This window comes from Grampus griseus (assembly GCF_964374135.1).
Source record: "Grampus griseus genome assembly, chromosome: 12".
Taxonomy (NCBI): Eukaryota; Metazoa; Chordata; class Mammalia; order Artiodactyla; family Delphinidae; genus Grampus; species Grampus griseus.
The window spans coordinates 61,084,523-61,156,611 of record NC_139006.1 but is presented as its reverse complement, the minus strand read 5'-3'; positions in this window follow the sequence as shown (position 1 = coordinate 61,156,611).

The window sequence follows — 72,089 nt, the reverse complement described above, 5'->3', positions numbered from 1 at the left end:
CCCACATTATAAGATCCTAATAGCCCAAGTTGTTGCTCAGCTTCTTCTTAGCTGAAGATGATTGGAACTCATCACTTCTTAAGGCCTGCCATTCTACTTTTCAGTGGCCAAAAATTTTAGGAAAAATTTAATTTAATTGGATGATCAAAATCTTTGGTATTTATTGGCTATTCATGTTATCTGGTACCTTTTAATATCCAGTAGGACCAATTTCTCACTGGTGTGAGAGGAACAAGGAGTGAAGCCAAATCAAAGCAAAATTGTGAGGAAGCTGACGTTGGTCTTAAACCACTTCCACTTGCTCTTTATACCTCTGCTTTGTCTACGTGACCTTTCCTCTCTGACCTAAGCACTGGAGGCCCCAGTGCTTGAGTCTGACACTTGCGTAGTTTCATATATTGTTAAATGGAGATAATAGACCCGACTTTCCATCTGCTTAAAAAGGGAAACATTATAAAAGTCATGTGCCTAATGTGACAGAAAATATGCTATGGGTCCTCCCCTCAATCTTGCCATAGACGTGATCATCATCTCCATCCACATCTCAGTCTGACTCCTCATGGCTGAGACCCAGAAAAAAGCTAACAATGAATATAAGGGATCAAGGTTTCTTAGCTCTTAGTAAGCAAGGATACAGCTATAATCTTTTTTTTTTTTTTTACAGCTATAATCTTAATTTTTCTCTTTTCCCTCCCACCCTCCCAATGGCAACAAAACTCAACAGCAACAAGCCAAAGTATTCAATCAAAGGCAATGATAACTATATGTGTGGGGATAGTACTCTTTTGGGAGGCCTTACTCATTAGCACTGCACATAAGACCTGCAAAAATCCTTCAGTGCCTTTTACTCAAGTTAAGGGTTTGGGTTAGGGCAGAGCGTGTCTCTCTATCTCTTCCAAGTTAAATTTGCTGGAAGGATGTATCTGTTGTCCCTGACCTCCCAGGTCCCCACCATAAGAATGAAGAATGACGGTGCACAGAGCACCAAGGGGACATGAAGGATCACAGCCACCTAGATATTTCCAATCCAAGGTGTCAACCAGTGAGCTCAAGATTTGCCACTGGTTAATCAAAAACAACATTAAGCCTTTAGTGTCTCTTTCTCTAGATAAAGACCTGACAATTTGCTCTGGCTACAATTCCTCAACTGGGGAGCCAGAAGTAAGTTGAGCCAAGAGAGCCTCTGATAGCAAGGTAAGCAGTGGCCCTGGGAAAAGAGAAAGCTGATGAAGCAGCTAAATGAGAAAAAAAAAAAAAAAAAAAAAAAGCTCTGATTTGTAGCTTTGCTGGTTTCCTTGGTGTATATACTTTCATCATGTCCAACTTCAAGCTACCAACGTGAAGTTACTAAAACTGGAGTTGGAGCAAGATGAACATACTTGGCTTGGTATGAGACAGTTCCAGCATACCACTGGGAGGGTGGCTTTTGCAAGGTCACAGGGTCACTAAAATGTCAAACCACAGGGTGGTGACATGTGTTCCAGCCTGCTTGCTCACTGATTGGTCATTTTGTCATTTAAAATGGAAAGAATGTAATTGTTTTCTTTTTAAATTAATTATTTTTTTTTTTTTCAGAGAAAGACATTCTGCCACATGCAGCATGTCATTTGGATGTGCCTGGAGTTTTGGAAGCTTGACGACCTATGTTCTCCTGCAAAAGGACTTAAAGGGCTTGTTGGCGGTTCTAGCCAGGGAGCACAGCTATTCATCTACCTTTGACCGAAGAACGGTCCTCCTCTATCAGGGAAGGTCGGCCTCTTTGACGGAGCATGCAGCTTCAGAAGGGACACACATAGAGCAGTGAGGGAGGGAGAAGACACCACCTAGACAACCAGATCAACTGAATCAACCCTGATGATCCATGGGATGACAGATGCTGCAGCCAGATCGCCCTCACATCCAAGGATGCTAATTCTTCACATGCAGTTTCCGTGCCAGATTCAGCTAGTTTCTGAGATCCCCCAAAATCAAAAAAAAGAATATATTGAAGGAAGGGGCCTCACTCTTCCCATAACCTATAGAAAACTTTGTTTTATCTTACATTTGTGAAATCTTGCTAATTTTCCCCAAACACATAAGCCACCATCTTGCTCTGGGACCTCAGTCAAGTCACTTTCCTTTCCTGGGTTGTTGTTTTTACATCTATAAAATAAGGAGGATGAATTACAAAATCTCCCAAGTCCCTCATAGTTCTAACATTCCTCTAATCCAAAACTGAAAACACCAAAGTTATGAATCCAAGATATAAAACACAAGTAAAAATTTCCAAAGAAACACGTTTTATCATTGACTTGCTGTTGGGTGACCAGTTTCTTGCCCCTCTGCCAAACGGAACTGTGATTCTGACAGATTTTACTCCTTCTCCTCACGCAGGGCCTCAGCATGCTGTGTGAATTGAAAGGATATCAGCAAGTCCCAGCCTTTGTCCTTCAACTGCCCTCGCATTGGCCTGGTACTTGGCCTGACAGTCTACCTTTGCATGTGAACTCTGTTCCATTCTTCCCATTCTGAAGTGCACAGGCCACTCTGATGAAGCAGATGGAATCTCTCAGTAGCCACGAATGTTTTTGTACTGATAAATATTCCACCAGGTACCAGCTGAGCCAATTCTCTCAATAATGAGAGAGACACACCAGGTACATATGTGTGGAGGTGGGAAAGTAGGAGACAAACATTCAGTCTCAGTTTCTGTGGGGTGGAGGTATATCCTGGGCAGAAGGCTGCAGCTAGTTACCCTGGGCAGCCAGACGCCAGCTCGTGGGCAGCTTCTGAGGAACAGGAGAGAGGAAGGCACTACAGGAAGCAAAAGGATCTTGAAGAGAAAGATAGAAAGTGACAGACAGCTCTCTAGCTCACAGCTTGCTGACATCTGCCTTGTGTATTTCAGCTGTCTTTGCTGTAGATGGGGTGGTGTCAGAGGGGTCCTCGGCATGAGTTACATCAGTGCCTTTGTCCCTATGAGGAAGTCAAAAGTGCCTTCTCCACCTGGTAGTACCTGATGGACAGAGCTGAGTCTGGCCTCATCATAAACCTTTTCTGCAGCTGATCCCTGTCCCCCCATCCCTGAACATGCTGGGGAAGAGGATGAAGGGGAGGAGAACAAATATGGAAGGAGGCCAAGAGAGAGGCCCGGGATGAAGTGGACGACTAGGCCCAGAAAGGACAATGTGACAGTGATGATTGCCATGGCTACCAAGTGTAGGGAGCCAGAGGGGCTTGGCTGAGGAAGCCAAGGTCCCAGGTTCAGACTCCTGATATGGGAGACAGCCGTGCTATGCTCCCTCCTGCAGCTCACATGGTAAGCTTCACGGTAAGTCCTTTGGAAAGAAAACACTAAACAAGGTTGTTATGCTCACTCTACCTCTGTTGCTGGAATTTTCTGATTACAAAACTAAGTTTATTGAAGTTGGCTTCTTTTTTTTTGGTGCCTTTGTTTTGCTTGGGTGTATTTACTTTGTCTGCTTATGGGATAATCTAGTCCCACCTGTAGCCCTAAACTGGCTAATTGGATGATTTATGTGTGCTGCATGCAAAAGGGAGAGTCCATTCACAGTCTTGGAAAAACAATTAAAAGCAGAAATAATAGTAGTAATAATAATAGCTAACACGTATAGTGCTTATTTTAAGCCAGGTGAGGGAGCCATGATTTGAACCTAACCCTTCTGGCTCCAGAGTCAGTTATCATAACCACCGAAAGACAGGTTTCTTCTCTTCACCAAGAGTGTCACCAGGTGAGATGGGGGAAGAGGACTGAGGTAGGAGCTACAGGTGACCTGGGCCCAACAGTGTCTTAGATCCTCTGTTTCTTCTTTAAATAATGAAGACCATCAAGACCAAGAAGGTTCATGATCACGTCTTCAGTTTTGTGTTTGGTGTCCTTTAAGATCCACGAGAGGAAGGATGCACACTGTTTTGCACATAAAGTAAGAAGTGCTTATAATGGCCATTTTCTAGGCAAGATTAATGAGATTACTCCAGGGGAATGAGCTCCCAAGGCCATAGCTAGAAAAAGGCAGAATTGGGACCTGCACCTGGAATTTCTAACTCTTAACTCTATAAAACTGGGGTGCTGGAGGAAAGCATAGGTTTTGCATGGTCATCTGAGCTAGGAAGCCCATAAGCCCCACTGGGGCCACCAGGGTTTGAGGGCTGGGGAGGGGAGAACAAGAGGGAGGGGGAAGGAGGGAAGGCCTCCACACACCTCATCCAATCAGAGATGGCCCTGACTTATTTACCTGCCTGTGGTTTCATTTGGAGAGGAGTTTGTGGCCTGAAACAGCTTATGATTCACTCTGTTCCAGTTCTGTCACTCTTCACATCTGAGCTACAACTGGGCTTCAGATCACTGTCACCAAGAGCAAAGATGTGACTGGAGATAGTGCTTTAGTTCTCCTCAGTAAAAGCTCGCCAGTGAGGCCCTGTGAGTGAATTCCTATTCCTAAGAGACAGCCCATTCCCACTCCTGGAAAAACAACTCAAGACAATGTTGATAATAAAAAATGAACAAAACACATCATGCTTGCTAGATGCCAAGCACTATTCTAAATTGTGCGCTGCCTGATCTATGCCCCTTATAAAAACTCGCAGTTCTTCTTTACAATGAGAGACCATCGACTTCTTTCCAGAAGAAAACGGTTTTCTCTCTTCTTGTAATCACTCTGTTATAAACACATTCACTCCCATTCCATATATGTATGACTATACGTACACATTCGTATACATACGTATATACATATATATATGGGAACACAACATGTCTGTAAATGTTCATACATAAATTATCTTTTCTTATAATTTATCTACCTTCAGCGTAGTACTACCAAAAAGCAACTCTCTTGCTCCTCTTTCATTTTTACTCCCACAGTGATCAAAATAAGTAAACCAACCAACCATCGGGAAGAGCATCTATGCACAATGTGGTAGAATTCTGAATTGTTGTGAGAGTTGGCAGAGTTGAATACCAGGCTTAGCTTGGGTTAGTCATGTGTCTATTCAAATAATGTTTATTAATTAGGTCCTAAGCATAAGGAATTGTGGGGCATACCAGAAGTATACAGTGCAGTCCCAGACCCCCGGAATCAGCCAGTTAGACAGAGAATAAAATGGGAGGAAGGGCCGGCCAGTGAGAGCTGCAGTGAGGACTGGGGAAGGCTTTAGGAGGTACTGGTGTTTGAAATGGGTCTGGAAAAATGGGTGCAAATATTTATTTTTCCATGGCCTCTCTTAGCAAAGTGAGGGGACTGAGTTGTGATGATGAGGAAGGCCATTCTTGGGAGGCAGGGAGCTGGGGTTCCAGGGAGCAGGCTGCAGACCCTGCCCCCTCCGTGCCTTTTTGATTAAAGGAGCAGGAAGGTGACGTCCCATGGCCCCCAGCCCCAGCGTGACACCCCAGGAAGTGGTCCATGCCCAGGTAGCTCCCGTCCCTGACAGCTCCCCAGGCAGCACGGTCCCCTCCTGTCAGCACCACCTGGCAGAGACCCAACGTGTTGCTTTTGTCTTAATCCATGTCATTCAGGAGCAAACCTCTGAATTTCCCCATCTTCCACTTCTCAGCACAGCCTTATTGACATTCTGCAAACTTTCCTGGCCCTCTTCTTTTCCAATTCTGTGAGAAGACATTTCAATGAGTCTGAGCTGGGACCATTTAGTGCTGAGGCTGGGATCTCTATTCACAGCCGGGTCGGTTCTCACAAGATTTGAGTCAGGAGGCTAAGCTGTTCAGATCCCCCATGGCATTGTCTCCAAGTTTCTCGGGGCCGGGCTGCCAAGTTCAGGCGAGGTGCTGATCTCCCGGCTTTCACAGACCTACTTATTAGCAGCTTTCTTTCTTTCTTTTTCTTTTCTTTTTTTTTTCCCCTTCCAGGCCCATAGATACAATTATTAGAAATTCCTGGTTTTGTGCCCATATTGAAAGAAGACCTGAATGGGTATGCTAAGGACCCGAAAGTGAGCCGCTCTCCCTAACTCCAGCTTAGACGGTTAATTAGATTTGGATGGTTTCAGAGGAGCAGCTGGAGCTTTCAGAAAATGGAAGCGATAAAAAGGAACTATTCAAGGTATTTTGGAGGGGCCCTATAAAACAACATCGCTGTGGAATGGGGTTTGGGAAACAACACTCTTGATTGGGGGGAGGGGTGGGAGGAGAAGGGGCAGGCGAGGGAGACAGGAATTGCTGTGAGAGGCAGAAAAGTGCCAGACCTGGCTGGATTCCCTTCATACGGATGCTGCAGCTCTGGTACACATAGCAGCTCTGTCCCCAGCCGGACGGCAGCTCTAGCATAGCCCTCTCGCATATACTTGAGGCAGGTAAACTGGGGAAGATGTGAGTGAAATATTTTTCTTGGAATTCAAGGCCTCTCCCATTTGTCTGCAACTATCAAAAATTTGTCAGAAAAAACAAGTTTCTTCAGTGCTGGCTTTGTACACAGGCAGAGTGGGTGATGACCCACCTGCTGAGTGTGTCTGCAGGAGAACAACGCTCTCCCTGCTTTGGAGAGAATTTGACCCTACCTGCAAGTGGTTGATGCTCAGAATACGCGGGTGTCCCTGGGTTTTCACTGTGATCTTTTAAACTTGTTAAATATGCAAAGACTGGAAGGAGAATGAGTCTCCACAGCCACCATCTAACAGTGTGACTGGGCAGGTCACTCTGCCTGTCTGTAGTCATAGGGGATTTCTTCATCTGAGACCAGGGACATGGGGTGGAGACCCGCTCTCACATTCAGTTATTCACTCATGATAACGAAGGACACTTATGGGAAGTTTAGGGAGGGGGGCAGTGCAGGAGGGCCTGAAGTCTGCGAGGGCCGGGGAAGGCCGCAGGAAAGACAACTTGCCGCAGTTCTACGGGTCAGGGAAGGGCAACTGGTAGCCACAGTCTCCCAGCTCCAATTCTACTGCCCAGTGGCCAGCGGTCTGAAGCAGTTCTGGGGATGGCGGTCAAGGGGTGCTCCTGCAGAGAAGGTGGGCGCAAGCAGTGCATTTTATTCCAGGAAGCAGTTAGGAAAATTTGTTGTAACCCAGTAGTTTATTTTCTAATTGCTGGAAGACTTTCAACAAAATCCTGCATAGAATCCTAGACTATGAACCTGGGAGAAACAGAGCAGCCCTGGTTGGAGAGGGAGGACTGCCAGGGCCATGCTTGGCTTGCTCCTGAGACGGCCCCTTGGGTCCAGGCACAGAGCCCTGGGCCCTTTGCTGCTTTAGAGACTCTACATACAGCAAAGCAGCTTCTGCCAAACCCAGACGTTTTAACCTGTCCCATCTGTTTCTTATATTAGGGTCTGTCTGAGATTCCATCAGACAGAATTGTCGAGGTGCCCCCTCCTTCATTCCTGATTCAGATGGAGTCAGTGTGTGACAGACTGCCTGGTTGTAGAGGTGAGAGCTGTGTGGGACCAAAATGTGGTTATTAATATCAGCGTGTCCACAGGTTGTCAAGGCCCGGAGAGAGTCATGGTTTCAGGTAATCGCTCGCTCATTCCTTTAGCAAAAACACTTTCTTATGCTGAAAACTGGGCAGCACAGTGTCCTGTGGCCCCTGGGAGTGAATGAGACACAATCCCTCTATAAAGGGGTTTATAGTCTAATAAGGGATGGAAACCACACACACAAAGATACATCCAGGGCAACTTCATCAGCACTGCATCAAGAGGACACTAAATGCGACCAGAGGGAGAGGGCTTTCATCTCAGTGATCTGACAGGACTGACACAGTGTGCTCTTCAGGGGAGAACAAGCAGTGATGGGCATGGTGCTTGCTATCCACTGTACTCTGTTTTGACTTTTTTAAGGTTTAAATATTCAGAGGCAGGAAGTGAATAGAGAAAGAGAAGTGAAGAAACTGGGGGTGGCAGGGAGAGGGAGAGAGACAGGAAGAGAGAGAGAGAGGAGATTCGTGCTGCTTTGGACAAGCTTTCAACATGTGACACAGTAAAACCACCCTTTTCTGTTCAGAACCCTGATATTTTTAGATACTGTCTGCTTCCAGTTCTTGTCTTTTCATTGTCTGTGTGCCCTTTCTCTCTGTGGCATATTTTTAGACTATTGGCTTCTAAAAGACAAGAATGGTGGGCACGTATCTTAATAAATCAGTTTACAATGCAAGTTTATTTCCCTTTCTTGGAAACTAGATCACCAGGTGAAGAGCCTTTAGGAGAACAGAGTCCACACTGAGTATCCCCTCTCTCTATTAGCTGGCAGGAGAGTGAGGACTGAGAAAGGACATCCAAGACTCGGCCCCGTCCTCAGAAAATGGACCGTGTGGAGACATAAGACAAACCTGTCGGAAGATTTTAGGAAACAGTGATTCCCAAACTCTGGGATGTTGCGTATGAATCTAACTGGCTTTGATGATTTGAGAGGCTTGAGGAGATTTTGAGAGGTGAAGGGAGGTGAGGTAGGTTCTGTAGAGGAATTAGGAGAGATAGGAATTGAATGAGTGGTTATTCAGTGCCTACACTTTCGTCCTAGATACTGTAGGGGACATGAAGAAGTAGAAAACCCCAGAGCCACTTTCTGGTTTTCAGGGGGTGGTGTAATATACCCAGGAATCCTTCATTGCCACTTGAAGAGTGTACACAGGTGCTCTGTCAGGCCCTGTGGTTCCAAAAAGGGCAGGGCAGAGAAAGGAGAGCGCTCTGTGGGCTGGGCTGGCCTTCCGGGAGGAAGCGCACTTTGATGATGAAGGGGAGCTCGGGAAAGTGAAAACTCTATGGAGGAGGGTGGAGGTTGAGGGCAGCCCGGGCATCTGGGTTAAAATGAAGGCATCTCCGACAGGCATGGAGGGTCTGGGATAGCGAAGAGTGTGGGAGGAATCTGCACAAAGATTCTGAGTAGAGATTGCATGTGCATTTGGAGAGAGGGGGCCTTGAATTCCAAGCTAAAAGATGTGAACTTTCTCCTGCAGGCAGGGAATACTCTTTTTCCGACCAGGAAGCTGAACCCCTATCATTTCATCAGTTGGAGAGAACCCCTTGCTGGTGGTCGTGGCAGGAACCCACGCCAGGACATTCTGCCGCATTCGGCGGCACAGACAGAAGGAGCTGGAAGCGCTCGCCTGCCGTAATTGGCTCTCTCTAGGCTGCTGCCTTATGAGAAGAGGCGATGCTCCCTCCTCTGCACACAGTGATTGCTGGCCCAAAATAGCCCTGCACCTGCTCTGAGATGCCTGTGAGATAATTTCAGCTTCCAAGGAAACTGCCCTGATTGGTGTTGATTTTTCATGACCTCCCTTCAGGCGAACACCTGGAGATAAGCACCTGATCACAGAGGCGCATTCCAGAGAGCCGAGGGCACGGAGGTGTGCACCCTAGCCTGTCCAGGAGCCTCTCTCCTTATCTCCACCAGGGCAAGGAGGCCCAGATTCTGGGACCTCTGCCCCACGTGGACCTGCTCCAAACGGTTAGACATTAACTGGCTGATGCAGGGGGCACGGAAGGCCGGGGAGTGGGAGCTGGGGTCACTGCCCGGGGAGCCCCTTTGGAAGCAGCGCCTGCTGCCTCCTGTCTCTGATTCACAGTCTGACTCTGACCAATCTTTCCAGCTTATCTCCACCTCTGCCCATTCACCCATTTCAGCTCAAACCGGGTCTATAAGAGGGCCTTCCGTTAGCTCATAGCTGGAGTTCTGGTCTGCCCACCTTCCAGCTCGGACAGCACTTTTCCGTAGATCCCACTGGGGCCATCGCATGCAGAAAGATCTTGGGAGGTATCACAGCGGGATCAGGGCGGCAGCACCACGTTTACAACACATTACTGATGCTGCTACATTACTGATGCTGCTACACTTGAGACACTGAAGAGTGGCTTCCTGTGCGTTATCTCATCTGATTCCCTCCAAATCTCCAGGTGGCTGGTGGAGGAGTCCTTTGTGTCTGCTTTTCAGATGTTTGTTAACTTGCCCAAGGTCTCATAACTAAAAGCGTCAGAAGTTGGCTTTGGACCTAGTATTCGAAGTTCACACTTTTTTTCTCTGTTGCGCCATCTTGGTCATACATTATAAATTAAATTATGGGTTACTTGAAGAAAGAAAGGTTGCTTGAACCAAGTCAAGTTTTATGACAGTGTTTCATTATGTTCCTCTGGTGGGCCACTGGGTCTCTGAGGATTCTCATCAATGTTCACAGCTTCATTGGAACCCAGGCCCAGGCAGGCACTGCCTCCAAGAAGGAACAGCCCCGCCAGAGTGTCCTGTGGGGGTGGTGAGGCTTTGGCCCGGGAGACCAAATCATTCATTGCAACTCAGTCCCTCTGGCAAAATTTGGGAGATTTAACGTGAAATCCTCATTTTGGCAATTCACTGGGACAAAGGATAGACAACTAATCTCTCTCTCTGTCTGTCTCTTTCTCTCTCTCTCTCCTTCAGAGAGGTTATTTTTAATTTTTTCTTAAACTGAAGATATGCACAATCAACTGCCTTGATTGGGGAATTACATGGCCCTCACCTGCTCATCGTCACGGATTCATGAACTTTGCTGTATCTCCAAGGAGACTTTTTGTTTTTCTTTTGCACTGTGATTACCAAAGCTGTGTCTGAGAGCTGGGGGCTTTCTAGAAGTCTTGTGAGAAGCAGCAGGGTCTGACCTTTCACCAAGTGTAAAAACAGCTTCTTCCCCAGGGGTCCTGTTAGCCCCCAAGCCAGTCTCTTCCTTGGCCACCTGAGAACATGGACCCGGGAGCTTCACTCTCGTCAGGGCACCTGCGGCTTCTCCTCACTCCCGCTATGTAGCTGCAGAGGAGGTGGGGTGAAGGAGGGGAGAACCCAGACCCTCTACCTTATTTTTCCTTCCTCTTCTAATTGTACCACATTTCCTCACAGCCACTTCCTCAGGAGAGAAGGTCTGATACTGAGAGAAGAGGAAACCTATCCTTCCTGGCCTTGACCCTCAGCTGTTCCTCCAGGCTCCCCTCCTAACTGCAGCATTCCCTCTCCTCACACCTGCAGACCAGCCTCTCCAACAGCCTGAACTGTAGCCCCTGCATTTCTAGAATTAAGCAAATAACCCAAATCCACAGGCTGGTGAAGGCTGCTCCGTCACCCCACTGCTGCGTTCCAGTGCTTGGTGTGCTGTCGCGGTTAGGTGGTCCCAAGGCCGGCCCCGACCTCTGCTTTCTAAACTGGATGGCTAATCATTCCAATCACTTAGGGAACTATAAAAAGGATTTGCCCCAGACACCACGCAGAGATTCTGATTCAGCAGGTCTGTAATTTTGTTAAAGTTGCCAGGCTAATTCCTGCACAGCCAGCCAGGTTTGAGGAGCCCGGATCCAGACCCCTCACTATTAAACTGCTTTCAATTCATCTCTCAGCCTCTTTGTACCCAGACATTTTCTTTCCTCCAGCTACAGCCTTAGGGGGAGCCAGCTTTCTGATCTTAGATTTGACCACTTTCCATACCAATTAGTGGTATACTATCACATTCTAGAGAAATTCTGTAAATAGGATAAAATTATTTGGAATGGGCTTTGCTGTTTAACCAGCAACCCTATAGAGTGATGATTATTGAGAATATAATAATGACGGTCATAAGTCACCTATAATAGGAAATGAAGTTGTTCAATACTCGTTATCTCATTTAGTCCTAATAAAAGCTATAAAATCCACCAGTGTCATTGCTACTGCACAGGTTTATAAATGGAGACGTGAAGAAGACAAGGGCTGCATGCGAGGACCCCCATACCCTATCTTCCTGGGCGTTTTGAGCACTGAAGATCACAGCATGTTGAGCACAGCTGTGACATGTCCACAGAGCCCTTACCGCCTCCCATCAAAGGCATCACAAAACCCCTTGGGTGCTCACAACAATTCTGGACCACTTCCTATCCCAGCTATAGGCGGTCTCCACCTTCTCATCTGCTCTGGCTCCTGCAGTCAGCTCCTCCCTAGCACCCTGGTTGATATTTACCCCCTTTGGGTCTCCTTTATTCTTGCTCCATTGGGTGGTAAGCCTGCCCCTACTGTTCTCCAGCAGCCCAGCCTGGCCAACTCATTAGTCAGCCCACCCAGAGCCCTGAGATTGAGTAGAGCATGCAGACAATAATGCTGAGAGGTTTGGGGCCCAGGCATTCTGTCTGAAGCCAGGTAAGCCTTGTGGAGGCCCTGACTGTGTGAGCATGGCTCAGGAGTCTTTGTGCTTCTTATCCAAAAATACCTTCCCTCTCCAACCTACCCTGGCAGCCAAAAAAAGATGGTCTCTTACTCCTGTGTGAGATTTGAGTCAACGTCAGCATCACAAAAGCTGTCTTTTGTTGAATACCTACTGTGTTCCAGGTCCCGTGCTTGTGTACTTTGTCTCCCTGCAAGGGAGGCACGTGATTTTGTATAGGCCGGAGCATTTGGACTTGGAGAGATTAATGCAGAAATCCAGGAGCTCCTCTCTGCCCCAGACCACAGAGCTGGGAGATAAAGGAGCCCTGTCTCCATGTTGCAAATGCAGGTCAGCCTCAAGTGTTTCTTCCGTAATATTGTCTTTCTTCGGCTCCATCAAGTTATGATCTATTTAAGATAGCATACATTAAAAAACAACAACAACACCACCACCATGGGCGTGATCAGTCACTGACATCCTTAAGTGAGTTTTTCAGTTGATGCTTCCCAGTACACTCAGCTGAAAATCCTTTGGAGTTTTGAGATGGGGTAACCAGAGGTAATTGGGAGATTGCAACACTTTGTGGAACAGCAAACCCAGCAGAGCACACAGAGAGAGAAGGCTTGGGTGGGCAGCATGCCACGCTGAATTATGAAAACTTCATCCCCTTCCTAATTTCACCTTGTCTGGCCATTTCCATGAAAGTCTTCTTTTACAAAAGCAGTTGCCTTACCAAAGCAGTTGCTTTACCAAGACATTGACAAGCTGACCCTACCAGATAACCAAGCGCCATCATCCTGGGGATGGAGCTCTGATTCACTAGCTATGACTCAGGTATGGTATCCCTCTGAGATCTGAGGACATGCTTACATTTTTCTGCTCCATTGAACTGAGAACCTGCACACGTCAAAACTATCTTTGACATGGCTTTTCTCTACTGTTGGCAACATCCTAGATATTACTCAAGATGGTTGAATGCTGAGTGCAGGAATGAATCACAGCTACATCTGCTACCAGCTCAGAAACTAGTCCATCCTATTTCTCAAGTTTCCTCAAAAATCAGACTAATTCTGATGCCTAGAAGCTCTGTTGATTGATTTACTGGGGATTTTTGAAGACTACTGATTACGTAAATAGAATGTTAACATGTCGGACTGGTGAGCCAGAGAACATCAATAGCTTAGATAAGCTTGAATCAGTGACTTCTACTGGTTATAGCATAGGTAATTTATCTTTATTTTTACTTAGTATTGATGTTAAAGAGAACAATTATTCATTCACTTTATAGCTTACCTCAACCCCTTCAAAAAATTACCTTAAGCACCTTCAGTATTTTGGAGATAAAGTCAAGAGTTTTGCCTCTTTTTCATAATGGAGGGAGACCAATTGAGCACAAATAATTCTTATTATCTCTACCTGGTATGCCTTTCTTGGTAAAGCCCCCATTCATCCTGTTAAAAATCTTTTTAATCTCAGAAAGGAGAAAACAATTAGCAACTCATTTAATCTGTCTAACATAAATCTCTAAGGTTTAAGAATAAAGCCAGCCTAAACAGCTATACATAGACTAATACAAAACATTGGAAAATCCAGGGGTCTGTATTTAATCTTGGAAGGTGGCAAGAAGAAAACCACTAGTCACAACCTTTACCCAAGCACGACATACTCAGACTCTTAAATATACCCATCTTCTTGGTACCCAGCCCCAGGATTCCTCCACACTAATGTGTGTTCTTCTTCCCATCCTGTTGAGGCTTAATAATGTGAAAGAAAGGAAAACCATTCATGGTCCAAGGTCACTGGGGTTAATTCATGCATGTATAATTATGAGATGACTGCAATTTTAATCTGTAAATTCTGCCTGGGTCTGCAGGAGAATTACGCTGAAATAGGTCATATGGACCCCAGTCATAAATATTTTCTGTAACACAATTGACCTATAAAACTAATACTAACCTTCTCATCTTCCAAAGAACTATACAAAATCATAACTGTAATATTTACAGAGATCCCAGGTTCCCAAATTTCATCAGTTTACCCCCATTCCGTCCTGGTATCCCTGGTCACTAATCATGAACTGAACTTTCTACCACTGTGGATGCACACAATTGTTGGTGTTTCCTAGAGTTTTCTTTCAGTTCCTTGTATACGTAGTCCTTCCTCTTGCTTTTATTTATGTTGTTTTCTCTTCCTGGAATAACTGATTCCCTTGCTCCTAACCTCGTGACCCTCTTCACTGCCACCCCCTTTCACCTTGTTACCATCTCCAACCTTGGGTCTCAGTTCAACTATCCCCCCCTCAGGGAAACATTTTCTGTCACCACTGCAGCCTAGCTCTGGGCTCTCTCTTACCTGCTCTCAGGACTCTCTGTATTTTTCTTTTGTCATTTATAAATAAATATCCAAGACATTACTTGGCTAATATCTATCTCCCCAGATAGGCTGTAAGCTCTGTGAGGGCAGAGACATCTGTCTTTGCAGGTCACTGTAGCCATAGCACTTGGCCCCAGTGCCTAGATCCTCAGTAAACTTTTGGAAGACTGAAAAATAGGAAGAATGAAAAGACAAAAGAGAAAAAATTAAAGGCATCAACTATAAAATTTGGTCTACTTCTTGTGCCTGTCCCTTCTCTTTGGGGGATGAATGAAAATGTTGTGAACTATTTTCTCTCTACTTAAAAGAAGAAAGTTTGCTCTTTGAACAGAGAATTATAAGAAATAATGGGTGTGTGTAGGGGTGTGAGGGCAGGTTGAGTGTATATTGTTCCTTCTCTAGAAGTATCTTCCCCATGTCTTCTTGGCCAATTCAACTCTTACGTAGGACCTAACTCAGTTTTTCTGTTTCTTTGAAGTCTTCCCTGGTGACTACAGTCCTCACCACTGTATACTTTCTGCAGACTCCTAAAGCATATACTTTTCACACCAGAGAATTTGGGGCTTGAATGGGCCAGTCTTATGACCTGTACAGTGCAGCAACTCCTCCACTACAGCTTGTCCATGAGTTCCTCATATACATCACCTTCTTTTGCCAGATGACTCTGTTTAATGGATTGAGGTTTTCTTACGTTGACCTAACATCGGTCTCCCTGATGATCCCATGCTTCAGTCCCATTCATGTTCCTCAGAACCTCCACAGTATATCCACTCCTCCTTTCCCATCACAGTTCTTCCCATATTTGGATACATTTGCCACACCTGCTTCTCTCCTTACATCTCCAGCCCATCCTCCTCCCATAGTGTCCTTCACAGTTGCACGTTCAATGTGTGCAGCATCTCCTCATGTAGAGTCTAAGCTCCTGGAGGGAACAATTTTCCTTCTGCCTCTTTTATATATTTTTGAAACCCAATACTTGGCTGGAAATACAGTGGACCTTCATTGCTGAATGAAAAGTGTATCAGTGTAGTGGTGAAAGTCTATTGCAGGGGTAAAATGGAGATTATATGGGCTGGAGACTCAGGAAGGATGAGATTTGCCTCTTCCCATGGCTGGCAGAGTTAAACTGATCAATGTCAAGAGTTTCCAACACTTCAGATTAGGCACTTTTCTTCCAGTAAAGAAATACAAAATGATCATTTAGTAGGTGAAGAGAAGATTATTTTTCCAGCAATTGGTATCAGAATAAAAGACTAAAGGAAACTCTCAATAGAAAGCTATAGGAACTGAGAAGACAAAGACAATTAAACATAGAGGAAAACCTCAAGAAAGAAGGAGAATAAAAGAGATGGTGTGGAATTTGGAGGGTGGCCAGGCTAAGAGTGCGATTTCTCTAGAATCCTCTGCCCCAGCCCTGGAGGATGCATTAGGTTTAATGCAGAAAAATGACTGACAAATTACTAGGTCACTGAGTGTGAAATTTATATTTTTTGCTCCTTGCTTTCTCCCATCCTATAATTGTATCGACCTAAATAGTAAAAATATTGCTATTGTCTTCTTTATTGTGGCACCTCTGAAAAGGGAACTGCTGTGTCTTGGTAGACTTTTTTCCTGGATAAATCTTTTGCTTGTGATAAATAAATCTCCTAACAGGGTCTTATTTAAATAACACTGTGCAGGGAGTGAGGCAGAAATCAAAAGATGGACCATTAAGCCTAGTAGTAATAGGAAGTGGCGGGCGTCACCGGCATGGCTTCATCCCGAGAAGCCACATCAATTAGGTATCTAATGTGTGACCCATCACATAAACCAGTCCAGCCACATGCCCCTTGTGCTCCCACTATCGATTGTGGCCCAGATATTGGGAATTAAACTGAGCCTCCTAATTATCAAGCACACAGAGAGAGTGGTCGGTGCTGGTCCTGCTGTTGGGAGACTGAACTGCGGCCTCTTCCCGAGGAATTCCCCTCACAGTGATGAATGTGCCCTCCCTGTGACCTTGAGCTGTGAGTGTGTTTGCTTTATAATCAGTCCTCTCTGAGACATGGGGGGTGGGGGGTGGGAATCAGAGAAATCTGAAATAGCAACTGTTCCATGCATTGCAGTGACACAAGTGATTCTTGGGCTTTATCCAGGTTGGTTTTAGCAACATTTACTCTCTTTGGAGAAAATACTCTAAATCCATTTCTTATTCATGTCTCTGGCTGTTACGGTCACCTCAGGTCATAGGGCTCTCTCCCTGCCCTGAGCTCTTAGCATATTTTCCACTCCCCGGCCTCTGTTCAAGGGCGTGTGTTTTGTCTTTTCCGCTCTTTTGTTCCTTAGGGCAAGTGCTGTAACCTATTTTGCTTTTGTCTTAAATCTTCTTTTGTGCATATGGTTGGACACACAGTAGATGCTCAATGAACAGTCGATAATATTGCTTCTTTTCAGTATTTCTGATTTCTTATACTGCTTTCAGCAGTCATTGTTTCCTAACACTGATAAATTTAGATGTTGCCTTTTGCCAAATTACCTAAGCACATAAAATACCTACAGACGGCTGGCTTCAGGTCTCCTGGCATTTTCATTTAGCTAAGTTATGCCTAGTTAGCTCTCTTAATCTTCTTCTATGTTCCACTTCTTGCCTTTTACTTTTTACAATCTAGAGATGACAGTACCTTGGATAATTCCAGGGAAACATTTGGGGAAATGCCCAGGAGAGGAGAGTGCTGTAACCAAAAGAGGTTATGTTTGTGAAGTCTCCCCCTCGTCACTGCATTCACTGCACAGTGTATCAGCATTGAAATGCCCAGTGCAACCTGTGGACAACTGTTGGTGCCTGTCTCTGCTTGACATTTGCTGTGTTCTGGAATAGGTGCGCTGGTCTACCGCCAAGGGGGTCCAGTGATATTTCCATGCACCCCAGGAGGAGGCTGAAATGTGGCCAGCCAATCAAAACACAGAATGGGGTAAAAGGGGATTGTTAGCAGCCTTGTTCAAACAACAGAATCGGTTTCTATCCCTGCAACTTGGTCAGTGGTTCCAATATGCCACTTTTGGTATACTGCAAAGTTCTCACATGACTGCAAAGAATAATAGATCTGCCTTGGAACCTATATATGTGCTCCCCATTATGAGGCTTTGCTCCCATTTTATATCATCCTCAGGCTGAATAATGTGTTTTTGATCAAAGGAAACTTCCCAGTGAACTGATATTCCTTCCAAATATGATCTTTGTCCAATGGACAAGGAACAAGAAGCACCTTTTAAAAATAAGAAAGCAAGATAAGCATAGAGGAACTGGCTAGAACACAGTGAAACCCATTATAAACTACCTCAGTTTAGCATGGATTTTATCGTAAGTCCAACAATTTCTCTTGAGTCAACAACAGGAGGCCAGCAGAAGCCTGAGGCCAGTCAGAACCTCTGACACTAGCATTCCAACCACTCGCTGCTGAATTCAAAGCAAGGGGCTAAAAGCATCCTGTGACTAGCCATGTAAAAGGATGGTAGAGCCATGCAACTGGTCTGAATGCCAAGAAAACAGGAGACAGAATGATATAGGAAACAGATGCCTCAGTTTAATTTCTAGAGCCTGGGCTATCTGTCTTTGCTTTTTTACTTCCTGCAGTGTGATTCTGGGCAAGCCACTCAGCCTCTCTGGGCCTCAGCTTCTTTATAAATTGGAGCAAATCATTACTATCCATCCCATCCATCTCCTAGATTGGCTATAGAATTGCAGCATTTCGGAACTGAAAATCTAACATTCTTCTGTTACAGATGAAACAGTTGAGGCCCAGAGTTGTCAAGGGTGAATATAGAATTGGAGCTTTAGGAGGAACAGTAACGACCATGATAATAATCACAGCCATGAGGTATTTGAGCAAGAAGTGACCTTGGGACCGATCTGGTACAATATCTTTATTTTTTAATGAGGAAACTAAGCCCAGAGAAAGAGAAGAATGAAGGGATTAGTGGGAGAACTGTAGGAAATACAAATCACAATAAATGTGTAAATAGAAATTCAACTTATTATCAGAGAAGTGCAAAGTAAACTATAGTGAGATGAAGTTTCTCACTCATAATATTTGCAAACATTTTAAAGGCTGACAATTCCAAGTGTTGGCAAGAACTCATATCAATGGGAACATTCATTTATTGATAACGAGAATGTAAATTGTTACCCCCAATTTGGAGAGCAGCTTGTCATTACCTAATAAAATTGAAGATGCACATTTCCTATATTCCTACAATTCTTCTTATAAGTATTTTCCCTAGATTAACACTCATAGCAAGGTCAAAGAGACACATATATGAATTGTTGCATAGTATAAAACCAGAAATAATGCACAGGTCTATCACAGGACGTTGAGTAAATAAACTGTAATGGTCCTATAATGGAATGATATGGAGGAATGCAAACAAATGAGCTAGATGATTCACATGGATCAATCTCAGAAATTAAGTCCAGAAGAGACAGTTGGTTGGAGTGGTTTGCCTGAGAACTAGAAACAACAGGGTAATAACAGAGAGGAAACAGAGCTAAGCTTTTGTGGAGAAGCAGAGGGCATTATGTGCACGATGTGATGTGATCCGGGCTTTTTTCCTGAATGCCTGTCCATCAGATGCCTGAAGTGTCATCATTAGAGTGCAGAGATTCTGCCTTTTTAAATCTCCCTGTCTCTGGTATATCAGAATTCCTAGCATAGAGTAAATTCTCAATAACATATTTTTAAATGAATGAATAAGAGCAAGAACCAATTCTCTCCTTCCTTCTAGGAAGAAGCACAGAGTAGATACAGCATGTTCTTTGGAGTTATTCTCATTGCATTCACTTCCTGATCATTTCTCAGTCTCTCTGGGTTTTCACAGAGTGATACTGCTTACTGGCCCCATTCTATTGACATCATTTCTGGAATTTGAATCTTCCCCTTGCATCCAAATGGGATACATCTGCTTGTCAGGACTCTTCTAGACGTCAGCTGATGTACCTCTTCATCTGGCTCTTTGTATCCTTTATAATAAACTGATAATTGTAAATACAGAAGTTTCCTGACTTTTACAAGTTGTTCTAGTGAATTAGCAAAGCCTGAGAGGATTGTGGGAAGCCCCAGATTTATAACCAGCCAAAAGTGCTTGGAGACACCCAGGACTTGTGGCTGGTGTCTGAAGTGGGGGCAGTCTTGTGAGACTGAGCCCTTAACCTGTTGGGTCCATGTTAACTCTGGGCAGTTAGTATCTGAATTGAATTGAATTGTTGGACACAAATTTGGTATCAGAGACTTGATGTTGGAGTGCATATGGGTTAGGTCATATCTATCTTAATGATTGATCAGCGTATATTTATTTAGTGAAGAATATATGTAGGGGACTCTGTCAAGTACTATGGGGAATAATAATAACAACATCAACAAAGATAGTGACAAATTTTGATTAAAGAATTACACAGAGAGCTTTCACATACTTTCACCCCTTTCATTCTAAGGACTACGTTGGAATATTACAGCTTATGAAACATACTGGGCCAGCAAATTGTAGCCTTTCATGCACAAATTTCATCATGAATCTTTGCTTTCTTAGCAGAGGACACCCTTATAGGATGCCCCTACCCCCACCCTGGGGACTACAGTTTCAGGATGCCTGAGGTCCCATGTAATTAGATATTGCTGTCACACAAAACCTAGTTTTGTCATCACATCACAAATTGTCCCTTCCGGACCCTCCATGCAGTTTGTACAGACAGTGGTTTTAGATTTTTCTGATATCATGGTACCTAGAATTTGAGAGACCCTTTGAATACCCAGAAGGAATCACAGGGCCACAATCTGTGGGTCAGGGACTCAGGAACCCTTTCAAAGGCCTCATAAAGGCTCAAGAGAATCCTTCCAGCAGAAATTAAATCATAGCATTTTATTTTTATCAGATACTTGCTATCATTTTCCCCCTCCCTTTGCTGCCATGAAAATTGAGAAACTGGGAATCCAATTACAAAGACGAGATAAAAAGGAAAGATAGTAAAACATTTTAATTGGATAGAAGAGACGCTGAAGCGTGTTCTGCTCTGTGCTGCAAACGCTCCATGTGTCACAGCAGCAGAGTGGGGGTCACCGAAGACAGAAAGAGTCAGGTGACACGGGAGGAACAGGAGCGGCCATGGAGTGTTCCGATCAGTAAGGGAACCACCATCGCATCCCCCTAGCCTCCTGGCGTTATTGATTCCCTTTGGACCAACATACTGACAGGTAGAATGTAACCCAAATAAAAAAGACCCACTTCCTCTGTGGGGCTCATTTCAAATGTGGATTCTCAGAGCAGGGAGAGAGACATTAATAAAGAAACTTTGATAAAGGAAGGTAGCTTAAGGAGACTTTCCTTGAGCTGGGTCAGGGCTTTGCTTATGAGAAAAAGCAAAAAGAATCAAAGACAAAAGTTTTCAGCAGCACTGAAGGAAAATACCCAATAGGGCTCTTTCACAATGGAGTGGTAATGTTGCCCCACCACTGGGCTTACTACCCGTGCCACTCAGACCTAGGTTCTGTGTCCAATTTTCTGGCCTCCAGCTACTGCCAGACTTGGTAACCCATCAAGGCTTCAGAGATCAGGGGCAATGCTGAAGGGCTTGTGAGTCAGGTTTCAAAGAAAGACCAATTAAAGGAGGATTTAGTGGCCTTTGGCTACATCAGAAGGTTGGTAGATGGAGGTGTTCCTGCTCTAGAACTAGTTCAATATCTAGAAAACAGGTTAGAAGTTCTATACTTCTCTGAAGGACAAAGCTTGATCATCAGAGAATCACCACTCACTGGAATGTATTGTCATGGGAAGGTCTCTGAAATTAGGGTAAATTCTTGATCACTTTTCCGTATCCTGTTCTCCCCAAGCCCAGTCCGGTTTGCCTCCCAAGTTATGTCATGAATAATTGCTTCTCTCCATCTTAATCATCAGCACTCTGGTGAAAACGCGCACCATTTTCTATAGGACGTTAGCAGTAATCTTCTCTTGGGCTCTTCACATTCATTCTGCTCTCATAAGTGTCCTCTGCATTTCAGCCAAAGTGATCTCAAAATGGAAATCTGATCATGCCCCTTTGTTCTCAAATTAAAACTCTGTAAGGCAGAGCATGGATTGATCTTCATTCACTTCTCTGACCTTGATTTTAAACCACACTCTTCTTTACCCTCCACCCTGACCACATGACCTGCCATCTCTCTCCCTGATGTGTCTATAACCCAGAACTCTGTTCTTCTGGTTCCCTCCTTCTTATCTTTCAGATCTCAGCTTAATCTCCCTTTATCCAGCAAAGTCTCACCTGGTCACCCTAACCTCATAGCACCAGCAACTGTTCATCCTTGCACTCCTTTTTTCCCTTCTTTTTTTAATACTTTGGGTAACAGTCACTTCTTGTTATTTGCAGTGTAAGGTTTCCATGAGCAATGAATTAGTGTATACTGAACTGTTGCTTCTAGGGAAAAATAGAGGGTTAGTTTTCTGAGCTCTGGTCAAAACATTTCAGAAAATGAATCAATACATAATCTTGTTTTATGTGTGCTTCTGTTTAAAGAAAGCTTATTTAGTATATATTGTTGATTAATTAATATAGAACTCATGGCCAGCAGCACTGTAACTCCGGCCTAAATGAAACTTATAAAGCACATGTATTTTCTCCGTAAGGCACATCACAACCTTCCTGCACTTTGGAACACTAGACAGCACTTCAGCACTAGGCTTAAGGCCATTTAAAACAGCAAATTCACCAACAAATAGCACAAAAGTTCAAAAAACAAGACACCAAATAGATGGCAGAAGACACTTGTTTATGATATGAGAGCTAAAACAAGAAGGCAATGCATCGTCTTATTCAAACTCAGGTGGGAAAGTACATGTCTAGAGACTTGAATTTTTTGCTGCTCTGTGCAAGTCTGTGAATGACTTCAAAAGCATCATGAGTGTTGATTTTGGTTTTACAAATACATTTTAGCAAGTAGGCAAATTTGCAAGTATGGAATTGACAAATAATGAGGATCAACTGTGTTTTATCCTTCACTGGATTGTAAACTATACAAAGACTGTCAGATGCTTTTTGCTTTCCATCTGACTCACAGTCCCTAACAGTGTCTGGGAAGTGTTTGGTGTGCAATGAATAGATGTTCAGAAAATGAATAAATGTGAGAGTTGACCGAGGCTGGATGCTGAAAAAGATAGCAGAGTTGGTCAGTTGCCTATCTATTTAAAGAATTAACCACCCGTGGGGCCTCTGTCTGGGAGAAACTCTGGGCTGGATGACAGGGAGGGTGCCTCAGAACAGTTATTCTCATGATCTCCAGCATCCACATCAAAGGTTGTTGTGGGACTGTCTTACCTGAGATTTAATCCTTTATTGACTACATGTGTCCACAGCATGGACCACTCCCTGGGATCCTAGGTTGTGAGGGTTGGCCTCACTCAGATCCATGCTATGATTTTCTCAAAGTGGAGTGCATAAAGGGCCAGAGCAGAGACTAGAACCCACGGCTTCTGACCCCCACACAAGTGCACTTTTCCCCACACCACAGAACCCCCCTTCAAACAGCACAGTGTTTGTGGTTACAGCTTGTATTTCATCACTCTACCAATTATTGCCGAGGAAGGACACTTCCAATTCAGAACCTGTCCCTCCAAAAGGCCAAGAAAGTTTATTCTAATTTTTACCACCTAGTTGCTTTAGGACCCCAAACTCACAAATATACCTTGAGTTACCTCCCTGGGTGGTACTGCCGTCAGCCATTCTACGGTGGATCTTGGGGACTTGAACCTAGGTGAAAATATTCTACCTTCATAGCCAGGATAAGCAATTCTCTGACTTTCAGGGAATTTCTCACCTCATTTTATCTTCACAGACTCTGGGATGAAAGTAGAGTAGATACTTGTACCTTCATTTATGGATGAACAGGTCCTGTTATCTCCCACACACTTCTGAGAGCAACTAGGTGGATTGAAATAGCATGTGGAAAAGCCCTTCGTCAGCACAGAGTAGTTTCTCAAAAAATATGTGCTAATCTGAGTTTTAGGGCCAGAGATGTAATTGCCTAAATTCACATTAGCAAAATAGTGAAGGAGGTGGTTTCCTTACTACTGTGTAATTGCTTTGGACAAACCAAAATTTGGGGATATAGAAGATGTTCCAGAAATGTTGCTCTGAGAAAGTAGGCCACAACATTGGTTACAGATAAATAGGTCTGAGATAATTAATCAAAGTACAGTCAGAGGGAGTTTCTTTCCCAGAGAGCCCCTCTCACCTACAAAGTCACCCAAAGGAAACTTTGCTGTGCCTAAGTGAGCCAAAACAGAGGTGTCTGACAGACGAGTCTTCATATGATGCAGCTTTTCATCATGTCTCCTCCAGGCTTTAATGCAATATAGCTAAGTTGCCCATATGTCTTGGTTTGCCTGGGACAGTACCAGTTTATATCTGTTGTCCTAGAGTTATTATTAATAGTGTCCCTTTTTACTCTCCAAAAGGCCCCCCTTTGGACGATAAATTATATGGCCACCCTATCCACAGACTACCACATCAAACCTGCTCAGCCTTCAATGCAATGCTTCACCAATCTGCTGAAAACCTGCCTGCACAACCTGGTCTCCCTTTTTTCTCAACATCTGTTAGTCAGCTGATGATCCTTCCCTGTCCACAATTCATGCCATGTCCCTTTCCATCCATTTATATTATCTGTAATTTACTCAAAATTCATTAGCATAGACAACATATTGGGCAAGTGGGTGTTAATTTTAATCTATACCCTAGAGGGGATTAACATTTGTATTTCCTTAATCAGTAATACATACTCCAGAGGTGGTTAGTTAGCATTTGAAAGACTCCAATTAGAAACCATAACTCCAGAGCCATCTACTGCAGGTCTTTAGCTTCCTTTATTTCTGGTTATGACAGTGGCTTTGTTAATTAGAATATTGGATGTTAGAAACCACTTTTTTCACTGACAACTAGAAATATGGGATTTTTTTGCACTGTTTTACAGACAGTCCTGCCCTTGCACAAATAAGGTACAATAATCTAGCAAGAGCAATTTTCTCTTCACTTTGGAATGGTGTCCCCAGGGTCTGGAATCCAAATGGGTCCTGTGTCTTTGCTTATTAGACTGGAAGGTTACTGGAATCCTGCCACCAGAACACTGCTGCATCTGTTTCAGTACATGTTTTCATACAAGGACAGAGGGACGAGACCCATGATGCTTACAGCACAGGTTGTGTGGTTGTTTTCATACCTGCCTGCTAATAACTTGTGTGTGCATGACAGAATTGAGCACTCCATGGAAGCCTGACTACCTGGTAAATTATATCCTAGAAGCAAGGTAGTAGGGAAACAGAACACTCTCCCACTTCTAACTTTGGAAGCTACCAGTACTTACCAAAGATAACTTAATAATGGGCATGTGTCAGTTTGCAAAAAGTTTCATGCCTGATCACATGTTGTTTTTCTCTATTAGATTGCCCCTTCTTCCCATCCCTTGTTCCAATTTGTTCCCATCCTTCAAAGCCCAGTTCAAGTGCCCCTCATAGTCAAAGGGTCTCCTGACTATTCCAGTCCTTTTGAAATCCTGTCTGAACTCTTATACCACTTAGAGTTGGACCCACACAACCTAATAAATGGTTTATTATTATCATTTATTTCTCTATTTTTGTATGCATACTTTTAAAAAACAGAACATTTATAAATATCCTGGGCATGGAGATGTATCCTCCTTCCCTTGGAGCTCCCTTAATGTCTGACCCAAAGGCAAGCTCATATTATAGGCTCAGTAAATACTTGCTGACCAGTCAACTTACTTAAAGAGCTAAACCAACAAGCCTTGAGCTTCCTGTATTTGGATTGTGAGGCAACATGGAGGCCAGCTGATGAAGGACTCTGAGTTCCAGGCTATGGGTTTAGATTTGGTGGTGGGGAAAACTGGAAGCCATCATAGGTGGTTATTGTTACATTTCCATGTGAAATATGGGGCCAACAGAACAGTCCCAGAACATCTGTCCAGGCTGGAGGCCAACACACATCCTCCAGATGTTACTCAGGGATTTATGAATTCATTCTTCCTGCTCAGTTGGCAAGGAGGTAACAGAGGGATGGAGTCAAGATCCAGGGGGAAAACTGATGAAATAAAAGAGACGTTATAAGGCACACCTTCCGAGAGCAGTCGATTTATAGGTTCTAAACATTGCCCTATAAATATCAGCATCTTTTAGAATCTCAGAGTGAGAAAGGGCCCTGAGAGATCATCTTGCCCCACCCCCTGCCCAATGCAGAATTATTAGCTACGGCAGGCAGGCTGCTGTTAATACGGGTCCCCTGGTGCTTCCTCTGGAAAGCTCTGTTTTTCAGAGGTCTCTCCCTCACCTTTATACCCAGTTAGGCTACTGCCCAGAGGAAATTTTCACAGTGCAAATACCTTTTTGTTTTCTTTTGGGCTCGCTTCTTTTAAATTTGTTTTCCTTGCAACACAAAAGCAGGCTGCCCAGGTGGTGTATGTTGTATCTATTTTTCTACCCTCACTTTTCTAATTAATTGTTCCATTTTCAAAGCTGAAACTGGCAGGCACTTATTCCTTTAGAGTCTCTCTATCCTTGCCAAAAACAGCCATGTTAAAAAAACAATTTTATGACTAGGTTTTCCAAAGTTACAGCCTCTCTCATTCCAACCAGCTTGGCAAGAAGGAAGCCAAAACACAGATTAAGCCATTTTCTCCTCGTTATCGCCCCATTAAGCTTGCAAAGATTCTGTTGAAGCCCAGAGCTTCGTCTACCTGTTCTGGCCAGGGAGCTGGGAGAATTTAGCACCTTCTCCTGAAAGGAGCCATTTATTCAATGAGTCAGGGGGAGGCTCCTCCTCTCCTGGCTGGAAGAGGCAGCCCTGCAGTACAACCTTGGCTGCTCAGAATCCTTGGAGGATTCTGGTGAGGCAAGTTTTCTAGGTAGCTCAGGATGACTTCTTTAGACTTGATAATTCAAAATAATTCTAGTTACTTTTGGAAGAAATTTCTACAAAATATATTCTGCATTTCCACATCTTCTTCAGTAGAGAATCCTAATGATCGCTTGATCCTTTCTTGATTGCTGAAGTTCATCTCTCCTGATACCAATCCTCCTGGATTAAATGAATGATAGCAGTTGGGCCACGCTGAAGGTTACACTCAGAATGCAAGAGATTTGGGGTTCTTATATCTGAATATAATAGTTTTTTATGCTTCCTTCCTTTACCGTAATCAGTGAATCTACCTTCAATGTGATGTCCTCAAAAGGACATCTAATTTACACAAAAAAAAACCATGGATGGATCTCAAAATAATTATGCTGAGTGAAGAAGTTGTGCAAAAACCAACCAACCAACCAAAAACTATGGATCTACGTTGTATAATTCCATTTATGTAATACTCTATAGAATGCAAAGTAATCTATAGTGATGAAAGCAAATCGGTGGGTGCATGGAGTTGGGGCGGGGTGGGGGAAGGAGTGATTACAAAGGGGCATAAGGTAACTTTTGGGGGTGACGGGTATATTTGCCATCTTGATTGTGGTGATGGTTTCAAGGGTGTACGTACTTGTCAAAACTTATCAAATTGTATATACTTCAAATAAGGGTCATTTATTTTATATCAATTATACTTTGATAAAACTATTTAAGTAAGTAAACAAATAAATGAATAAATAAAAGCTATATACTCATTCCCTCAAAGTCTCGTGGGAGCACTTGAATGTGAAGGCAGGAGGCGAGCCCTGTGTGGGAAGAGAGAGGCAGAGGGAGGAGGAGGGCAGAATGCAGGGCTCTCTGAGCAGACCCCTCAGCGAGCAGCGGGGAGAAGCACCTGGTCTGTGGTGTGTGGATCTCACCATTTACCAGAGCCTAACTCTGCCACAGGCATGCAGTCATCTCTTTGTGGTATTAACTCTTTTACTCCTCACAAAGACTCCATTAGGTGGAAGTGTACATTTTTTAAACCTATTTTATAGATAAAAGAAAAGAGAGATCGAGGCAAAGTGGGTTCCCAATGTGAGAGGTCACCTAAAATGGACATCCTAAAGATGGTTTCCAAAGGACCAAGACAGACACACAGAGGTAAGTACATTTATGTGGTATTAGGACCAAAATGCTTAAAAACTTTACTTTTAATTCTTCAATAGGTGTAATGGGAATTTGGTAGCTGCCCCTACAGTGAAAGAAGTTTCAAGAAGTTAAAAAAAAGAGTAATATACAGGGAAGTCCTCAAGGACATAGAAGATGTAACTACTACATGCCACCCCCCAAATATTCGCGATGTGCACTAGTTCTACTGGCTGTTGTTTAAAATGTCTTTAATAAAGGATTAACAAAAAGTTCTCATCCAATAGACAAAGCAAAATGCAATTGCTTTTTGGGTTCCTAATATGCAAACTTACATTTACAGTAAAGGGCAATGACTGTGATTCAATTTTTATATTAGCTCTTCTATTGTATCACTGATTAAATATAAATCCTGAAGCAAACAATTCAGCATTGACCAGGCCTGAAGGGACAGAAGCAAGCGAAGAGGATGCAAAAAAAAAAAAAAAAAAAGAAATATTCCTTTTAGTTTTTGTAAGAAGAAACTGAGACTAATTGCAGAACTTATTATGTATCTTTGTAGTGTATCATATACCACTAGGTGCAATAAACTATATATAGTTCTCAGTTTAAAACTGGGCTCAGTCAATCTCAACAGTCACTTTTATCAAGTTAAAGAACCATTTCAAAATATTGTTATGAATAGCTGTCAGTGCTGGGTGGCCTAGTGTGTAGCCCAGTGCCTGGTACCCAATAAACACTTATTAAATTAATGAATGAAGTCAAGATCCTGTTGCCTAGAATAAGCACAATCGGTCAAGCATTACTCTTTTTTATTTTTTAACAGGGTGCATTAAGGACTGATGGGGTACAGGTTGCATAGCTCATTTAGAAGCAGAGCAGTTTATTCCCCTTTGAACTTCCCACTGTCCCTAGCTTGGTGTGGAGCTCCTTGTGCGCCTTCAATAAAGATTCATGGCTTAAGTGATTGCAATTTACTGACTCCATGATTCTTTTCAAGACCAGTGCTGAGACAGATCCTCCCTTATTTCTTATGTGTATTTTAGAATATGAATTACACTGTCAATACAAAATAAGTGGCATTAAACTATGCATTGGATTTTAAGAAAGTGCCTTAAAAATGCCTTTCAGATAGTCAGTCGGCCCTGCATTGTGCCTCATTCCCAACTACTGCAGAGACTCCTATACATTCACTCTTAGAGAGGTTCAGTTACTGAGTCTATAGCAGGATGCAGTCACTACTACAAATAAGGATTTTTTTCCTCTCTATCTAAATATTTTCATCTCTTAGTTCCAGACCACTTTGCTTGATCCTCTGAGAAGGCAAATAATTTCTTCCATCAATGAATATGATTCCCCAGAAGATATTGATACATTTGGGAGTATAATTTGGCCAGGGAAGAAGATATCCTGAAACCACAAACTGCCCTAAACACTCGATCATTAACAAAGAGAGTAAAGCTGAATTGAGTTGGAGAAAACTGCTGCTGAATGATAAATTTCCAGACCCTGTGTAGCTCAGGAGGTTGCAGCCCATTCACCCCAGCTGCATTATTATGAATTCTTGAGGAGAGAACTCTAAAATGGAAAGTCTACAGTCAGGATTTGAATGGCTGCATTTGCTCCCTTAGGTGGCCTGAATCTTGAGAAACAAGGCTGGGAAAGTCACTCCACACATCTCCCTACACCTGACCCTTCATGTTATTCTCCTCATGAAAAAGCGCATCAGCCAAATTGCTGCCAGTACTTTTATTCCAGTTTAAGCTGTGGATCTAGTTTAGAAACCACAATTCCAGAGACTTATCTGCAGACCAGCAAAGAAGTTGTCAGGCTGGGTAAAGGCTTTGACTCAACCTAGCAATTTTCTTATACCTCTTTGGGCTTTTGTCCTCCTTGAGTTATAGTTATGTACTTGTCTTATTTCTTCCCTTCTGATATCTTGGAAGCCCCTTGAGAGAATATTCTCCAGCATTCATCCAGGTTTTGATTGCCAGTGGACACATTACATATTTGAAACATGGAATTGACTTCCAGGGAGAAACCTAGCAGTATGAAAACAAAGTAACTCCACCATATCTGTTGATGGAATGTCATAGCTGCCCTTCACTTCAGAGAAGTTTTAGAAAAAGAGGAGAGAGTAGACATGGATTTCCAAGGGACAAGGTTTTAGCCTCTACAAGTAGCCAAGTTCCTCAGATCCACCCAGCTGCCCTCCATGGGCAGAGATAATGCCCATCACTGTTAACGCCACCCACCATCTGTACAGAGGAAGTTCTGAATGTGGGCTATCTCCAATGACTAGAAGAGATTACTTCATATTTACAGATAAAGATATGGTATCTGCTTTAAAATATTCCAGAGAAACAAGACTTTGTTTGTTTTTGTGATTTTGGTGGTGGTGGGGAAATAGATGAAAAGAGAATGCCAGAATGTGGACAGTTGTTCAAGGCGGGTGATGGTATGGGAATATATTATTCTATTTTTGTGTATATTTGAAAGATTAAATAATTTTTTAGAATTTTAGGTGAAAAGTAAGAAAAGAGAAATTTACTTCACCACCACCCTTAGAAACTGGCTGAGGGAGGGAAGAGCAGCTTTCTTCTGCTTGTTAGAATTTTTATGTCATATTAAAATGACTTTGGATGTGTTTAAGAGGATATTACAGGAGGCTTTTTTTTAGGTCTTACGTCACTAGGGCCCCAAATCTGAGAACAAAGGGAGTCAGTACCTATGTATTCTAAAATGAGTTGCCTATATGTCTGTGCAGTAGTTGCTAGGAAGGTGGCTATTGTGGGTTGGATTATATCCTCCAAAAAGATATGTTGAAGCCCTAACCCCAGGTACCTGTGGATGTAAACTTATTTAGAAATAAGTTCTTTGAAGATGTAACTTAGTTAAGGAGAAGGCATACTAGATTAGGGGGGGACCCTAAATCTACTGACTGGGGTCCTTACAAGAAGAGGAGATGAAGCACAGAGACAGGCACCGAGGGAAGACCATGTGAAGACAGAAGCAGAAATTGGAGTGATGCATCCACAAGCCAAGGAATGTCAAAGATTGCTGGCAACAACCAGAAGCCAGGAGAGAGGCCTGGGACAGATTCTCCCTCAGAGTGTCCAGAAGGAACCAACTCCACTGACCCCATGACTTCAGACTTCTATTCTTCAGAACCGTGAGACTAGATTTCTGTTGTTTCAAGCCACCCAGTGGTAATTTGTTATGGTGGCTCTAGGAAACTAACATAGTGGCTGAACACTAATTCTGCTGCCTAGAGACCATAACTCCTTCCTCTACCATATAAGATGGGGCTTTATGAGAGAGAAGGCTGGGGAGAATGGATTTCTGTAAAGAGAGTTTCAGGGATCTGTGACTCCTCCCCCTCAACTCCCCACATTCAACTAGGTCAGAGTGCTCCCAGAAGCTGCCAGGGAGCTTGATTTGTATCCCCTGGATTTTGGACGACCCAGAGCCTGGTACCTGATTCCCTTCTGAAGATGTCCAAAAACTGCAGCAGCCTATGATGGCTGAGGAAGGAGTGGAGACTGTGCTGGCTTCCAGGTATTTCCTGTGGGTTAGAGGAAAGGCCAGTGGATTCTGCAGAAGATGGCTCAGCATAAGCCCTTTTGAAAGGAACTTGCTCAAGAACTTTGTCTGCCAGGATGAGAAAGACACACAGAAAGATTTGACATGAGCTTTACCACCAGCAGGGAAAGCCCAAGTTGTTCAGATAGAGGAGGCATCATGGTGCTTATAAACAAGTCAGGGTTGGACCTCAGAGGAGATCAACAAAGAACTCAGAAGAGTGCCCCAAGAGACAGAGAGCCAGTGTTTGTTCACCTGACACAAAAAGGGTCCAATGTGGTAGAAGGCAAGAACTTCTATTACAAGTTGTGCTCTTTTCCTCAAATACTCTTTCCTCATTGTAGACAGTCTAGGGGGTCAGGGAGTGCAGAAACAGACTCTATCAAGAAGAAGGTGGAATGAGGAAAATATACAGAGCAGATTTCTCCCACTTCTCCCCGAGGTCTGGTGGAGTGGAGCTTTTCACCACTTTTGACCTAATATTCTAATTCCTGAACATGAGACTGTTTGTTGATATCTAGTGACTTGGAAAAGTGACTTGGAAAACTGAGGGCTCTGAGCTATCACCAAAGATGGAGAAAGCTAGTGGCAGGAAGAAATTAATTTGGTTCCTTCCTACGTCCTCTTCAGTCCAAGCTTGTCCAGTAAACCAATTACACTTGCTAGTTTTACCTTCTCTAAAATAGTATAAGCTGCCTAATGGTGAGAGTGATGTCATATATGTCTCTAGTTATTTCACCCAAATGTCTAATAGAATCTTGGACACAGAAATATGCAGCAATAATTTTAGCTAGTTATATATTTCTTACTTCCCTTGGATTTTATGATATATCACAATATCTATTATTCATATAATTTTTGAAAATGTGTGAAACACTTCTGTGTTTGTGGATATGTGTTGTAGGTAATTTTATTTTCTCAACAATCACATAAATTCAGGAAGGCAGAGATTATCCCAAACTTCTAGCTCAAGAAGTAAAGACTCAGTTTCTCTAGCTAGTGAGTGGCCATGAAAGACTCGAGCCATAGTCTTCTTATTTCAAACCCAATGCTCTTTTTCTCCAACACAAGACTTCCTAATGGTTTGGGGAGGAAAGGTCTTAGGAGTCCAAGAGTGAATGATAAACAATTATACTGAGTGCGAAGGAAAAGACTTACCTGACTGCATTACATCCATGACCTCACATCTGTGTACAGAGCTGGAAAGGGTGCATGTGTGCTCATTCATGAAGCCCATTCATGAAGCCCATATCCATGTTCCCATGTCCTACTTGGAGTGGATGGGCAACCTGCCTTACCCAGTAAATCATCCATCACTCAAAGACAGGGGCCGTGGCTAACATTCCTAGTCCATCCCTCCTCAGACCTGGCAACCATGCACTATCATAACTCATGTACAGAAATGTTTTCCCAGTTTCCCATTAGAAGGCCATGTGCTCTGAAATGCAGCTTCAAGCCTAATGATGAATTTTCCCCAAGCCACCCACACTCCTTTGCCTGTGACCAATTGCACAATTTCAAATCCAGCTGGCCCAGCTTAGGGATGTGGTTGGAAGCCAAAAAAAGAGTTTGTCTTGATGCAACACAACCATGAAGAGTCACAATCATAGCTCTGGGTTCCCTAGTCCCTTGCTTGATCCCAGTGAGTGAGCTGGTTATGATATCAGCTCTGTTTACTTTCCAGGTTTCAGCTCATAGCCAAAGGCTCATCAGCCAACCTGGATATGACCCAACTTTAGTCACTAGAATCCAAAGTTATTTAATTCTTTGAGCCTCAGTTTCCTCATTTGTAGAATGAGATAATCATGTCTTCTTTGCTGAGTTGTTATGAAGATTAAGGAAGATTATACATGTAAAGCACTTGTCACTGTGCCTAGCACATAGTATGATCTCAATAAACAGTGACAATGATAATAATAATCGTATTAAAGTATAAGTATTACTTATATTTCAAACCACGATGGCTTGGAATCTGAACTATCTCTCTAGTTGAAATTATCAAAGTTTTCTTCAGGTCCATGCAAATTTAATGAGCTAAAGTGTCAAATGCTCCATTCTATTGACTTTTTTTCCCAAATTGACACCTACTACTAGTCAAGCACTGTGCTGGGCACTGAGAGAGTTACAAAGAGGAGGAAGACACACTTCCAGACTTGCAGAAACTTAGACTCTCACAGCAGAGACAAGGCAGACACATTTTAAACCATTAGATGACAATACAGTCTGGTGACAGACTAGCAAAGTGAAAAAAGCCTTTCTTTCCAATCCCAGTAAAACATGTCCCTCCTTAGAAGTTATCCCAGCTGTCAGTCATCAGCTTGGGCCCCCAGGGCCCAAACATGTATCTAAATGGAACTACTTTGGGACGCAGGGTGTTGTCATCTGCAAATTGATGTTCATCTGAAGGTCTGTTAAGTAGGAGGAAGGGGGTCATTGTAGAGGCTTGGGTGCCACCAGCGTACACACACACACACACACACACACACACACACACACACACACACATCATCCCCAGGGGTCCCCAAGGTTAGTCTTTTTGAAATCAGCTTGCTCACCATCTTGCAAGAAATATATAATTGTATGGCCGATTTCTCCACCATAACCTGCTGCATGATACAGAAGAAATGCTACCTTGCCAAAGGAAATAAAACTTGGCAATCAACGTGTCTCCTCAGACCTTGTCAAAGAGCCATAACTGTAACAAAATAAACAAATAGATGATCAAAACATTCCTTTGCCCTTTCCCCTCATTTGTCTCTCTATTTTTTTTCACGTTGAATGCTCCATTAGAGTGTAGAAAATTTCAGTTTTCTCCAGCTCTGGAAAAATCGTTAGGCCCTTCTGCTGGTCGGCTTTGGAAACATTTGGAACAAATTATCTCTACTTTTGGAATCTGAATAAAGGAATGTGAGCCTCACTGGAGAAATGTGAAATCTAGGGTGGGATTCACAAAATGGTTTAAGGTTTGCTTTTGCACACATACTTTTTTTCGAATTTGTTTGGGTTTGGAACATAGTATAAGAAAAATAAGAGGACTTGCAATGGACTTTCAATGTGCTTTCCGTAATTCCTTTGCTTTTCACAAACCCATGGGCCCCTCCCCCAGTGCTCTATCATCACCCCTCAGTAGCTTCCCGTTTTTAATGTCAAGTCTGTGCTTCTTACATAACATGAAATCCACCAGTTAGGGAAAAGCCAGAGGAGGGAGATTTAATCTTGACCCAATCTCATATAAACCTTTTGTTATGCTGCCAACTTCACAATGTCCAAACACTCCTCCCAGAAGTTGACACAGCCCCCTGAGGGAGTAACAGAGACTTCGTGAATCTCAGTACCGAGTTGTCTTATCTGAGCCCCAGTGCAGCTCTATCCCAGCAACTTCAGTCCCACTCGAGCCCTAAAAAGGTTCTGACAGGACTGATTTCAGTCTTATGCTGCTTTCCAAGACTTTGCCCATCTTTTCTATCCCTGGTCCTTTGTTTAGTGTTCATATTTAGTGATAACAGGAAAGAGGGCTTAAGAGGCCGAAAGAAGACACAGACATCTTCCTTGGGCCACAGACTGCTTCTAAGACATTCCTCCTGGGGTTTCTAGGCCATACTAGCTTCTTGCTGTGCAGGCACAAGCACCTTCAGGAAGAGAAGGTACTCATTTTCACAAAAGATGCCAAAATCAGGAGGGTAGGGAACAGAGAGTTCTAGAACTTCTGCTTCAGAAGGGGGAAAATCCTTACGGAGAACATTTTTTTCCCACTTTGTTTTTCCAGTTACTAGGAGAGCTATGGTGACAGCACCTGCTTAATTTTCTGGACAGTATGTTTTCAAAATTCTTTTCAGTTATCTCTGTACAAACATATTTGTCATATCACATCCATTTTTAGTTCAGAAAAGTGTGGAAACAGTATTTCTATAGTTTCTGAATGCTCATTCAGAGTTTCCCTAAGGACTCACCAAATTTCATCCTTTTCTTCCCTCATCCCTACCCCCACAGCCCAGTTAGGTAAATATGCACCAGATCCAACAAAGGACATGATAAAAATGCCAGGTTTAGTTCACCCACTGAAGAATGGATAAACCCAATGTGGTATATAGATTCAATGGAATATTATTCATCCTTTAAAAGGAATAAAATTCATACATGTGCTTTAACATGGATGAACCTTGAAAACATTATGCTAAGTGAAATAAGCCCAATACAAAAGGACAAATATTGTATAATTTCACTTATATGAGGTACCTAGAACAGGAAAATTCATAGTGACAGAAAGTAAGGTTTACCCGGGGCTGAGGGAGGGAAGAAAGAGGAAATAGGAGGTTACTCTTTTATGTGCTCAGGGTTTCTGTTTGGGCTGATGAAAAAGTTCTGGACACGGATAGTGGTGATGGTTGGTGACACTGTGAATATACTTAATGCCCCTGAATTGTTCCCCTAAAGATGGTTTAAATGGTAAATTTTATGGTATGTATATTTTATCACAATAAAAAAATGTGTAGGGGCTATTGGTTTGGAGACACTTATTACTGGAAAGAGAGCCCCAGATGCACATTTTTTGGGTATAAAGAAATACATTAATTACATACAGCTGCTATCATGTAGATGGAATCACCATAATAGAAAATTGTGCTGTGTAGAAACTTACTGCAATCCGGGACATTTTGGACAGAGCATCTTTTATTAAGAGTAGGACTGGATAACTCTCCATGCATTCTTCCTTCAAGAATTTCCTAATGAGGCTTCCTACACTCTAGACAGGAACTGAGGGTAGGAAATTTGTAGACCCTGCCTTAGATCTGCTTATTCAACATGCAACATGAAAGAGGCCTGCTCGGAAGGAAGATCTGCCTTCATTTCTTAGCACTTGGGTTCAGAAAGCACCAGAACTAGAGCTCCACCCTTTTATATAGTAACCCTGCTCACTAATAAATGGGACCAACTGAGGACCAGTCATCACTGTTCGTGAGGATCACAGCCAACTCTTCAGACTGAGAAGTAAAACCTGTGAGGATCATGCATTCAGGTGGAAAACGCTTCTAATAGAAAATTGTGGTTCTGGGAATTTTACCCACATCAGGCACATTTTGGATAGCACATTTCTTATAATTTTTCTTTCTGGCTAGCAAGAAGCAAAGCATGGTTTAAAATAAATAGCACCATCTTGGCAGTCCCCTCTTAATTTGGAAAGATGTAGGAAAGTGTGAAAAAAGGCCACCCAACTAAACATCGGGAGGCAGGGTTTGGAATGCAGACTCTTCCATTGCATATGCCTCTGGGTCAATCACATCACTGCTTTAATCCTCAGCTTCTCCACAGGACAAATGAAAGGCTGGCCTAGAGCAGTGGTGGAAAGCAAGGTGGGCTTCGAAGTGTGTTCTAAGAAATACTGATGTCTGGGATCTCATTCCCACTTAACCGATTCAGAATTTGTATGTGTGGATTGGGGCGATGTGTAGCAATAAGTTGGGGAGTTGGGAGGGTAGCACACACATATAAGTTTTGAAAACAATTCCCCTGACAATTCAACATGCATCCCTCCCTGGTTAGCATAAACTGATCAAAGTTATAGCTAAGGTCACTTTCAGTTCTAATATCCCGAAGATTTTATATATATATATAAAAAAAGACTGAAAACCCACAAAGACCATTAAATGCGGCTGTTACAAGGATCAAATGAGAAAATAATGCATATGGATGTCCTAGAATACAGTGCTATACAAATGTAAGCCATTATTAGGGCTCCCATAATTCTGTGCATTATCCAAGTGGTTCATCAAATATTAACCAAATCCTCTTAGATTAGAAATTCTGCAATGGCAAGTCTAGAGAACAGGATCTACACTTGGCACTTTTCTTTGAGTTTCTCCTCATGAGAGCATTTACCAGTGTAATAATATCCTTATTTGTTTTCTGATAATGTGAATGCATATAAGTCAAAAGAGGACAAACTAGACGTGTACCCATTTCCCAGCAAAAGTGAGCCATGAAAAGCCTGGATTTATCTAAAATCTGCCCATTTTTCCCAGCTCAGAAGCTGTGCATCCTGAAAATTTCTGGTCTTACCAAAGAGGTGTATCATTTTATTGTTACCATCCTGTCCCCAGAAAGTGATATTCATCCCCATGCCTTGGCTTTTAGAATGACCTCTGAGGTGGAGTTGATTAGCATGCTACAAAGGATACAAGTCTCTGCCTAGAAACCTTCATTTCCATTGAGCTAATGAGAGGGCTGTCACCTAAATTTTCATTGTTTTAAGAGCAAGTGGAGGCTGACAGTTTCCTTTCAAGCTTGAATGATGAAGAGAAAACATCCCACAGCCTCATCTGGCTGCCTTGCTGCGAGGTAATGAGCCCTGTGCAGCACCCATCTCTGCTAGACTGGGATGACCTTCTGTCTGGTAATGCATCAGGGAAGAGTGAAAAATGCACCGCAGGCCCCGCCAACAGTTCCCCCACGACATGCTGAATGTGCCAAATGGTTTAGTAAATAGATCTCAAGTTACGTGTTGAAACATATTCCAACATATTGCAACAGAGCATATCTCAATCTAAAGGTCATGCTTTACTTTGCAGAGACCCTGATGAAGGGGTCTGGTGGCTGGCTGGAAGGTGAATGTCATGGAGATGAGGGTCAGGGGAGAGAATATTTGTAACATTTAAAAACAAATTTCACAACCTTCCCTGGCTAATTGCATTCTATTCTCAGTTCAGACAGGGAATTTTATTTGCTGCCAGTCTTTGTTCCAAGATTTGCTGGAGTTTCTTGGGATAGGGTAACAGCTTGGGGTGGGGAGGCGGGAGGCTGGGCTGTGTCCTGCAAAAGCTGGGAGAGTGTAACTGAAGGGGTGAGGCCAACATGGAGTTCAAAAGGATCCAACTTTCCCGACTTCTTCCTTTCTCTTTTTCTTTTTCTTTTTGATGTTGGCTGTTTATTTCAACTTTCATGACTTCTTGTTTTCTTTGCCTTTAGAGTCCTTGGGGGAGGAATAAAGGAGGACTTAGTGATGTGAATCTGCCTTAAAATAATTGCCGGAGATTGCTTGGGTGCAGAGAAGGGTAAAAAGATTGAAAAAACTGAGATCAAATCTGGTCTGGCAAGTACTGGGAATCAGTGGCTGACTCCATGGTATGGTTTGAAAAATGCCTGGAGAAGGGACTTCCTGCATCCACCATTATTGGCTTCACTACTGAGGGTCCTAAGAAAAGTGTTTTACTTTGATTTGATGGATACTTTTTGAACGTCTATTATGTTTCTAATGATGTATGGTATCAAAAGGTCAATACCTATCTCCAAAGAGTTTACTCCCATTTGAGAGATGGGCACATAGTCCACTACTCCCACTAAGCATATTGCTTTTTTGTGCTTTCAAATTATAATATCGCTCACATTTTCTCTTTTGCCCTCCTCCTCACTGCCATAAAACTCGAAATCTCTGGATCTGCATTTTAAACAGAGTGTTAAGTGTAGTTCAACGGACATCTTTGAGAACGACAATGAAAAGGGAAACAAAAACCTGTTACTTCCCAAAATTTATTAGTTCAAAAGCCCAAGAAATCATGGTGTTTTTGGTGGTGGGAGGAGGGAGTCAGGCTATATACTGGTGTTTGGAACCTGTCCTGGCAAACAAGTCCATTAAGATAACTTTAATTTATTTGGGTGGCTGTGTAGCAACACCACTCTGAAGAAGGAAGTACCTGGATGCTGTGGAGAACGACAATTTCCTAGAGCTCAAACCAATACAAAGCAGAATTTGGAAGAGTCATAATGGAAGTAAAAGCAATCAAAAGGAGAGAGAAAACCATGGTTAGATTCAGGACTTTGTACTTATTGAATCTCCATTTCTTTCTAGCTGTGCGCTGAATGTTTGTGTCTCCCCCAAATTAATATGTTGAAACCTAATTCCTAATGTGCTGGTATTAGTAGGTGGAGTTTTTGGAAGGTGACTAGATCGTGAGGGTGGAGCCCTCAGGAATGGGATTAGTGTCCTTTTAAAAGAGACCTCAAAGAGCTCCTTCTGCCATGTGAGGACACAGGAAAAAAATGACCATTATGAAACATAAAGCAGACTCTCACTGGACACTGATTCTGCTGGTGCCTTAGTTGTGGACTTCCCAGCCTCCAGTACTGTGAAAAATAAATTTCTATTGTTTACTAGCCACCGGGTCAGTGGTATTTTGTTTTAACAGCCTGAGTGGATTAAGACACCTCTCTTCTTCCCATTGCCCTTCCCAAACTTATTACATCTTTATGGGCAAATATTTTAAAGGGGGGATATGGTATCTGGATGAGAACAAGACTCTAAAAGATGGCATTTAACACAAGAAGTGGCTTCTGGGGAGAGGCCTGACACAAGAGTAGGGAGAAATCATTGGGAAGCTGAGTGGACAAAATTTGTTATTTTGCAGTTCTGTTAATATTTTGCACTTCACTGAGGTTCTTGTTCCAACAGTATCAAAGTGTTTGCATTAGTTATAATGCATTAAGGAACATACGTAGAATTTATGCAGCAAAATCCCCAAATCCCTTGGTTCCCATCATCATTTGTTTACCCTGTAAACATAGTCTTGTGATGTCCATAAATTCTGAATTACACACCTCAAGGCCACTATGCATTAAGATGCAGCCAGGTGGTATTTTTACTTGTTTGTTTTGTATTTATGTTAAACAGAACCAAAAGAAAATCATCTCAACTTGACATTCATCTCTGTCATCTAATTTTATGTTTCAAAACAATTATTAGAAAAAAAGTCTGTGTGATCTTCAGTGTATCAATTCAAGCACCGGGGATAACTAATTATATAGGATGACTTTTGAGGTACTTTCAAATCTAGGAGGCTCAGGTTCTCTGATACAGCACAATAGATAAAGCACTGGGCTGGAAGTCAGGAAACCAGGGTTCCAGGCCAACACTGCAAACACATAGCTGTGTGAGCTTGAAAGGTAGACTTGAGGAAGACTCTTTTGCTCATCCATAAAGTGGGAGAGGAATGGAACAGATATCTCATTACAGATCAACCCAATATTCCTGGAGAGGCTGAAAAAGAAAGAGGGGAATTTCCTAACTGCATGTGGGAGAAGAGGAGGAGGTAGATCAGAAAATGACATTTTCTGACCTGAAGTGTTATGAATCTACCTGAAAGGTCAAACAAATGCGTAACATTTATCAGATCGATTGTGCTCACTTTGATGGGACATTCCATGTCAGCACATACTACAGAAGTCTCATTCCAACCTTCTGTGTGGAGTTGATGTCTTTAGCCAATTGTCAATGTGCCCGCCTTTTGAAATATTCCTTTAAGCCCTCAATTAATGTTCACTAATGTTTCTTATTTTGAAATAAGAGTTGATGTTCTAAGTTGATATTCTTCCCAAATGGCCACAATCTCCAAGCTCTAGGTTCTAAGCAAGTTAACCTAAACAACATGCATTAGCAGTAAATTGTATGATTTATCCTATCGACAAATGTAAGGTATGTCAATCTCAACCAGGAGGACAATTTTGCAGCTGGATAAAATTAATAAGATAAAAGTATTCCCCATTTATTCCTACTTTGAGCTCCTCCAAAATAAGCCCTAGAGAATGGACTGTTTTATTTTCTGAAATCAAAATCATCTAAATGTTCAAATATGTGTCTGCCATCAAAACCATCACCAATAGATCAGAATGATGCTCCTTATCTCACCTTGTTTCTCACCACCATGTCCCTGTCTCATCCTAAACCACGAATCAAAACAAAACATTGGACTGGCCAAGTTTTCAATGACTCAACTGATAGGGCATTATAGAATCAGCCAGAGAGAATATGCCAAAACCTCTTCATCTTCCTCCTGCCTGGTGCCCTTTGGGAGTCTCTACAAATGTTCCTCTGATCTTTGCAGCAGCTCTAAAAATAGCAGATGACTGCTCAGTACAGGTGCTGTTTGTGAAAATGTTCTCCTTGCATTTAGCCTGCCTGCCTCAGTGATTAGTACTCTGTAGATACTCAGCATCCCCTGGACTCTGCTGTGTCAGCTCTTCTTTATAATAGTGCAGGAGCTGGAGGATAATTCCGGGACTGCTGTTTCTAGGGACTCTCTCTTTCCCTCAGAACACAGAGAGGGCTTTCTTCCTCTCTCATCCCACATTTAGGGCTTCATGCTCCAGAACAGCCTAGAGGGAACCTCAAAATGAGTCTGTGACTACAGTGCCCCCCAGAAAGTACCAGATTTTTCAAATACATCTTTCTATATAGAACTAGCACACATGGGTGGGGAATGAAAAATCAGGAGGCTAAAAGTGTAGTTCTGTTCCTGGCTATTGTTCTTTGCGGACCTTGCAGTAATTATGTTCATAAAATCAGAAGATGATATCTCCTGACAGAAGCTCAGAGGTCATCTAGTCTGGGGTTGTTGAGCCTTAGTATGCTTCAAAATGTTACCTGGTAAGCTTGTTTCAAGTGCTGATTTTCATGTTCACCCCCATAATATTCTGATTCAGTAGGTCTTGGGAGGAGCCAAGGGATCTACCTTTATAGACATGGACCCATATGATGTGAATGCAGTTGATCCTCAGTCTATATAGTGAGAAACTCTTCTCCAAATAATTCTCTTATGCAAAGATGAGGAAAGTGAGACCGAGGGTGTGGAAGGCATTCTCGAACTAGGGCTGCGTCTAGAGCCCTGGTTCACTATCTTCTTGTCCACAGTTCTCTCCATATGAAATTACATGGTCTCCATTCAGTTCAAGCCCATGAACACTGGTGATGCAATATTCATGCAGGTGCTGTTGAACTCCAAGTCCAAAAGGCACTTTTGGACAAGAAGGCCGCTTTCTGTCCTGACAGTGAGTGGCAGGTGTAGCCATATGTCCTGACCACTGAATTTTCATGGTTCCTTGGGCCAGCCATGGCACTTCTCTAAGCCTTATATTTCAGAAGTAGTGTAACAAACCAGATGCCCTTTCTTACCTTACAATGGCAATTGATGTGACATAGCTGCAAGTACTTAAGCTGTGTCTTTAACTGTGACTTAACTGAAAGTCCAGAACATTTCAGCTTTGATCTCTCCCATGATTCTTGCCAGGCTCAAAAGATCCAGTGCCGGGGTCAATGCACCACAAGTCAAGGTCAGCCTGATGCACTGAAGGAGATCAGTAGCCCTAGTCTGTGACTGACAGGGAAGTAGGAAGACACGCTTGCCAAAAAATACAGACCATCATGACTGTGGGTAATTTCTCCACCAGGGAGTCATGTCTTTGGAGAATAAGCCCATTTGGGTTTTCTTTCTTATCACCCCATGTGAATTAGTTTGTGTTCTGTGAATCATGTAATCAGGATACATGGGAATTCTTGGCCCCGCCTTGGGGAAAGGATCAAAGGGTACAAATTTTTGAATTCAGACCTCTTGGAAACTGAAAGCTACACCAAATATTAGAGATCATCTAGACCAAATATTGAAAATATTAAGAATGATTTCACTACCTTACTTACCTCACAGGTCCAGAAATGAAATAAAAGCACATAAATAAGATTCATAAATGTTTAAAAGGCTGGACTTATGGAAGAAATTTTTAATATTTTTGCAACAATTATTAAATAGACTAGAATAGTACTCTAGAAAAACCAGACTAGAAAAAAATGGGGGGACATAGAAATCGGCATTTGAAACTAGGAGACTAGGCCAGTTGGGTGAATTTGCCTGAGGTGTCACAGCAATTTAATAGCAGAGTCTGGTCTTCTAACTCCTGGGGAGAAAGCTTTTTCCAAGACATCAGTCACAGATTCCGCAATTTGGCAGAGTATCAAACTGACCACAGGATGAACTATGTTTCTCTTCTCTCTTCATGCATCATAAGAAAAAGCCCATTAGTTGTTTATGTTCTGTTTGTACCATAGCAAATGAAAAAACATGGAACTTTGGGGAAAAAACAGTATTCTATTGAAGCTCCTCATCTACAACTACTCCCCCAGCACAGTGATTGAGTTAAGCACAGTTTGATGATGTTGGGACTGTGAGCAACTGTAGATCAAGTGTGCCTCTCAGGGGACCTGGGCTAAGAGAACGAGGTGCTCACTTGGATAAGGTGTCTGACCCAGGCAAAGTCTACAACCAAATTAGCCTTCAGAAGCCCAGTTTGACTCATTCATTCATTCAACATATACTTATTGAGTATGGCCTAGGTGTCAGATACATGCTGGGCATTAGTGATTGGATGAAGGATAAGACGGTCATGGGCCATCTTCCTGGTGTTATGGCCTGCAGATGGTGCACACAAATTAACAGACAGTCCCCATCAAGCTTCATGTGTGAGTGGTACATGAGGGGGTACAGAGAAAGTGTAGCCATCCAAGACTGGGAGGTGGAGAAGACACCAAGGAAGTCTTCCCCAAAGAGCTATTAAGCGCCAGACACTATGTGAGATATTAGGAATGTAACAGACACTGCCTTCAAGAGGCTTCCTCTCTAGAAGAGAAGACAGATATGCATAACAGGGTGATATACGCTGTCATAAGAGTGGGGCAACCCTTCTGTTCTAGGTCAGCACGGAAGGGGGAGTTGTAGGGCTGTGCATCATCAAGAAGAACATCTTTGGAGTGAAACTCAAAGCATGAGAAGGAATTTACAAAGCACAAAGAGATGATTGGAGCCATAAAGAGGTCATAAAGAGGAGCTGGATCACCTGTAGAGACTGGAGGTTGGGGTCAAAGATGGGTAGAATCATATGGGTGAGAGGTCTTCTCCCACATGGAAGCCAACATGGGGTTCCCCTGGCAGGAGTGAGGAGTGTGCACAGAGATGGCAAGACCATATCCACACTCTTCAACTGAGAGGCAGGTTCTCCATTCCCTTCGACAATGTCCTCATCCTGATGTGCTCAGGTGCAGCTCAAAATCTGGCTGTGCACTCAGCCTTTCCTGGGACTCCTGGAGGCCTCCTTGGAAGCTAGCATGCTGAGTGGAACTGAGTAATACCCACAGCCTGTGGGGGGAGGACCTGCCCAGGAACCAGGAGCACAAGGTGTGGGATCACAACGTAAGACATGGACCTCAGGCTGACCACAGTCATATCAGGACACTACTGCCCTCCCTTCCACCCTAGGTGCCCAGGTACTCAGACCAGCTCTCTCTGAGGGTCACCAGGGCCAGCATCTCCCCCAGATAGTATCATCTCCCCAACATCCCCTTCAAACAGAGGCAGCTGGAATAGTGGAAATGGCATAGTGCTTGTCACCATACAAACCCGGGTTCAAATCCTGAGGATTAAACGGGAAGTCATATGTGAGGGACCCAATGCTCCCTTGGGCTCATAAAGGGCTCCATAAATGGCAGGAATAGTTTTATGTCCTCACCTATCTCCTTGGCCCTAAAGGATAGTCATCAACTATTCTCTAACCAATAAGGTGTTAATGACTGAAATTGGACAAATGTGTTTTCCACCTTAGAGATGTTTTAACAGAAGATTTCTGAAATCACTGTGACTTAACTCTAAGGAATAGCTATCTAGTGGTAGATCTGTAACTAGCAAGGAAACCCAGTTTTGCACTGAGAAGCCTATTCTAAATGCCTTAGATCTGAGTGTCTACTCTCAGGACTGTCATCTCCCCATCTTCAGAGTAGTGAGTCTCAAGGCTAAGACTTGCCTTGGGGCTTGTATCTGAATCAGAGTCTAACATGCTATTTCCCCCCACTTTGAAACTGCCCCTTGTTACAGGGCATCATGGGTGGTTAGAACTAGAGCTTGTCATAGCTCTCAGGTGGGGCAGGGCTACTTCAGGAGGCTGTGCAGGTGGCAAATGGTATCTCCTGGGTTGGAGAAGGGCAGAGGACCCCAACTTAGACTCACATTTTAAACTTAGAGAGCAATAAAGGGGAGCATGGATCAAAGGCCAGCGAATGTACTCCATGCACTAATGTCTCCATGCCCTGTACATATGGACATGCTGGGCAGGGTCTAAAGGCCTTTCTTAAAAATGGTACCTACCGTATATGGTATCATACTGCCGACCAGCTCACTTGAGTAGAATGAGTATTGTCAGCTGCCCTGACCCTGTGCCCATGAACTCCTCGCAGCTGAAGCTTGTCCCTCAGGAGGGCAGTGGGCTGGGACACACGTCCCAGTATTTGCAAAGGCAGCCCAAACCTGAACCTTTCCTCACAGAACAGGGAAGGGGCAAACTGCTTTGCCTAGATGTTTCTGGCTGGCCCTTCCCAGGGCCAGGCGGGATCCCAAGCCTGCCCATGATGTATCTGTCCTTCAGGTCTTTGTTGCCACCTCCTCTGTGCTCAGAGCCAGCTGCCTCCCGCTCCTGGAAGCCTGCCAGCATCGTCCTCCAAAGAGGCGCGTCTCAATCAAGTTATTTATTCACCTAATCAAAAAGGAAATAATGTATACAATTTACAGTCTTCCCAGGTCCTAGCTCCGGCGGAGGCTGGGGAGGGGAGACACAAATGGAAGCAAAGCTCTCCATGGGGGGTCTCTGTTGGCCCAGTGGCCCCCTCTTTCGAGAGATGAACCATAAGTCCCATTGTCCATATGGTCCAGAAGCCCCTGCTGTTTTCGAAAGAAGAAAATGGACAAAGCAAGAGGCCAAGCTCAGACTGAAGCTGTGGATAATGTCATAGAAATAAAGCAGGGGTTCAGACAGAAGGGGAACCATCTGCTAGCCCTAGGGCATTCCGAGTGTGGGGCCCAGGGGCTCCAGAAACCCAAAAGGGGATGGCAAAGCTGGAGGCACACAGCTGGCTGACTTGGTTACGTGTGTTTCTCTAAGCCTCCATGTTTCTTTCTGCCTAGGGGTTCTGACCAGAAATTATTCCATTCCAGATCCCAATCTTTTTGTTTCACTAGCTCTTGCCCATCTTTCAAATCTCAGCTAAAATGACACTTTGGAAGGGAGGCCTTCTCTGACCTTCCCATCTAAATCAGGCCCTCCTGCTATTCTCTCTCACAGCATACAGATCTTTCTCTCCCTAACATTTTACTCTATAAATTATTATATATAGCCATTTGCAAACTTATTTGCTTAAGGACTAACTCCCTCAGTGAACTATAAGCTTCACTGGGGCAGAGATGGATTTCTCTTGAGATATTTAGGAGCTTAGTGACATGCCTTGCACATACTAGATGCTCAATAAATATCACTTGATATTATGATGTAATGTGAGTATGTATACCCTGGGTTTTAACTATCTTTTCAAATGCTTTATCTGTCTATCTTGATTGTAAGTTCCCTGAACAATAGGGGATGTGTATCTCATAGTGCTTTATATTCCCACAGAGCCCAGCAAGCTCAGTTACAATCCAAGGTGGTTTTAATACTAAAGCAATAGTGCACATAGCCAGGGTTGGAAGAGACACTAGAATGCAGTGGTCCAGAGCTCAGACTTGGGAATCAGCTGGACCATGGTTCAGATTCCTTAGCATCTTCGAGTTTTAGTTTTTCCATCAGTAAATAAAGGAATGCTTCAATTCATAGTTTTGCTGTGAACATAAATGAGGAAACCATGGTTAACTCAGGGCCTAGAGAACCCTCCTCAAATGGGAGCTTTCAGGAGCTAGCATTTGGGAAGAGAATGCATGGGTTAGTGTTGGCTATTTCAAGCTAACTTCATGGAGGAGAGGCCTTGAACTGGTTCTGGAAGGATGGAACAGGCTTGGGAATTGGCAGTTCTACCCAGAGAAGCTCAGCATGATAACAAGTCACTCAGGTCACACGTGTAAGTTGTTGACCTCACAGGGCAGAGCTATGTTTTTCTTGTCTCTTCATCTCAGAATTCTCACATTTGTAGATGTCCAAAGGTCTAGGGAGGTCCAAGCACCATGAAGACTCTAGAATTCAGTCTCTCTCAGCTTTAGAAAACCCTAAGGAAAAGAAACCTTTGCACCGGATTCTCAGGAGGGCTCAAGAAGTCAGTTTCTTTGCAACGTACACCACCAACCCAACTCTACATGTTAGAAGCTTTCAAATGCAGAACAGGCTGATTCATTGAGTGAAATAACCAGCTGTGCTGCTTAGACAAGCCACCGCACCTGCCCTGATGGACCGTTTGGGGTCTGTGTTACTCCTGCTCTGACCGGCCCTTCCCTCTGCTTACCCTCTTGGGCACTGCTGTGGCAGGCAGCCTCCTGGCAGCTGTCATTTACTCTGCCTTGGAGGGTCTTTTTGGATTGACACATCAGGTAGCTCTTTCTTGGGCTTTCTCAGGAAGGAAAGCTGGATACAGAGCCCACAGGAACCTGCTAAAAATTGTGAGGTCTGAGAAGTTGCTTTGAGTATCCTCCTACCCCCTTCTATTGTGTCCTTCTCCTCTGGTTCTCTTTTGTTCCACAGCGTCCAAGCCAGGGAAGAGGAGAAATGGGGTGGGGAGGGAGGGGGCACCTGCTCCTCCCAGGGTCTCTGAATGTAAACCCCCTACTTCTTCCAGAAAACAGGCACAAAGAGAAGTCCACTCCTGAGTATGGATGACAGTTAATGGTGGCCCCCTCCTGGGGGTTCTCACATTCTCACAGGGCACCTCTCACTCAAGAAGGTGATGAAATATGCTTCCTGGAGCATCAGTTAGCACTGTGTGCTAACTTTTCCTTCCTTACCTCTTGCCTTCTTCCTCAACGTATTTGTATCTAGATGAAATTATTTGCAAAGGAACTTCAAAGGAACCTTGAAGAGGGGAAATGCTCATCCCATCCCCGCTTGAAGATTGTGGAGGGTTTATGGGTTACTATAGATTTCACCTCATTCCCTCTCTCCTTCTTCCTGCCAACACGCCAGCTTTCAGGGAACCCTCAAGTCCCAAGCTAGGAGTAACAGCATACAAGGGCCACGGATGGTTCTAAGGTAGGAACAGATGATTAAGGAGGGGGATTTTGCAGGGCCCATCAAGCCAGGGAAGTTCCCAGTCCCTTGTTCTACCTGTCCAATAAATCCAAACCTCTGGTCTCTTGTCTAATCTGTGAGTGCTGGCCCAACAGGAGAGTCATGGAGAAAAGTCAGCTGGCAGTGTATTCATTCTAAGCTCCCCTTCCCTTCTCCGCTGCTCTTTCCGCTGCATGAAGCACTTAAACAACCTTCTTCTCCATCTTTGAATGTCAAAGTCTCTCTGTCTTCAGAGCCAAATGATCTTTCCAATTAGACTACAACCGAGGACAGATTTGTAGCTGTCCTACCTTTTCTGGTGCCTTTGATCTGGACACTTCTGTTTGGAATCCCTTGTCCCACTCCTCCAATGATTCAAATTCTTTCCGCCCGAAGTCCCTCCCTAATTCCCCCTGCCGTGGGAAGCTTTCCCTGATGGTCCCTCCCTGCAGTGAGATACAGTTCCTCTTGTTGTCAGGCAGCAAATGATGTACTTCCCAGGGTCACCTCTTAACTGGTTCTCTTATCTCCGGCTTAAATCCCTCCTGGCATTAATAGACTCTAACCTCCTCTCAAATTCTAAGTCCCCTCTGGTCCATTCAGCTCAGGTAATAGCCACCACATGCTAACATAAAGTTTTCTTCTGTGGATACTCACTTTATCTTCTCCTGGAGTCTGGGATGCACCAGAGGGCAGGGACAGTCTCTTGCTTGTCTTTGTGCCCCTCCCATAACTCCAGCCTGGGGTCTTGCATGCAGGAGGCGATCCATAACTTTTGGCCACTTTATTGCTTTTTGTAGACTCCAAGTCCACAACTGCAACACTGTGAATGCTTTTTTTCTTTTATCTTCAGGTTACACAGCTCCACCTTATACTGTTATAAAATGTGCTTTTTTTCCTTGCATTACCAATAGCCAGTGGTACAGCTTCGTCAGGGCACATATCCCTTATTTTTTGGAGGGATAGATCAGTGTAGTGGAGAGAGAAGAGGACCTCAAGTCCGGAGGCCTGAAGTTACATCTCAGCTATGTGACCTACGGCAAGTCCCTCAATCCCTCATTGTCCTAGTAGTAGCGTAGGAAAAGAGCAGGATGCTGCTTCTGTGTCAAGTTGCATTATATGGTTAAGATTCCATACTTATGGGGATTGTGGCCTCCCTGGGAACAGACATAACCTTGGTATCTTCAGTGTTTGGTACAGTAGCCAGTCCAAGGCAGGGGCTTAATCAGTATTTATAGGGGTCCCACTGGGAGCATATATAGCAGTGTCTCTTAGGCCAAGGTGAGGTGGCTTTTCCTTGTGCCACTTTAATGAGTGACCTAGCTTTTTCCTGAAAAGAAATACCAGTCATCCCCATGATCAAGGAAGTCCTGAAGGGAAAGGAGATTTTTCCCCATTTAGTTCTTTGGCCTCTGTAGCCTTGAAAACCACATCTTGCCTTTCTCATGGAACCCCCCGGTGGTTCTGCACTTATTCAAGATGTACCATGTGTCAGGCTGTGCTATGACTGGGGAAGCAGAGGCAAGGCAAGCTTCCTGCCATCACAAGGATTTTTATCAATGACTTTAGCTCTTCTGCTCTTCTCTCAATTAAAAGGGGACCTCAGGCCCTTCCAAATACGGGAATTCCCCTTTCCCTTATGAAAAAGTGAAGACAAGGGAACAGAACTTCCCCTTTTCTGGGAGGATAGGAATATCTGATCACACACACAACTAGTCATACAATACAAATAGTTTGGAAATTCAGAATATTCCAAACAATAACACTAATAATAGCTAACATTTACTGAGCACTTACATTCTGCCGGGTGGTATTCTAAGCACTTCACAGATATGAACTATTTTGATACTCGTAATAGCCTTATGAGGTGTGTGCTATTGTTATCCCCATTTTACTGATGAGGAAATTGAGGCATTGAGAAGGATAAGTAACTCATGCAACTGGCTAGAACCGGGATTTGAACTCAGGCAGCCTGATTCCTGGGTCTCTACTCACAAGTCAGCTACTGAGGAGATAATTTGATTCATTTTACAGACCTGATGAGAAATGGTATAGCAGAAAGAGTACTGGAAGGGCAGTGGGGTCCTTCACTTTTAGGCCTGGTCAAGCTACCGACTGCCACACTGGCCCTGAGCAGGTCCCTTCTCCTGGGTCTCAGGCCTTCAGCCACAAGGAGAGAAGTCCAGGCTCCAGTCTGACTCATCTGATTTTTGGAGTGGAGCAGGGAGGGAGGTAGGTGGCAGGGGAGGCCAGCCTAGGCTCCCTCAAGTCCCAGCCTCAAGTGGGCATCTCCTCTGCTTCTCCATAAAGCTACCTCTGCTACCTCTGCTGACAATAGAGAAGGGTCCTTTCAGCTCATCCAGTTAATCGATTCAGCACGGATATCATTCAGCACGGATATCATTCATACAAAAGAGAGTTTGGTAGCTCTGTTTGCCTCGATGAAAGCTGCTCCATAGGAGCCCAGAGGCAGCATTGAACCTGAGAGCGCAGAGCTAGCTGCCTGGTCCTAGCAGATGCCCATGTGTCTCGGAAGAAAGACCTCGGCACCATCCCTAGGCATGGGGTGGGCCGGGGGAGCACCGTGTGTGTCCTTGGTCAGCATCACTGCCCAAGTAAACTGGCTTTCCTGAGCCTTTGGTCTTGAAGCAAGAACCCCACACCTGCATTTAGCAAATATCCCTCCCCTCTGTGATCTGACGGTTCTAGGATGAGAAGCTGGGGAGGGGGTGGGGTGAGGCCTGAGAGGAGCCCAAGCTTTCTCTTTGGTTAAGTAGACTGGAAAACGTGAAATTAACACACATTGTTTATTTCACGCTCTCAGCCTTGCCTGCACAATAGCACAAATTAAATTCTGCACTAACCAGACGAGCAATTAGCCCACAGTGAAGATCCGGCTTTCAGCTGATTGCTCAGGCATTCCATTCACACTATTTATGAAGGGAACAAACTTACTGAAAATATTTTTGTAGCAATAATTTTTTCTGATACACATTTTCCCCCAATTTGCTGCATTACCCCACACTTCCTGGTATTTGAGATGATTTGGCTAGGTTTTCTGAAGAGCAGTATGTAGTTCATCAAAGAGAAATTCATCTTGGGTCAATACCCAGTAATTAGCATCATTTTCATTGAAAATGAAGCTGCTGTCATTTTGGAAAAAACAAGTTTTTTTTCCCTAGTCTGAAGGTAGCCTGTAGTAGGATCAGACATCTTAACCACATCTAAGACCAAAATCTCTAAATCTTAGTTTATTGTCTCTCACATTGCCCACATGCCCATTTCCTTCTTCTACCAGTAAAAATAATAAGAGATAGCATTTATTGACAATATTCTGTGAGCAAAACACTGCTCTAAGCACTATCATCTATCTATCTATCTATCTATATCTCATTCTCTATATCTATATCTATATATCACTCAATGAGAGAGGTGCTGTTATTATTTTCATTTTATAAATGAACCAAGCAAAGTACAGAAATGTTAAGTGACTTGCCCGTGGTCACACAGCTTGTATGTGATGGAGCAGGTCTTGGAAAGGGGACCCACGTGTGAACCACTAGGGTGCACTCAGTGCCATGAGGACTTTGTCACTCCCTAAACCTTCCCGACTTGAAGACTTCCACGACTCTTTTTACACAGCCCTAGCTGGTCTCCAGCATCAATGGCTTATTTCATTTCTTTTCGCTCTCTCAGGCCGAATCCCTCCTCTCCCATGATTTGGCCTCTGAACAGTCTGCCACTCTCTTCCCACCTCAACTCTCTGGACTTTCTTAGTCCCTGCCAGGCACAGTGGCCAGATCAGTTCTGCTAGAATACTGCTTTGCTTGTGACACTTCCTCACTCAAACATTCAACTTTGGGGCTGTTGTAGCACTTAATCAGAAACTCCCAATGGCTCTCAATGCTGAGAGCAGTGACTGTCAACCAGGTGTGTGTGCATCAGATATACCGAAAGAGTCGTTCAGATGCATGGAATCTGAATGTTCAGTGTGAGGCCAGACATTTGGGATTTAAAAAAAAACAAAAAGCAAGCCTCTGAGCCTTTCACTAGCCTATACTGGGAATATAACATAGTGGTTAGGAGCCTAGAACCTATAGCCACATTGATGAGGTCCAAAACCTGGCTCTGCCACTTACTTGCTAGAAGATTTGGGGCAAGTCTCCTAACCTCTTTGTGCCCTGTTCCCTCTTCCATAAAATGGGGTAAAAGTATACTCACCTCATGAGGTAATTGAGATAAAGCATTTAGGGTTTATGATGTCTCGACTATCATGTGCTAGGTAAGTATGTTGACACTGTTACTGCACGATGTTTCAGTTCCTTTGCTTGGCATGCGAGGTTCCACACCACTGGTTCTGACTTTTTACTTCAACTTTTGGTACTGCTACTCACTACCACGGATCTTCCACCATGTATTTACTTCCACTTTTTAATATATGGTTATACAACACCTACAATGCCTTTTTACTTTCCTTGTTCTAGCTCTCTGAGTAGATACCAAGTATGAGGTAAGGACTGAGTCTTATATCTGTTTTCTTAGTACCTCCCAAGTGTCTGAAGCTGGCACACACACAGCAATAATTTGTGCAAGCCTCACCTGTGGACTTGTGGGCTTTCTCTTCTGGGTCCATAGCCATCACCCCAGGCCACACTAGGCCAACATGCAATGCCAAGAGAAAGACCCCTGCCTTTTCTGTGCTATGTGCCTATAAGCCTCCTCAGTGGAACCCTCAAGTCAACCTGCTGGCATTCAGCCTGCTTGACCCCACCAGCCTCCTAGCTTCTTCCTGCCAGAGCTGACCTGCCTCAGCTTTCAATATCTGCCTGACCCTCCTGACTAGAAAATCTGCGGATCTTTGCCCAGGTCATCTTGTCACCATCAGGTCAGCAGGGCATCTCTCTGTGCACATCTTCAAAGCTGGGTTGACTTTCTGTTTCTATGACTTGGAGCCAAACAATACTCTTTACCCTCCATCTGAGCTACTGCTATGGTCTTCGAATGCTCTACTATTCAATGGCAGGTTCCTTGAGAGTGTTGAGTGTGTCCACTTCCAAAGAACCATATGACTTGCTGTTACATGGACTGACACAGTGCACATGTCAATTCTATCTCCAAATGCAGCACAAGTACAAATTGCAAACCTACTTTACCTGTCCATTGCCTCCATCAGCGTTAACATATGCAAATGTATTTCCAACAAATATCTCATGACACCCAGGATAGTGTTCTTCATAAACCGAAGCCTAGGAAAACTTGACTCATGGCTGATGGCAGCAGACCAAATTCTAACTCCTACCAAGGAACTCGCATTCTAGTTCGGAGCTATGTGACTTGGTCAAGCCAGTTAATGTTAATCAAGGTTAGTGTTCTGCACTCTAACATAAATTAGAAACTACAATGCCTATTTTTCTCAAACCAATGATGAACATACCTATGAAGCTTGCAAAGTATGGTACTACGAAGTGTGGATGAAGAGGTAGAAACATGGAGTCTTTCAGCCACTGCTAGTGGGCATAAAATGCCAATTTGGGGAGAAATGTGGTCATATCTAGTAAAGCTTCACATATTCTAGATTCACGTATTCTATGACCTAGTATTTACATTTCTAGACAAGCCCTAGAGAAAGTTTGGCTCAGGGAAACAGGTACCATGTTTGTTGACACCTTGTTGCAATGGCAAAAAATGGGAAAGAATGCTCATCACCAGTAGGATGGTTAATAAATTATCCATTTAAAGTAATATTATAGGGCATAGGAAAACATGAACTACATGACACCTATCAATAGGGATGAGTCTAAAAATCAAACTGCTAAGGGAAAGAAAAAATCAAGATACCTACGTTATGAACAGAATTTATATGAACTTTAATAAACTGCAAAATAATACCATGTGTTGAGTAGGGATAGATCTAAAATGGAGAATGATACACATCAAATTTAGAATAATGGTTACTTTTGGGGTAAAAGGAGGGACATGGGATAGGGGTCATTATAGAAGGGTATACAAGCTATTATCTGTAATGTTTTATTTCTTAAGTTGGGTAGTGGCTACAAAGGTGTTCATTAAGTTATTAATTGTACTCTTTTAGTATGTATGTCTGAGGTATTTCATTTAAAGAGAGTAAACAATGAAAATAAAATAAAAACAAATGCTCTGAGCATCTCCATTACCAGGTACTCTGCATGAGCAGATACTAGGCTACAGAGAAAAGAGCATTGGACATGGAGTGACCCCCTTATTGAGCTGTAAAGAACTTAAGGATTGTTGCTGAACCCCTTGTCATATCCACCTTTGTATCAGTTTCCTCATCCGTCCAATGGGAATCATAATGTCCTCCTTATTCACAGGATGGTTGTGAAAATCAAATGAGATGATAATTTTTAAAGTGCTTCTGAGAATTATGGTCATCCATGTTAAGAGGAGCCTGGAGGCTAATGGGAGGAGAAAGATTAGGAAAGTGAGCATGATCAACGCCAAATTGTCTGAGAGGCATTTGAAGGAATTGAGGAAGCTCCTTCTGGAATAAGGAAGACTACAAAATGACATGATCATGGGTTCTAAAATTTTGGAACATCTGCTCGTGTCAAACATCTTATTCTGTGTAAGTCCAGAGGGTAGAAACTGGACACATGGGCAGATGTTTCTGGGAGGAGAAATTCATTGGAATATGGAGGGAAGAAGTTTCTACTAAACATATCTCTCAACCACTGGATCAGGAATCTCCAAAATGTAGGCTGAAAAAAACTACTTGGAGAACAGGCTAGGGTGAAATAGATGACCTTTGGGTGCCTTGCAATTCAGTCCATTGCTTTTGTGCTCTAAGGGCAGAACTGAGCAGCTGGGACAGAGACTGAATGGCCCGCCAACACCTGAAATATTCAGCACTAGGCCCTTCACAGAGAACATTTGCAGATAACCTGCACAAATGCATGCCACTCCTTTGCATTGGGAATTGGATTAGAGATGAAAAGAGGAAAGAAAATATTTTTAAGGTACATAGTTTTATAAGTTCCTTCACGTGCTCTGGACTGGTTTGTTCAGAAAGTCTATGCTGTGCCTCTTGGCTACCTGGTGGCAGAACACTCCTCACTCACTCCAGTGGGGAAGCTAATACAGTAATGAGGGGGTTAATCGTGTTCCTGACCAACGCCTCGTGATGGGCTCCACTCTTCTGGGAATGGAAAGACTCAAAGGAAGATGTGTCTGCCCTACTGGTCAGTGAGAACCAAGGACCCTGAAAGCGGCAGTCCCTCTCTTGCTGAAAAAATCCTGATCAAATGTTATTGGGTATTAAATGTGCATTATTGAAAGCATTAACTGAGGATTTAATATGCTCCCTAATTAAAATTTGGTAGAGAGAAGTTCATCATATTTAGAAACACTGCATTAAGAATCCTCAAAAACTTAATAAAACTATAAATCGGAATATTTCTCTGAAATTAATGAGTCAAAATATTATAGCCAAGCAGGAGTCAGCTGTGTCAAAAATTCTGAAGGTCATATGGAGTCATAAAAATGTAGTTTTCAGTTTTATGGTTTCTCGAACAATAATAAGGCTGAGGAGAAAGCAGGCAGAAAAAGAAATCATCTCTGCTATACATAACAATTAATGAAACAAGAAGCCCTAAGCTGGTGACTTAGGCAGAGAGACAGGTCTAATTTAGAGTTCTAAATTTCAAGTAGTAGGTGGAAGTGTGTTAAGCACTGGGGTCAGGTAGGTCTGGAACAATGCACGGTGGGTTGGAGGGAGAAGGTCGTGATAGAGGATGGGGAGAACAGAAGAAGAGAGAGCATCAGAAAGTCAGGGGGAGAAAGTCCTGATAAGGAAACCCATACAGAAAGGAACAAGAGCCATGGGCTCTCAGTCATTGGAAGAATTCAGGTACAGCCTCTTTAGAATTCTGGGATAGAGATTCCTACCACGGGTGGAGGTCGGACTAGATGACACCCAAGTGCACTTCAAGATTAAGAGTTTGAAATTCTGTCATCTTTGAAGAACTCATGCAGCTGGAATGTGGCGATGACATTAAACAGTCTGTTGACCTGACTCACCCTTGAGTGCCCCGAAGAGGGTCAGGGACCTCAGGCACCTTCCTTACCACATGTTCACTGACCACTGCATCCTGTTTCCCCACCTCCAGGTGTTTTCCTGCCCCTCACCTAGACCTTGTTGCTGCTCCTGAAATGCTTTGGCCTCCTCCACCACATCCTTATTAGCTCTCTGTATCTAGAACAAATCTCATCTCTCCCTGGGACCACTTCCTTCTCCAGCAGATCAGCCCCTTTCCCAACCCCTGTCACAGGTCAAGTGAGAAGCACTCATTTTGCATTTGACCATGAACACTATGTGTGGAATGATTCCCAGAGGTGGTTTCTGTCTCTCAGTCTCTTACTGACTCTCCAAGGCCAAGGAAACACATATGTATTCTCTAACAGGGCATCACTTGATCCATGGTAGACCTGATCAGTGTGTTAATGAGGAGTTAATCCATATTCCTGAATGAAATAGGGAGCAGGACCCTTTACCCAGAGGTGGTTCTTGAACTTCATGGGCTTCTGAGTCCTCGTCTTTAGCAGTTGAATCCAGACTGAGGTCCATTGCGGAGCACAGGCTTCGGACGCGCAGGCTCCGCGGCCATGGCTCACGGGCCCAGCCGCTCCGCGGCATGTGGGATCCTCCCGGACCGGGGCACGAACCCACGTCCCCTGCATCGGCAGGCGGACTCTCAACCACTGCGCCACCAGGGAAGCCCTGAGGTCCTATCTTGACTGTTACCTACAGCTCAGGGGACCCAGGGGTAGCACCCATTGTGAAGCTACTCTCTCTTCTTCAGAGCTCAGAATCCTGTCTCCTCTTTTGCTCCCAGTACCAGCTATAGATCTTTCATTCACTGTTTAAAGAATGATCCCCCCTACCTCAATATGCAGACTAACTATCACCTAAGGTTTTCATTTGAACAAAAGTTCCAAAACCTTAAGCTAAATGCTGCAGAAGTGGCAGAGGAGTTTGTAAGGCCCAAATGATAATATTTGTACTTTTCTCCTGTGTTTGTGAAGAAAATATTTATGTACATGTGCAGCTGAAATCTCCTTGCAATGACTCTTCGGTCTTCCCAGGGGTCAGTGGCCCACAGGTTGGAAAGCTATTCTGCATCATTAAATTTTCATTTGTAGAGAAAAATAAAACCCTGAATAATATGATCTCTGGGTCATCTTTTTCATGGGTCAGGATGTCAAGTAACTAGAAAAACACTTCAGTTATTAATTAATCAACACATCTTCGTAAAGTTTCTGTAGTTTGTAAGAAACTGTGCTAGGTGCTGGAGGACTAGGAAGACTGCAAGTGTAAGACACAGGTCCTGCCCACAGTGGGCTTGGAATCTTGTTGGGAACCCAACCAGATACACCCACAGCATAAACCAAATGCATCTATGGGGAGGGCCAAAAGACCAGCAGCAGAGACAGGATAACAGAGATCAGGTGAGGTCATGCTTTTTGAGCTGAAAGAAGAAAGAATGACTTCCTGGAGACTCTCTGGAAAGAGCAGTATTCTAATGTAATCAACATATTTTATACATACTGAAAAAATGGGGAAGAGAAAGGAAAAGCATCCCAAGGCCTGAAGAGTTGGGTTTCTTCAGCACAGTTTTTGCAAATTGTTTAAAGAATGAACATTTTAAATTATAATAACCATAGTCCAACTGATATGTCATCAGCGTCTTTTAATAGATAGGTCAAGTGTGTCTATTGCTATAGCACGTGGAAGGCTTTTAAGGACAATGCATATTTAACGTTACATGCTTGGGGATGGATGTATCGTGAACTGGTGGGGACAGCCAAACCACACTCTGACATTAGTGTGATGGGCTACCTTTTTGACATAAAATTGGAATCTTGATCTTTTGGGGAAATGGAAGAAAGAAGAAACAATAATCACATACTGAGAACAGATACATTTATTAAAGCAGCACTGTATGTTTTAAATATTCAACTAGCATATTAATTGATTTGTCACAGTAGTTCTGCAATGAATGTTATTGTGGCATTCCAGACCCATCAATAAAAGCACACAAGGAATTATGGAAGAGGACAGAGATGTCCCCTCATTTGGCACATCCTGAACACGAATCAAGGCTGTCTGTATACATGCCACAGAGATGACAGCAGCAGCCAGCATTGGTGGCTCTCCCCAGAAATATCCCCTGTCTTTCCTAAGATCTCCATCCCTGGACACTTTCATGAAAGTTCCTTGATTCACAGTGACCTTGGACCCTGCTTTGTCATCTGCCACACGAAGTTGGCTTTTAGCCATAGTTACCCAGTGCTGACTCCTATAGGAAGGGTCTTTCTGAGGAACTGTTTCTGTAATTTGTTTGGCCAGTTAATGCAGGTAGGACATTGATCACTTACTGCTTTATATTTGTGTTAACAGTTTCCATACACATGTCCTATCTCCTCGCTTATAGCACATGTATTTTACAAGTAAAGATTGCATCTAAAATATCTTAGGCTTCCCACAGTGGCTTGTGCTAAGATGAGCATAAGAGTTTACAGTGAATATTATTTTGTTTCAATAATAGAAGTTGAGTTTCTGTAGGCTATAGAAAGAAGACCCTAACCCAGAATTGATAAAACCGAAGAATGGATAGTTAGAGAAGAAATAAAGTTCTCTGTCCTTAGATAATGTCAGGAGGCCAGACATCTTAGAAGGATTAGGTGACCTATACACACTACTGTTTATAAACTAGATAACAAGTAAGAACCTGCTGTATAGCACAGGGAACTCTACTCAACACTCTGTAATGGCCTATTTGGGAAAAGAATCTAAAAGCAAAAAAGATATATATATATCTCCAAATATATATATGGATATATATATATATATCCATATATACCCTGGATATATGTATATGTATAACTCATTGACTTTGCTGTACACCTGAAACTAACACAACACTGTGAATCAACTATACTCCAATAAAATTGTTTTTAAAAATAAGGACTAAGTATCGTGATGGGAAAAGAGCCCAGGGGTCCAGACAAGGAACCTTGGGGCCTCAGTTCATAACTTACTGAGAGAATTTGAACAAAGTCACTATCCCTCTTTGGACTACAATGTCCTCATCAGTTGAATGAAATCGTTGGAAAAGCTGTTCGGTAGGGTTCCTGCTAGTGCCGATCTGACAATTCTGATTCTCAACTGCCTGCAAGCAGGAGTCTAGACCCACTCTTTACTTATTTGTACTCTCAGCAGCTAGAGACATTGTCATTTAAAAACAAGCCTGCTGGAGATCAACCAAACTATCTGGCGTCAATTCCCCACCCTGGCCTCATTTAGGACCGAGAGCCCAGAGTGAGGTGACATTTCTCAGGGACATCAAACATGGATTGATCTCCTCCTCCCTGGAACCCCATCTCCTGTGTAGATGAAGAGATGGGAGACACAAACACAGATGACAAGCATCCTGGGGCAGAGAGGGGAAATACCAAATGGGATGGCCTTGCAAGAATTGTAGGAACCCAAGGGAGGGAAAGAGACCTCAGGGCTGGCACTGAGAGAAAGTTCTCAGAGACAGGTGGCCATGGATGGAATTTCAGAGGAGGGTCTGACCTGGAAAAAGTGGAGGCTGACTGTAGGATGGGGAAACATAAGTAGGAGTAAATTTTCACGGTGGTGAGAATGTTTGCAGCACATTCATGGACCAATAAATTGACCAACTTGGCTGGAACAAAAGTTTCTAGGCAGGAGGAGTGGGGGACTGTTAGGGGTACAAAATCATTCCAACCAGCCATTTGGCATTATGGGGACGAAGCAACCTGGTCAATAAATTGCATTTTCCTCTTTTGAAGCTGTTGTTTTGGCTTATAGCTCTACCACACAAATCAGTTTGACTGAATGGAGCAAAAACAAAATTTCTGAAATCAGTCACAAATTCTCTGAGCCAAGTGCAGGCACAAATGTAGATGTCTTTAATGCCAAGAACCAGTTTTTCTTAGTTTCTCTCAACACTTCCCTCTCTGAAAATAAGTAAGTCAGGCCTCTGGGCAGACCTGCATGGTTCTATGGATGGGGGAGCCTCTGGCTATTCCAGGTGGGACTCCCGGGGCTGCCTCTGCCACCTCCGCGAACCCCGAGTTGTCTTCATTCACAAGTGGTGACCTCCTCACCACTTGGCAAGAAACTCAGTGGGGCCAAAACAGGTTAGGTGCAGCAAATAATTTGCTTGAGATAGCAGAGATGGGAACCACGGGGTCAGTATCAAGGTTCCAATCCTGACTCAACTACTAACTCCAGTACATGACCCTGGGAATGTCCCTTCTCTTCACTGAGCCTCAGTTTCCCGCTCTCTAAAATGGGATAATATTACTCACCGTGCCCACCTTACAAAACTGTGAAAATGTTTTATAAATTGTGAAGCTCCCTAGCCCATTCCACCATGTGAGGACACAGCAAGAAGGCGCTGGCTATGGATGGGTAGCAAAACATTTCACCCTAAAATATATCACTTTGATATATTGATTATTTTAAGCTGTAGACTCTTGAAAAACAGCAAATGCAGGCAGAGGCTTTCTTGGATCTCCCCTTATCCGCCTAAAGACAGATCCTCCAAAAAGAACTCATTTGTCATAGATCCCTCCCCTGGAATTCCATCAACCAGGGAAGATTCTTCTTGTCACAGGGGAAGAGAGTAGAAGTCAACGCCACATCCAGACATACTTTATCACAAACTCACACCTCCATCAATTCTTCTGAGGGCCCATTCATCGTTCCTAAAAATAATTTATTCTCCTCAAAGACACCTACATCCCCCCTTCTCTTTCCTTATTAAGATGGTATTTAAGTCTGAATTCTAAGCCATCTTGGGAGCTACTCATTTTATCCTCGTTATCTCCCATGTATGTGTGAGGTACACATCTTAATAACTTGTTTGTTTTTTCTTGTTAATCTGTCTCTTATTACAGGAATCTCAGCCAAGAACTCAGAAGGTAGAGGGAATTTACTTTTCCTCCCCTATACCATGAACCAGGAAGAGATCCCTCACTCACCCATGCTGGCGTCTTGACCTTGGACTTCTCAGCCTCCAGAACTGTGAGCAATAAATTTCCATTGTTTATGAGCTACAGCAGCCCGAATGGACTAAGACAGTAACGAATGAACTTTTTCTGGTTAAGTGAATGAACAACTACAACACAGTATTATCATTAGTTTCAGATTAAGTGGGAAAGAAATTATACAGCTTCTTATGACTTGAATTTTGGAGGGTTCAGTAGAACAGCATGTTGGTTAGTTGCAGAGATCTAGAGACAGATACAGCAGGCTCTGCCATTTAACTAGCTGTGCAAACTTGAGCAAAGTACTTAACCTCTCTGGGCCTCAGTGCCCTCAGCTGTGAAACGAATATACAACAGTCCTTAATTCACTAGTTACCTTACGACAAGACAAAAACAACAGTGAGAGGAACAAAGCAAGACCGCACAGGACGGTCTTGTCATTGTACACCACAGCACTGCTTTCTCAAATGTGCCCAGGTCAAACCTAGACAGCCTGGTCTCCAAAGGAACACGCGTTAGGATTGAGTAGCTACCTTTCTTCCTCCTGAAAATGCATAGTGCAAAACCACAAACTTAATTACCAGCTAAGTAACTAAAAATAACTAAAGATAACTACAAACCAGGAAGCCATCGCCTACACAGCTCTATGCCAGCCTGAAGCATTAGCATCCATTGGGGCCGCCTAAGAAGACAGGCCAAGGACACAAGTATTGCAAAGAACTCTCTTTGGCCAGGACTTGAGGCAAGTAAAAGGCAGTAGAGGGGACTTTTGTGCTGCTGCCTTTTTCGTCAACTACATTTTAAAGTAGAGTTTGTTCCCATAGGCGAGTGCATGTGTATGTGTGTGTGCATGCACACACGTGTGGGCATCCCTCACTTTCTTGTTAATCTAATTTAATCATAATAATAGCAAAGACCCCAAGAATACAATAGTCAACCTGCCATGCAAAGAGTTGCTCCCTAATTCCCTGTCTTTATAAAGAATATTAGACACTTGCACAGAATGCTGGAAACCCTCTAAAGAGAATGGGCTTCTCATTTACTGGTGGCAGCTTGATGTCATCAGCAAGGCCAGGAGCACTCCACTGTACCCACTGGGTTTTGTATTGGGAGCTGAGCAATCTCCCAGTGATCATTGTCTATTCAGAACCCAGACTGAATGTTTTATGTCTTTTACCAAATTTCTAACGTGTCAAAGAATCCAATTTGCAAAACAAAACTACCTTGTGGCCAGAAGGCTTGTGAGGGGCTTTATCAGGTACTCTGTTTTTTCACAGCTAAATAATGGCTCTTCAACCAATGGGTCAACTAACTTAGCTCCAGATTGTATCTTTAAAAACACAAAAACTTGGAGGATTGTTCTTTAGTTGAGATTGAGAAAGATGTCATTGTCCTATAAAAAGCAATGAAATCTGGTCGTTGGGATATAAGATCTCCCACTCCTTCCATTGAATTAGGTCAGAGAATCCCCTTTCCTTCTCTCCCAGAGAACCACACAGGAGACTGACTTTGGGAGAGATTTAAATTGGGTATTTTCATTTAAATTTTAGGTTTCATAATTAAAATAATGTTAATATACAATCAAACATTAATCACATTCTGACATGAGCTAACCTCCCTTGAAAGCCAGTAGACAGATGGTCTTTGATCAGGTTTACTATCTAAAGAAGAGGAAGAAAAATTAAGCTACAAGGGGCAAGGGCTGGGGAATAGAAGGTGGCTAACGAGGCTTCAGGAAAAGGAAATTCTATTTTAAAATGATTTGATCAGTAGACAGTAAACAGGTCTTAACATCATGCTTGCTCTTGGTATTTCTCTTGGATAGATATAGCCCGGACTCCTGGGTAGATTTTTGCTCGCTATGCTGTCATACTTCTATCAAGGGGAAAACAAAACAAACAAACCACTTTAAATAAACGGGTATTTCATTAGCCTTTCCTCTAAGTAACAGTAACAAGCACTGCTCTGGATGACCTGCTTTCTCAGTGCTGCTCCACCAATTACAGAGATGTCTCCACTGACAAATGGTTCCAGGACACATCTTCCTAAATCTTAAATTATCTCCCCTGCTACTTTATAGAGAATGATGTGAGGAATAAAAGAAATGATGCATATGTCCAGTTAAAGTAATAAATATTCAGACGATATTATACTATGATTATAGGTTTTTCATGGCTCTAACTGTGGCTTAAGTAAATTCATCTTTGAGGGATTTTCCCACTTTTAAAATGGAGACACAGGCATAGAGGATAAAATGCCTCTTTGTCTTTAGAGTGAACTTGTTTTGACCTTTTGAATGAGTGGCTTTGTCACATTTTATCTGTGTCCTAAATGGGATTGTAAACCCTTTCCTTCAGAGTGATGCCCAGGCCAGGCAACCAGGACATCCCAGGTCAGTCCCATGGGCTGACCACCTGTTATGCACAGAAACTCCTAACCTGGACTTGAAGGAGATGAGCCAAGGTGGAGCTATTTGTCCATCTGGGGAGTGTCTCTGGTCTTTCAGGGACTGACACTAACACTTATTTAGCAGTTTAAAGGTTACAAAATGGACCTTTGTGTACATCCCATTGTACATCTCCAAATAATCCTGTTGGGTCAAGAGTGGCTAATTTTACTCCCATTTTGTAGATTAAACAACTGAGACTCAGGAAAGTTCAGCGACCTGTCCCAAATCCATAGCTAGCGGGTAATGGAGCAGGAATTAGAAAGCAGCTGTCCTTGAACCCTGCTGTCTCTCCCACTGTAGGTAACTTCCACATGGAGCACCCTGGCCTGATGTACTACCCTGCTCACGGTTACCAAGAAAACAGTCTCATCCACATTCATCCTCAGAGGAGGCAAGATTCAAAATGCCATCCCGGATAAGAATCTTGTTAAAGAATGCTAATCAAATCTGGCCTGATTTGATGTCACCTCTTCCGCTGATGCCAATTGTGAAGCTAAGCTGTAATTAATACATAAAAGATGATGATTACACTGAATTAGACAACATATTGAGAGAAACCACTGTTTTAGACCATCTTTCAGTAGTTGCTGCACCTTCAAGAAATACAATCTTCTAACAAGGCAATTATTATTGGGTTAATAGACTATCTAAATGTCACTCATGGTCCCTGGCATTTATTGTTAATGCCCAATATCATGCTTTCATTTTCCAATGAAACAAGTTCCTATTCATCTTCCCACATTCTTTTCTTCTTCCAGTGCTGTATTTGTATTGTTTTCTTCCATAGGGGAGCATGTAACTTTAAATCAAAATAAGAGGCAGAATAATAGAGGGTCTCACATCAGCTTTCCTTAGTATCAAAATATCTTACAAGGCCTCAAAAAGAAGCTATCAAAGAGGCATAAAGGAAACAATGAACATGAAAAGCACAATAGGATATTTGAAAAGGAGAAAAATATCTCAGCCAACAGAGATAGATACTTTCATGGTGGTTACCCTGGGAAAAATACATTTGGAAAAGAAGTTGTCTTACATTTCTCCCTAAACTGGGGAAGGGGAGACCTCCACTCTTCAGAAACACCACTCCCTCACAGTCCCTGACAACAGAGCCTGGGGACCATCTCCTCCTATGGATGGGTCCAGAGAGCTGGTTGGAGGAGCTGAGTAGGGGACACAGTTACTGGCGACTGATGGCTCCAACAGCAAGATTTCAGAGGGAAGGTTGACTACTTGCTGCAGCCTGCCGTTTGGGTTGGCCACTGGAAGGGTGGAGGGACCAGGACACTGGCTGAACTCGTTTTGAGACACCAGATGAAGCTCTGCTGACAGATGCTGTAGCCAGGTTAGCTTCTTCTGTCAACTGGGTGTCTAATTATATCACAACTTAACTTACTACCTGCATACAAAACTGTCTCTGTACAGCAGCAAAGTTATAGGATCCTTGGAAGGCAAAGACCAATTTTCCCTACGTTTATCCCTGTCCCACCCCATACCAGGACCTAGCAGAGGACTGAGCACACTGTGAACTCTGAGGTCTTTACTCCACAGTGCTGCCCTTTGGAGGCAGAATTCCTTCCTAATTACCTTTATTTTCCTAGAGCCCTGTGCAAAGTCTTGCACTAAATGGGCAATTAACAAATATTTGCTGAAATACCTGTCTAGGGCTTGCTAAAGCCTTGTTCAATTCAAACAGAAGGTAAGACCTCAACAATTAATTCCAAACCTGCCTCTGATAAAGAGTGCTAAGAAATTGCATGAGTAAAACAATAGCTTGCATTCTTTGAATACTTACTTCATGCTAGGCTTTCCTCTGTTACCTTATTTATGCTCACAATATTGACCCCTTGAGGTCAATATCAGGTATTCCCATTCTGCGGATGGGTAAACTTAGAGATGAACCCCATAGGTCATGGTTATATAGCTAAAGTCAGGACCTAACAAAGTGTTTCTATGATAAAAGACACCAAAGGGGAAAAGTGTAAATCTGGTGTTTCTCTCTCTTCGGCGGTCCTTCAGATATTTCCCATGGCCAACGCGATTGATGGTGCAGAAATCAGTTATCAAGGTAAAAAGGCAGGCATCAGATAGATAAGGCCTGTAAAAACGGACAGAACATGACATGCCTCACTGGGAGGGCTGATGGAAAGGATTGGGATTAGGTCCGAGAAATGTGCTGATTCTTATCCCGCGGTGACTGTGTCCTGACCTTTTCTAAGGAAACAAATCTAGGAAAATGTTTGTAATGGGTTTCCATTTCCTAGTTCTTTTCAGGTGTAGGAAGCTATGGCTATGGAGAGGATGAACAGCTTCTTGATGATGATCTTGCACGGCCGTGTGACAACCTGTGAGTGTGCCCATCCTGGACACAGTCACCGTTGCTGCTGCAGGTGGATCACTACAGCAGCTGCATCATCCATGGATATTCCCTCACCCTCAAAAATATGCTGTAAAAAGGAACACTGAAAGGGGATGCTGAGTGAATGGATGACGTGGAACCAGGTTGAACAATGACCCATCATTGGCATGGAGCACAGTCTACCATTGGTCCAAAACTGAACAGTAGGGGCTTGCACCTCTGTGCCAGGGCTGGCCTTAGGACAAGTTCCATCTCCACTTATTATGTTGTTCTGCAAGAGTGAGGTTTCTTGTTAGCTGCCTCCCTTGAACTGTGGGTTCCCGCACACTACCAGTCCACTGGAGGTAATCATTGTATGTTTAACCAATGAATAATGAGATGAAAGAATAAGTTTTATGGTCCATTGAGGATTCACTTTAACTCAAGAATGTTGTACATACTTTCAAAACTACAAAAACAAAATATGTATATTTGAAATGTTTTGAAAAAGATAAAATGAATTGGGTTCCCCAAACAGCATTTCACAGATGCTGAGATATGCTTGGTCAAAAAAGGAGAGGGGAGTGGAGGAAAGTCAGTGATCAAATGAGCTTGGAAATGTAGGCTTAAGCAAAGTTAGCTATGATCTTTAAAGCAGGATTCCAGGCTTGTAAGATGCCAATATGCACTATGTGTCTCCACGCAGGTGTTATATTACATACCAAATACATTTGACCATGGAAATCATTTTCAAGTTACTCCTATTAACATTTGAAAAATTCCTCTTCAGAAAACTTTAGCTTACTAGGCACTTAAGAATTTCACAGGATCAAGGCATGCCATGCTGCATATTAGTTACCTTTTCAGATATTCCTTCTAGAAACTCTACAATATCTATAGAGTATAGTTCTAGATGATAATTGAAGAGGATGCAAAACAAATAACAGCTTGTTCCTGTCCCCGAACATCTTACAATTACATAGGAACAGGTATACGAGTATTCAGAGTACTAATATAAATTGACATCTTGCACTGGCAAAAGATATGCAAAGTACATGTGACTTCATTAGAAAGAAACTGTATTTAGAAGTAAAGGGAAGAAAAATAAATTAGTTCACACCCTATGGCATAGCATAGAAGTTACTTCCTTGAGTAAATATCTAATACCTGCTTGATGACTCACTTGTGTGTGAGAAAAAAGAGGGAATGGTTTCTGAGGTTTTGACATATAGTTAAATTTCTGAAAAATGTGAGGATTCTCATCCTATGTGGTGGCATTCATTGATAAATCACTACTCACCTGGAAATGGTAAACACAATGACCCTTTTAGGGCTAGGACAACATCCGTTTTTCCCACCAAAGATGGGACCAAGGGTAAACTTGTCTCTCTTTCAGACCCACTTTCTTTAAATTCCTTAATCTCAGCAAACTCCTCTGGCCTCAGCACCTCGCATGCACTTCCTCTTGCCCTTCCCTATCTTGCCCCTCCTCCCGCCAGTCTCAGCTTGAATGGCCCATCTCCAGAGGGCCGTGCTTGATCCCTCCGGTCTAAATCAGGCACCCCCCTTTAGCCTATCTCATCATTTCTGGGTATTATAATTGCATATAAATGTTTAAAAATATGTCTTTCCCATTAAATTAGGCTCCATGAAGACATGGGCCATGGCTATTATGTTAAGCACTTTATCCCTACTGCCTAGAACACTTCCTGGTATACTCAATAAATATTTGATGAATGAACACAGTAATGAATGAATGTATGGATGGATGGGTTAAAAATTAGTATGCCAAACTAAAAATTAAGGTGTAGCTATAAACTTATACACCTAAACTCACACTTCTAAGTGCTCTGTCTGTCAAAAATTTCACCATGGGAAGTTGTCTGTTTACTCTAATAATGTAATCACTGCTTAAAATATGTTTAGAATTCTACTTTTGGAAGAGTGTTTACTGCCTGATTCAGGGTGTCTGAGTTTATGAAACAGCCAAAAAGCATTCAGAACTAACTCTGGAGGGCTTGGAGGAAATGGAGTCATATGTTGGGGAATCAAGCAACAAGGCTCATCATTTGACTTGAAGGATGACTTCCAAGCTGGAAATTCACTAACACCACACATCATATCATCACTGGGATCCTTGAGGGTCCACTGGAGACATTCATGAAAGGGGCAACATTCAGTTGGATATTGGTTTAAAAATGAATCCAATGGCTTTAAAGTTTTATTTTCTAATTTATAGGATTAATGAAACAACAGAACAAAAATAACTGATCCATCTGAAGAGAAACCACCCAGTGTCCTCAATGGTTTCTAACTGCACAGGAACAAGTAGGCTAATCCAGCCTGTCCCACCACCAACAGGGTTTCTCAAAGTCATTGTTCCAAGAGAGTTATCAATTTCTCGTAAGACTAATTTGGGGAATCGTATTTCAGGATAAAGAATAATAATTGAATGGCATAATGGAGATTCATCTGGTCTGGTACAATTGCCCCCACACCCCACTCCTTTCTTGCACCATAATGAGATCATGTGTGAAAGCCTAAATTATGTAAATGAAAAGGCTCCACTAACACCGCTGAAATATTCCTGGAGTGTTACACTTGACAACCTCAAAGTACATTTCACACTGCTAATGACTTCATCACTAACACAACTGCCATGAGTCAAGCAGTTTCCATGGCAACACCCTAGTACAGCTGTTTACCCATATAAAGTATTGCACCTACTTAGTTACATATACAGACAGATCACTAGATTCCTAGGTACTGAAATTGAAATAATTCAATTTTCAATGTCTCTCTTTATGAAGTGATTCTGCCAGCTATAGGGATTAGCATATCAATGTGACTTTGACAGGGGTTGCTGCAAAAGACATATTTTGCAGGCACTTCATGTCAATTAGAGCCCTAACTGTTTCATGGAATAATCATTCCTGCCAGATTAAGGTCGGGCTGCAAGGTAATTTAATTGGTGCCATTATATGTAGAAAAAAAATGCTCTAATAGAGTGCATACACTGTCTCTGCCAGGAAAGGGGAGGGCTGCACAAAGCAAATGACTGAAAAGAATTGCCTTCTTAGCCATTTAGAAAGGATTTTAAAACACCACACACACTAAGATGGGAACCTCCGAGATGTTATTTCCTGAATTAGCTGGGAGGAGAACTTTGAAGGAGAGAGGGGACATTGGCCAGTTTGCAATCTTCTCCAAAGGTTTTTTTTTTTTTTTCCCCCCTAGAGGAGCCCAGAATAGCAGGATGGTTCAATTGATTCATCATCTATGTGACCTTCATGAATTCTGCGGTCATGTTTGCTGAGGGGGACATTGTCCCTGGGTGGGGCAGGGGGGAAAGGAAGGTCACAAAGCAGAAAGGGAGCTGCCCAATGTGTCAAGGAGTGGTGTTGAGCCACTACTTTCTTCCTTTCTTTGAAGAGGGAAAGATGCTCATACTTTACCATCCTCTTCTGCCAGAATTCTCTAATATAATAATCCTTATTGCTTCATAGAGGCTCACATCACCTCTAGCTCCCCATACTTGGAGGTTTGGAGAAATGGCTGAGGTTCTGAGTAACCAGGCACAACGGGTAGCACCATTCTAGTTTCCCAAACTTGGTGGGAAAAAATTCTTAGAAGGAAAGAAAATGGCTCAGAAGACATTTTCTGTTTATCGATAATACCTGTAACTTCCTTGTGCTCACTCATCATTCCCCACAATTATCATGCAACTATTTAGGGGTGAAGGAAAAACATTATCTTCACTTTGTTTTGTTCTCACTGGTACCCCCACTAGAAAGAGTTTCCCGGTTTGAAATGCTCTGAACCAGTTAAAGACTTACGCATCCTGTATTATGAGAAGAACTAATTTGGCAGTTGATCACATCTGATTTTGTATCATTACTGATTGTTTTGTGCTTCCATGGCTTATATCTTCCTCTCCAGCACTTCCTGCTTGAGGGCAGGACTTGCGTTTTTTATCTGTTTAGCAGCTGGATGCAAACACATTACCCACATGACATGGTTTTTATTCAATAATTTTTCAACATTCATTGATGCTGCTGGTAAATCACTTTTTAAATATAAAAAAAGGAGGCAGTAAACCTTGGAGGGTGTAGTGCATGCAGGGAAATTACTGATTGTCAGAAGTGCTCTCTAATGCAGCTAATTTTACCAATTAGGGAAGCTAAGGTTTGTCAAGGGCAGCTCTGTCCCATAAAAATACAATGCGAGCCATGTGTGAAATTTTACATTTTCAAGTAGCCAATTAAAAAAGTAAAACTATACAGATAAAATGAATAATGTATCTTGTTTAACCCAAATATATCCAAAATAGTATCATTTCAGTGTGTGGTCAGTATAAAGTTTATTGAGATATTTTAGAGTTTTTTTTCATACCAAGTCTTTGAAACCCAGTGTGTATTTTACACTAAGAGCAGATCTCAGTTCAGACTGGCTACAATGCCAATGCTCAGTGGCCACATGGGGCTGGTGGCTACTGTGTTGGACAGAGCAGATCTAAGCCCTCACTATCATTTAGTAGCAGAACAGCAACAGAACTCACATCTCCTGACCCTCTGGCCAATGTTCTTTCCACCATGTGAAGCAGAAGCAAGGAAGTTCCAGGGTGCTGATTCCCCTGCTCCAAGGTCCCCTGTAGGACAGCCTGGACTCAACCATGAGCCAAACTGCAACAAACGTCTTTGAGAAGCTCATAACCACACAAAACAGAGAAATCCCAGGAGAAATTGAGTTTTCCTTGCTTTCAACAGAGTGAGCTTAGAATAGTATGGTGAAAACTTTTAAAAGTTGGTGGGAGGAGGGAAGACCAGCCACACGTGGGATCTTGGCAGTTAAAGGCCTGCCAAAGTTATTATCAAGAATCCATTGAATCTGTCTATTTTGTCAGCAGGGAAGGCCTTGCCCTATGTATTTTATTTTTCTCTTGCAGTGTGAACAACTCACTTAGGCCATGGAGTGATCCCCTCAGGTTCTTCAGGTCTTGCCTTGACTTTGACAGTGACCATCTAAATCACATTAAAAGAAAACACAACCCCTACCTTGCTTGGCACCTGGCACCTCTTAACAGAGAGAGGCTCCTTGTGAGTTAATATACCAACCTGGAGAACAGAGGTTCTCCTCTGCTCAGTCCTGGGGGAAGGACGCTTTTAGGGGAAATAGGCATGCCTGTGCTAACCAGGGAGCACAGATGATGAGGAATTTTTCATTTGAGGATATAGATTATATTCCAGAAATTTAGCGAAGTTGCACCAAGAGCAGGACTCCTAGGTGTGCTGGCCAGGGGATGGGGAGAAAGTTTAGAACACTGTTCTATAATTCATTACAGTTTATCAGGTTTGTGCGGGGTTAGAAAATAGAACTGCCACCCCTTTGTACTGACAGGTAGATTTTTGTATCACAGGAATCCCCAAGGTGTTTAATTAGGGTATTTTCATTAAATTCTAGCTTTCAGAGGGGTTCGAAGGACCACTATGGAGGTGACTGGAGGTTGGGGGTATAGGTGTCAGCTCTCATTTGCCTAAGTCTTCTAGTAGCATCTTTGCTGCCCCCCTCTTGGGTTGGTGGGGCTTGTCTACCAAGCTAAAAGAAAAAGATGAAAAAGATTTTTTAAAAGTGATAAGAAATCAAACAAAATGTAATGAAAGAGAGCTGGGTGTAATGATTAAAGCAAATGACAAGCAGTGTACAAATTCCCTCCCCACATTCCCCGGGGAAGGAAGGTAGGTGTTACTGTTGAGGGGGCTAAGAACGGCCAGCAGGTGTCCTGGGCTCCTGCAGGGGTTGGGTCCACCTTGAAGGTCCCCAAGCCTGCACAGGTCAGGGAGATCTGTGTCATCCAGCCCCAGGACTCACTTTTTGCATGAGTTGGTGGGATATGCTCTTGCTATGGGCAGGGGCGTTCATCCCCACAGGAACCACAGGCAGGATTGGGGACACACCCAGTCCTCAGACTTCACATGTTTTTTTTTTTTTTAGTAACTTTATTTATTTAGTTTTGGCTGCGTTGGGTCTTTGTTGCTGTGTGAGGGCTTTCTCTAGTTGCGGCGAGTGGGGGCTACTCTTCATTGTGGTGTGCGGGCTTCTCACTGTGGTGTCTTCTCTTGTTGCAGAGCACCGGCTCTAGACACGTGGGATTCAGTAGTTGTGGCTCATGGGCTCTCTTAGAGCACACGCTCAGTAATTGTGGTGCATGAGCTTAGTTGCTCCACGGCATGTGGGATCTTCCCAGACCAGGGCTCGAACCTGTGTGCCCTGCATTGGCAGGCAGATTCTTAACCACTGCGCCACCAGGGAAGTCCAACTC